General features: G+C 43.5%; 4 protein-coding genes across 4 annotated transcripts; all 4 read right to left on the reverse strand.

Annotated features, from left to right (window-relative positions):
- Positions 1 to 17,783: 17,783 nt before the first annotated feature.
- LOC101105851 (olfactory receptor 2AT4-like) lies at positions 17,784 to 18,749 on the reverse strand. Its single transcript, XM_015100807.2, has one exon. The coding sequence runs from the start codon at positions 18,747 to 18,749 to the stop codon at positions 17,784 to 17,786; it is 966 nt and encodes a 321-aa protein (XP_014956293.2).
- Positions 18,750 to 28,427: 9,678 nt separating this feature from the next.
- On the reverse strand, positions 28,428 to 29,399 carry LOC101107892 (olfactory receptor 2AT4). Its single transcript, XM_027979874.2, has one exon. The coding sequence runs from the start codon at positions 29,397 to 29,399 to the stop codon at positions 28,428 to 28,430; it is 972 nt and encodes a 323-aa protein (XP_027835675.2).
- A 10,439-nt stretch (positions 29,400 to 39,838) lies between these two features.
- LOC101106108 (olfactory receptor 2AT4-like) lies at positions 39,839 to 49,500 on the reverse strand (the record flags this gene model as incomplete). Its single annotated transcript, XM_004016714.5, has 2 exons — positions 48,558 to 49,500; positions 39,839 to 39,849 (listed from the first exon to the last, which is right to left on the reverse strand). Coding segments are annotated over exons 1-2 (936 nt in total), but the record flags the coding sequence as incomplete, so codon positions are not given.
- A 1,732-nt stretch (positions 49,501 to 51,232) lies between these two features.
- On the reverse strand, positions 51,233 to 60,014 carry LOC101106361 (olfactory receptor 2AT4-like). Its single transcript, XM_027979875.2, has 2 exons — positions 58,986 to 60,014; positions 51,233 to 51,259 (listed from the first exon to the last, which is right to left on the reverse strand). Exons 1-2 carry the CDS (start codon positions 59,937 to 59,939, stop codon positions 51,233 to 51,235), a joined length of 981 nt encoding a protein of 326 aa, XP_027835676.1. The 5' UTR covers positions 59,940 to 60,014.
- Positions 60,015 to 71,774: the final 11,760 nt, after the last annotated feature.

Raw genomic sequence — 71,774 nt, forward strand, 5'->3', positions numbered from 1 at the left:
AGAACTGTTTTCATCATCTAAGAACAGAACTTCAGTGTTGTACTATATGAAGTATAGTATTTCCCCCACCTCCGTAACATTGTCCTGTACCGAGCACTCATTCGGGTCCAGGCCCTAGGCTAGCCTAGGTTCATTCATGATCGATCTACCAGCAATGCACAAGGGTTCCAGTTTTCCCACACCCTTGCCAACACTTGTTTTTGTTTGTTTGTTTGATAATAGCTTTCTGATGGGTGAACTGGTATTTCTTTGATTTGTATTTCCCTGAGTGTGTGCACACATGTGCACATGCACACACACAATAATTAGTGACACTGAGCATTGTTTCATGGGCTTTAGGCCAATTTTATATCTTCTTTGGAGAGATGTCGGTCAAGTCTTTTTTAAATTAAAAAAAATTTTTTTAATTTAAATTGGATTTTAAATTTAAAAATTTTTAATATATCCATTTTTAAATTGGGTCGTTTGAAGTTTTTTGTTGTTGTTGTTGTTACAGTTGAGCTTTGCAAATATTTTTCTCCCATTTTGGGGGTTGTCTCTTTACTTCTTTGGATAGTACCCTCTGATGAAGAAAAGATTTTCATTTGGATATAGCCCAATTTTTTCTTCTGTTGCCATATTCAAAAATCATTGCCAAATCCAGTGTCGTGGACTTTTCCTTTATGTTTTGTTCTAAGAGTTTTATACTTTTAGCTCTTACATTTAGGTCTTTGGGATAGGCAGTTTTTAATCTTAATTAATTTAGTGAGCAACTATTGAATACTCACTACTTGATGGATCCTTGACCAAGTGCTTGAGGATGCAATGAACAACACAACTCTTAAGTCAGGTATGTGATAGACAAGGTGCTGGAGCTGCAGAGAAATGAAGTAAACTGTCTAGAGTCACATGACTAGTAAGTGTGGCAACTGTGACCACTTAGGTCCCATGTCTTCAACTCTATACTCCTGTGCTATGTCCCTCCCTTGTTTGCACACGTCCTACAGCTCCTGAATGCCCAGAAATCAAGACCATAATCCACAGTGAGGCATCCTGGACTCTACGGGGCTAGTCCCCATTTCCAGCCTCATCTCTCCCCAGCCACCTAATTTAGGCGCCTCTCCCTTGAGCCAGTGAGTAGGTCTCAGTCCAATGCCCCGTGTTCTCTCTTTGCCTCAAACCTACTTACAATTAAAAGGCCTAGCTGACAACCCACCGACTCCGGGAAGATTCTCCTAACCTCTCAGCCCTCACATATCTCTTCCCTTCCATTTCCAAAGAACGCAAAGGCTCATTATTATACGGCTCAAGATTATACCTCTTTGTATCCCATTAAAATCTTTCTAATACCTGAGTCAGCATCGGACTTGGAGTCAGAGAAAACTGAACTTGAATCCTCTTTCTGCTACTGTATAAAGTCATATCATCTCTCTCAAAACTTTTCTCTTTTATAAATGGGGGCAGAGATGCCCACATGGCTGGTTTGTTGTGAGACTTAAAAATAAGACCTAAATCCCCTGACACAGTGCACAGCCCAGAGCAAGTGCTCGGTGATATTGATTGAGGGTTCTCTCTCCTGTCCCTCCTCCCTTCCCCCTTCCACTCTCCCCTTCCCCCGTGACCCAAGGGTGAGTCCGCTCTTCTCACCTGGGTCATGGGTGTGGCGCCCTCCTGGGACTCAGGTTCTCTCACTCTCATGGCAGTCCGTGCAGCAAGAAAATCCCCCTGCACTCTTCCCCTCCCCCAGCCCAGGGCTGTTATTCTTCTACAGAAAGAAATGAGGCCCATAATGGGAAAGTGACTTACTTAAAGTCACCCTTAGTAGCTGGGTCTGCCACTCCTGTATCTGATGTTTTATTTATTTATGTATTTTGGGGATTGTTTATTTATAGTGCTATTATTATTCATTAATAGCACTATATAAACTATAATTGTTTTTTGTTGTCTGTGTTCTCACTTGAATACAGGCTCCGTGAGGATCAGAATTCTGTCTAGTTCGTCTCTCTGTTTCCTATGCCTAGCTTATAGTGTTTTCTTCATAAATGCTCATTGAACGAACAAATGTTATGAATTTGATTGAATTGAAAGGTTCAGAAAGTCCATTGAAGGCAGCCCTTTTTAAGAATATTGAGATCCCTGAATCTATAAGCAACTTTTAACATCCCAGAGGGTCAGATTCAGATGTCTTTAAAGGCATCTTGGTCCAAGTCTCTCATCTTCCAGAGTCCTGAGGCTCAGAGAAGGGTAAGGACTTGGTGAGGACACATTGCAAAGTTGGGACAAAGCCTAACTGGAACCCTGGTCTCCAGCCAAGCCTAGGCGTGTTTCCCTCCCCAGTTCCTCGCCCCCCCCGCCCCCCCCACCCCCCCTGCCCCCCCGCCCCCTGTGTTCTGAGCTGCCTCTCTGAGGAGGCCTTTCCGTAGCCCCAAATGCAGGCCAACCTCTGTGCCACCCTCCCAGCATGGAGAGGGGATAGACAGAAGATAAGGTTCCAGAGCAATAGACTCATACCATAGAACCCCACCCTCCATCTGTCCAGATAGGGATATTGAGGCCAAGACAGGGCCAGGGACTTGATCATACAAGCGAGCTCCACGTACTGGCTCAGCTGTCCAGTCTTCTGCAGAGGACTCCCGGGTGAAATGATCCTGGCCCTCTGCCCTGGTTACCCAGCATGGCCGCAGGCTCTATGGTGAGGGATCCCCCACCCACTCACAGTGGGACGCAAGTTAGTTGGTCATCCCCCTGCTTGGTTCACTTACACAATGGAGAGAATCTCTCTCACACAGGCATGTTGTGAGAATCACATGAAACAACATGTCCAGAAAATTCTTCAGAAAACTCTGTGATGTTGGGGACTTGAGTCTCTTTAACCCCAAGTCCTCACCCATCTTAACTGATCTTCAGCACCACCCAGAAATCTTAGTGTCAGCTCACACTCCCATTCTCTACTCCACTATTTGCTATTTCAAATCTTCACTCTCCTCAACTCAAATCTCCCTCATTTGAGGGAGGTAGGGGTGAACTACTTCTCCTTGCCCACTTCCCTTCTCCTCTCACTCCCCACATCCTCCTCCACTTTCTTCGAATTCTTCTTCTATTTCTCTTCCATGTCCTTCTTTCTCTTTCCTCCTCATCCTCCTCTCCACCTTCTGCTCAAGATTATCCTTTCTATTCTTGGTTCTCTGAACTTACATTTAAATTTTAGAATCAGTTTGTTAATTTCCACACATACATGCACAAAACTCTGCTTGGATTTTTCTTAAAATTTCATTGTACATATATATCAGTATGGGAAAATTTGACATTTTTACAACATTAAGCATATCCCTCTATTTATTTAGGTCTTTTAAATTTTTCTCAATAGTGTATTGAACTTCCCATGCAGAGGTCTTAACACATGTAGTGAGTTGGGATAGGATATTGAATTAGCACTCGCTTAATATCTCTAGCATTTGAGATGGTCATTATAAGGACCATGACGTTAGTCAGTTGTTGCTAAAGTAACATTGTGTGTGTGTGAGAGTGGGTGGGTCTGTAATCTCACTCTGTCTGTTTCTTCCCATCTTTGGTTTCCTTTTTCATGAAACATCCTTTTTTTATGAACTTGATGATGATGAATTTTTAACTTTTGTTTGTCAGAAAACGTCTTTCATTTTTAAAGAATACTTTCACTTTAGGGTATAGAATTTTTGATTGACAATTATTTTCTATCATCACTTTGAAAATATTATTACATTGTCTTCTATTTTGATTGCTTCTGTTGAAAAATCTATTCTCAGTGTATAAAGGTCTTTCCTTGAAGGGAATTTGTTTTTTTCTCTGGCTGCTTTAAGAATTTGTATTGGTCTCTGATGGTGGCTCAGATGGTAAAGAATTTGCCTGCAATGCAGAAGACCCAAGTTTGATCCATGGGTCAGGAAGCTCCCCTGGAGAAGGGAATGGCTACCTACTTCAGTATTCTTTTCTGGAGAATTCCTAAACAGAGGAGTTTGTTGGGCTACAGTCCATGGGGTTGCAAAGAGTCAGACACAACTGAGCAACTGACACTTTAGTTTTCACTTTGGTTTCTAACAACTTTACTATGATAAACTTGTTTATCCCAGTCAGGGTTTGTAGGTTTCAGTCAGTTTAAAAAAATTCTTTGTCATTAGATCTTCATATATTGCTTCTTCCTCATTATCTCCCTCCATTGCCTCTGGGGGTCCCTGTTAGACTTTCTTTCTTCATTCCATAAATCCCTTATACTCTTCTGTATTTATCATGCTTTTGTTGCCTCATGCCTAATTCTGGATATTTTATTCCAACATGTTCCAGGTCATGTTTTTTTGATTCAGCAGTCTAATTTGCTGTAAAACTTATCCATTGAATTTTAATTTCAGTTATATTTTTCAGTATTTTTCTATTTTAGAATTATTATCTGCTTTTTATCATAGTTTCCCATTGAAATTCTCCATATCTCTAAGTGGGTTTGGAAAAATATCTAATATTAAATATTTTTTCCTCTTTTTTCTTTCCTTCCTAATTCTGGGCAATTTTTTCAAAGTAGTCCTCCAATTTCCTAATGGTTTCTCAGTTATATCTATTCTTTTGTTAACTTCATAGATTGTTGTTTTAGTCGCTAAGTCACGTCTGACTTTTGCCCCCCCATGGACTGTAGCCTGCCAGGCAAGAATATTGGAGTGGGTTGGCATTTCCTCCCCCAGGGGATCTTCCCAACCCAGGAATTGAACCTATGTCTCCTCTTGGGAACATGGATTCTTTACCACTGAGCCACCAGGAAAACCCAATTTCATAGATAGTATTCTTTATTTCCACTGTTATACTTTTCATTTTTACTATTTCTGTATGGATCTTTTCTATTTCTTTGATTGTGTTATACATTGCTAACCTCTTACTGTGTCATACATATATTTAATAAGCTAACTATAATTCCTGGTCTTTCTTCTTCAGTATTTTTGATATTGTTGAAATATGTTACCCAGGATATTGTTTTTCCTTTGAAAGGTTGTGCACTTCAAATGCCTTGTTATTTTAGTCTACTTCATTTTTTCCCTGTTGGTATTGGTTTAGCACTATCAGGAAGGCAAGACCCAAATTCGGTCAGTCCCAACTAGCTTAGGATGCACAGAGCAGCTGAGCCTCCAGAAAACCATGATCGATCCCTCCCTCCCCAACAAGACAGTCCTCAGGAGGTCAAGCAACACCCTTTCCCCACAGGCAGAAGCAGTATTAAGGTCAGATTATAATTAGACTATAATTACTTAGTTTTGTGTTTGAGGAGAGGAACAATGACCAGGCAAATGCCTGAGTCAGTTATTCACACCTCTGTTTCTCAGTTCCTCACAAGTGCTTCTATACTGCCCTGTTTTGCTGAGGCTACTTGGAACAGACTTCTGAGTTGTTTCTGGTATGGGGAGCAAGCACTTTCTGTCCAAGACAACAACGGGAAGCAGTCAAAGCGGAACTCCAATAGTTCCCCTTTTGTTTTCTCCTCCTCCAGCCTTTCAAGGCTGTCTCCTACCCCAAACTAAAACTTCTGACCTCCAATATACCAGTTCTAAAAAGGCCCCATCACATCACAGTTTTTTCAGCATCCTGGTGTTTTTCCTCTTTGGTTCCTTGAGATTGTGGGAGGAAGCCAGCAGTTTTACTAGTTCAATAACTGGGACAGAACCTCTTTATTAATTTTCAAAATGAAGCTTCTTTTATTTTTTATTATTATACAAGTCCCATTAAAAATAAAAATAATTCCCTGTGCTATATAGTAAATTCTTGTTGTTTATCTATTTTTATGTATAGTAGTTTGTATCTGTTAATCCCATACTCCTAATTTATTCCTTCTCATATTCAATATCTTATAATAACCTATAGTAGAAAATAATCTGAATATATATATATACACACATATAAATAAATAGTTAAATTTTAGTTTAATTTGATGGAAGAAAAAGGAACTGAAATGAAACTGAAGAAACCAATGAAGATCAGATAAATGTATATTATATCAAGAGATATTAATTTCTAAAAACAAAACAATGATTAAAAAACAAAAAGGTTATAAAAAACATTAAGAGATTGGAGTCATTTTTAATTTCTCATTTCAATTTTAGAAGATATTAACTTTGAACACTTGTTTGTACTTCCTTTGGATCCTCAGAAATGGTAGTAATTAATTTTAGTTTGTCAAGGTTTATAACATTAATTTCCATTTTGCAGTTATAATCCCCAGAGTTCTTGAGTCTTAGTTCTGCTTAGTTTAAGTGGATTATTTAGTACTCTCTGCTATCATTTTATCACGCTTCTCTATTCCAGAATTCTTTACTTGACTCATCTCTTGGTTGTCTGGATTTCTTTATGAAGTAGGTTTTTAATGAAGAGCTCATAGACACCATACTTCCTGAATTCCTTCATGTCTCAAAATATTTGCCTGTTGCCTTTGGGCTTGAATGACTTCAGAAACATCCTTCCACTACCTGGGACATTGCATGATGCTGAGGAGAAATATAAGAATCATGTTTTCTCCCTAAGTGCTCAAAATATATTTCCTTTATCCTTAGAGTTTGGTAACTTAATCAAGATACATGTAGGTATCAATCTTCCTGCACCAAGTTTTCTTGAAATATGCTGGACAATTTAGTGCTTCAGAATTAGTTCTTTATTTCATTGAACTTTCCTGTTGTTATCCTTGGGATACTCTTTCTGTCCCAGTCATTGGGTTCTCTACTTCAAGGACACTAAATAGATTAAAATTTTATCTTTCTGGGACTTCCCTGGAGGTCCAGTAGTTAAGACACTGCGATTCTACTTCAGGGGTCATGGGTTCAATCCCTGTTTGGGGAAGTAACATCCCACATGCCTTGCCATATGATAAAAAATTATTTTTTCCTTCCCTATTAATTATTTTCTCTCCATTTAGGCATTGGAAAGAGGGAGAGGCACCTCTCTTACACTTCTCTGTGGGAGAGTGTTTGTGGTGCTTGAGGGTGGGAGAAGGTAACAGAGTGCTTTTTCTTATACCCCACCTCCTAAAAATGGTATCAGAGGGAAGGTCCTGGGTAACCAAGAGGCTGGAGTCGGGAGAAAAGGGAGAGTCCTGAAATCACACTAACTTTTCAAACTGCACTCTATAGCTTTCCTGGTCCCTGTGGTCCCTCCCTGACTAGAGCTCAGTCTGACACATTCTTTCTCCAGGAATGAGTAAGCTTTGACTGCTGGGAAAATACCACCAGTGATCGACTTAGTCCCCTGAGGAAGAGGCAAGGGCAGGAGAGGGCTCTGCTGTGTGTTCGAACACTTTTGTTGCAAGGGACAGAAGCCCAGCTTGAACTAGCTGTACCTGTAGAGACTTGCAAACAGCAGAAACCAACTGTGGCTGGCTTAATCAGCAAATAATTTTACTAATGGATATAGGTAGCTCGCAAAAATCTCTGTTGGGCCAGAGAATTTAGTTCACATGCCTGGGCTCTCCTTGCAAGGGAAGCTGGCAAGCAAGTAAAGGCATTTCTAGTGGGAGAAGTTGGGGAATTCCACAGACATAGGAAGCTTCTGGGAAGCCAACAAAATAACAAGCATCCAACTCGTCAGCTTTAGTAAAATGCAGAATCCATTGTTCACCTAACCGGGGATCCAAGGGGATGGTTGTGTTTCTGATATGGCTGATCCAGAGGTTCACGTGATAACTTTGCTCTCCTTGCTCCATCTCTCAGAGATATTTTTCCCATGCTGGTTTCATTCTCAGACAGATTCTTTCCAAAGTCACATACAACTTTAATGGATCCTCTGTTTTTTTTGCTTTTTGAGTTCGTTCCTTTACATCAAAACATAAAAGATTTTATTTATCAATTATATGATTATAAAGATGAATATAATATAGGTTGTATTGTATTCCTTTTCTCCTTCTAATTTTAAAAGAAGTTAAAACATGTTCATGGCTTCCAAAAAATATGGCAGGTCTTGAACACTGTAGTTACTGTGTCTATGAATAAGCCAACCCTGACTCTTTCCACCTCATGGGAAAGTTGGTCAGGAGCAATTTTTAAAAAATAATTGTGATGAAGTTGCTTTACCATGTCGTGTTAGTTTCTGCTGTACAATGAAGTGAATCAGCTTCATGTACACATGTATCCCCTCTCTCTTAGACCTCCCTCTGTCCCTACCCCAGTCCCATTTAGGTCACCACAGAGCACCAAGCTGGGCTCCCTGTGCTAGAAGGTAGGTTTCCACTGATTTAGGTATGGCAGAATCTGGATCTGGATCTGTTTTACACATGGAAGTACACAAAAAACAACCTCAGTCTCCAGAGTCATTCCACCCTGTGTCCACACATCTGTTCCCTACATCTGCATCTCTATTTCTGCCCAGCAAATAGGTTCATCTGTAACAGTTTTCTAGATTCCACATACATGAGTTAATATACCATACTGGTTTTTCTCTTTCTGACTTACTTCACTCTGTATAATAGACTCTAGGTTCATTCACGCAGGAGCAAAACTTCACTCACAGTGTATACACCGTCCTTACTGCTTATAACCTGGGGTTTATGAGCACTCACAGCACTCTTTTTCTCCTTGTATTAATATATGTTGTTGCTTCTGCTCATGTGTGGAAGGATTGCTGTGTTCGGGATATGGGAATTTTCTAGCCAGACTGGGTCACGTGCCCATGAGGAGGGGAAGGTTATGCTGTGTGTGGTTGATGACTCTGTCAGAATTGCATGCAGTTGGGAGTTGCGGTTTCTAAGAAGAAGAGATGCTGGGCACATAAAAAGTAATTGGTGTCCATTCCAGCAACATAGTGATGAAATTGAAGGCAGAGAAGACTTTTAGTCTATACACGATCTGGCCTTACCAGTAAGTGACTGAGCAGATCAGCAGCTTTGACACTGGTTTAGGTTTGCCCTTGAGCAAAAGGTACAAAGCATGTCAGAAGGTGCAAAGCTTCTCCTGGCAGGTTGCCTGGAAAGTTGACTTATTTGGTCAGGTACCACCAGTAGTTAGGCGTAAAGTCATAACTTAAGATTCTAGATTTCTACACTTTTCAATTCAAAATTTTTAAGAATTTGAAGTCAATGGGAATTAGATTCTAAAGATCTTGGCATTTCAGACTCTAAGAATCTACAATCTCTAAAATCATGGAATTTTCTATTTTTAATCCTGTTTTCCTTGGAATCTTTGTTTCTCAGTTTTAAAATTTTACAGTCTAAAACCATAGACCCTGAATCTGAGAATGTTAGCATCTTATACTCTAAGAATGGTGTAAGATAATAGAATATTAGGATATTTGAATCTTACTGTTAGAATATTGGCTGTGTAATCATGAGTCTTCAGAATCAGAGAAGCCTGAGCTCAGACTACAGGTCACTTGACCCTAAGACCTCTGAACTGTCAGGAATTAAAGTCAGGGAAGAACCTTCTCTGGTGTCTGAGGCCTTTATGAGGAGGCACCGGGACAGGCAGTGAGCATTAGATTCAGAGTCCCCAGTTCAGTTTCTGTCCTGGATGTCTGATCCTAAACCTGCCCTGCACCCTGCCCAGTGACCTCACACTCGCTTGCAGATCCTCGAACACGTACCTGCAGCACCCTGAGCACTTACCACCCCATCTTCTTGGGACAGCTTCTCTTCTTGGGGCCAGTGTGCACAAGCTCCCAGTGGTGACTACTCACATGAATTGGATCCAATAGCTGGGCAGGTGAGCCAGTAGAAGAGGGTAACAGGCGCCTTGCCAGACCTTTTCCCAGGAGTCCTGTGAGCCTTCTGGAGGCAATGAAGTCTTCTCTGAATACTAGTCCACAGGCAACTGAAATGGAGATCCCAGCCCTTGAAGGGGCCTCCTGTTAAATATGGAAATACCAGTGAATCGCACCAGGCTCTTGGAACATGCCATGACAGCAACCGCTGTCTAGGGCCTGATGCGTGCATGTGTGCTAAGTCTCTTTAGTTGTGTCCAACTCTTTGTGATCCCATGGACTGTAGCCCACCAGGCTCCTCTGTCCATGGGATTCTCCAGGCGAGAATACTGGAGTGGGTTGCCATGCCCTCCTCTAGGGGATCTTTCCCAACCCAAGGTTTGAATCCTCATCTCTTATGTCTCCTGCATTGGCAGACGAGTTCTTTACCACTAGCACCACCTGGGAAGCCCATCTAGGGCCTGATAGTATTACCCTTTATTACCCTAATACTTTCTTCATTTTATTCAGGTTTCTGATTGCCATTTCTCCACTTTTCACATAAATTAAGCAGTTAGGGGGTTGGAAAATCCCCTGAAACTAGAGATTATCCAAGAAAATCTACTGAGAATAAAACAGAAAAGTACCTAGCCCTTAACTTTTCTGATGGTCATTGTTTTGTTTTAAGCAGATGTCTTCTTAATGATACCTATGCATTTGTATATAATACATATATGTTATTTATATTCTATGTAAAAGAAGGGTTTGAGACAGCTTTAGAAATTGAAGACAATGTAAAATAGGACAAAATACAAAAAATAATCTAGAGGGAGGGAGAAGAGCAACAGATATTTTCAGGCACTTGAACAAGAGAGGGACAGAAGATGAGAAAGAGGCTCTGAGTTCCTGTCTGGCAAGGCAAAAAAGAATCTGGGTAGGTAGGATTTCATTGCCTGGTAAAAGAAAAGAAAATAGTTGACTTTTAATGAAGCATTTTTTTCTCACACTGCATTTAAGGAGAAAGTTATAGGGCAGTGCTGAGTGTTGTAATGGACACTGTTATCAACTTGTTGGTTTTGCAAGACGGTATTTTAAAACCTCATGCTTATTGAGTGCCTTCTGTGTGCCTGCTTGTGTTGGAAATGCAGGTTCTTGAGCCCCATTTAGAACAAACTGAATTTTAAAAACCTGAGCAGGAGGGCAAACAACCTATGTTTGAACAAGCCCTCGCTATGATTTCAACCCACACAAAAGTCTGGGACCTACTGGTATGGAGATGAGAACAATGGAAGGAGCAGCTCGGGCTTCTGTGTCACCAGGAATCATCCTTCAGGTCCTTTGACTCTCTCAAGGAAAACTGACCTCTGCCTCTGGGTTTCCACCTTGACTAGAGAATCTGCCATCTGTTCTTCCCATGAGATTAAGACAAGGGGCATTTAATCAGCAGAGACAACTTAAAGGAAATGAAATGGCTCTCAGCCAGGAGACCTGGGCTTTGACTCCAGCTTTTTCTTTAATTTATGCTGACTCCATGGGAAACACATCTTCTCTTTCTTTGGATGTGAGTATATCCATCTATAAAACGCAGGGTCGAACATGATTTTGTTCAGAGAGTGGGAGGAAACGATCATCAACTGACCCCATGTGCCAAGGACTGAGTTCTTTATTAAGCGACTACTATGTGCCAGGCCCTACGAAAGATGCCAGGCATATAGAGATGGAAAAGGCAGAGGCAGTGCCTGTCCTCACATAGCTGGGCATCTAATGGAGACTAAATACAGGCAATAGGAAGGGAATTATAATTCAGTGTGATAAGGATTGTGACTGGGGAACTCTATATTAGCTATAAATAGGTCTTTTTCTAGCATAACAACTAGAAAAACATTTTAAACTTTTTATTTTAGAGTATAGCCAGTTAACAATGTTGTGATAGTTTCAAGTGGACAGCAAAGGGACTCAGCCATATACTGTATCCATTCTATCCCAAACTCCCCTCCCATCCAGGCTGCAATAACTAGAAAAAAATTTTTTAATGCTTTTTACAATAGTAACACAAATGATGAAGTTTATACTGTCAAAAATTATAACCGTGATTGTTGAAAAGTTTAAAATAAAGACAAAAAAGATTTTAATAAATGGGGAGCTGTATCAAATAAGTGGGAGTGGTAGCTTAATGAAGTCTCAAAAAATTTTCACTGCGTTTTTGAGGGAGTTTACAAACCTTTCAAAATTTACAGGTAAGTCAACTTCAAACAGGTAAGTCAACTTAAAAAAATATGAAAGGTGAGAAGGGGCTTCCTGAATCAGATATGTAAAAAGACATACTACAAAGCTATAATAGTATCATAACATGGTACTGACATTCCAATAGGCAAGTAGACAACAGAACAAAATAAATAACTCAGAAGTGCACAAAGTGTATGGGAACTTGATAAATATAGGGCTATAAAAGAATGAGGAGAGACAAGATTTTTAAGAGCAATTGGTGGGACTTCCCTGGCAGTCTAGTGATTAAGACTTTGTGGTTCCACTGCGGGGGGCAAAAGTTTCATCCCTGGTTGGGGAACTAAGATCCCACCCCAAGGCGTGGCCAAAAAAGAGAGAAAGAGGAAGAGATTGATGGAAAATATGATTTCAAATATGAAGAAAAATAAAGCAGAATTCCTACCTTACAACTTACAGAAGAATTCCACATGAATTCAAGGTAAAAGTATAAAAAAAAAAAAAAAGGCTAGGAAGCTAGTAAAAGAAAAATATTGAGGAAAAGCTGTGATATTCTGGTAAGGAAAGGCTAAAACTCCACATATTAAAAGGTAAAAATGTGATGGATTGAAGTATATCAAAATGAAGAATTTCTGCTCAATGCAGGCAGGGTAGATTACAAACTTGAAAAACATACTTGTAACATTTAAAGTTGACAGTAATATTTAAAGTTGACAAGGAGCAAACATACAAAAGTCTTGAAAGCAATGAAATAATACAGGAAATCCAAATAAAATAAGCAGTTTTTTCATAAGCAATATGGGGAAATGCTAGTTGCTACCAAGGAGATGCTTCATTAGTAATCAGAGAGATGCAAATGAAACAGAATGAGGTACCATTTTAGCCTGATAAAGAAGGAAAAAATTAGAGAGTTGGAAGAGGATGTTGGTGAGGATGTGGGGTAGATGGGAGCTATAGTCTATAGTCCATTACTGCTGGGAGTATAAAAGGCATAGCCATTCAAGGAAACAATATTGAAGTACGTTCAGTACAGTCAATTCTCATTATTTTTGGTAGCTGTGTTCTGTTGAGTTGCTGCAAATACACATAGTCATTCTTCTAGGAGGAGTACAAGATTAGTTTCCTGTGAGCCTCTGGTCACAACATTTTTGTCAACTGATGTGATCAAATATATAACTTGTTTTATGGGTATTTCTGATTGACATATACACACTATTATACATATAATAGGTAACTAATAAGGTTCTACTGTATAGCACAGGGAACTCTACTCAATACTCTCTATAATTACCTATATGGGAAAATAACCTTGAAAAGAGTGGATATATGTATATGTATATATGGGCATCCGGTCCTATCACTTCCTGGCAAATAAAAGGGGGAAAAAGTGGAATCAGTGACAGATTTTATTTTCTTTGGCTCCAAAATCACTGCAGATGGTGTGACTGCAGCCACAAAGTTAAAAGATGCTTGCTCCTTGGAAGGAAAGCTATAACAAAGCTAGACGGCATATTAAAAAGTAGAGACATCACTTTGCCCACAAAGGTCTGTATAGTCAAAGCTATGGTTTTTCCAGTAGTCACCATAAAGAGGGTTGGACCAAAGAGAGTTGGACCATAAAGAGGGCTGAATGCCGAAGAATTGATGCTCTCGAATTATGGTGCTGGAGAAGACTCTTGAGAGACCACTGGACTACAACAAGATCAAACCAGTCAATCCTAAAAGAAATCAACCCTGAATATTCACTGGAAGGACTTATGCTGAAGCTGAAGCTCCAATAACTTTAGCCATCTGATGCAGACCCTGAAGCTGGGAAAGATGGAAGGCAAAAAGAGAAGGGGGTGGCAGAGGATGAGATGATTAGACAGCAACACCAACTCAATAGACATGAGTTGGAGCAAACTCCAGGAGATAGTGAAGGACAGGGAAGCCTGGCATGGGATTGCAAAGAGAGTTGGATACAACTTACCAACTGAACAACAGCAACAACATGTATATGTATAACTGATTCATTTTGCTGTACAGTGGAAACTAACACAATATTGTAAGTCAACTATACTCCAGTAAAAATTAATTTAAAAATCCCCATTTAGTATATGCACTATTGATTTATTAACCTTGAACTCATGGCCAACAACACTATAACCCATGCCTGAATGAAGCTTAATAACACATGTATTTTCTCTATAAGGCACATCACAGACTTTTATGCTTAGAAGTCTTAGACACCACTTGAGCACCATGCTTGGGTACTGATTTAAACAGGGAAATTACCAAAAGGGCACAAAAATGCTAAAAGCATGGCAAAAATAGACCATGGGAAGGACACTTGATCACAATATGAGCTGAAACAAGAGGGCAGAGAATGTTCTTATTAGACCTCAACTGAAACATGCGCATGATGACTCAGATGTTTTGCTGCTCTGGGTGTGTCCCTGGGTGACCCTGAAACTGCCATCAGCACTGGTTTTAGGTTCAGTAGTAAATGAATTTACAAACACGGAATCTACAAATAATGAAGAGGGACTACGTTTAGCTAAAGTTTGTGCACACCATGACTAATGTGTTTGTTCTTTCAGGGAGAATCTTCCATGGATTCATACAAGGACATACACAAGGGCATTTATCAAGACGCACTGATAGCAAAGAGTTAGAGGTAATTTAGGTGGCCTCCACTAGAAAAGTAAAATGTGATGAAATCGTATCATGGAATGTCAATAAGAACCGATGAAACTAGATCTATCAATAGCAACAGAGACATGAAATGAAAACCTAAGAAATAAATGGAGATGTGTAACATAATTCTTTTTATGTGAATTCAACTTGTACATACATGCACATAGCAACACTACCTATTTTCAAAGATATGCTTATATTTATGGACATACTTAATGTGAGAAAGGGGAGTGGAGTGGGAACTGGGGGCTTGGAGGTAAAGGGGAAGATAAAACAAGCAAGGAGCCTACAAAGACTAAAAGGTATCATGAGCTCAGAGCTCTTTTCTCCTAAGGTTCAGAAGTTAAGAATTTAAAAGTGCCATGATGAGGCTTCCCTGGTGGCTCAGGTGGTAAAAAATCTGCCTGCAATGCAGAAGACCTGGGTTTGATCCCTGGGTTGGGAAGCTCCCCTGGAGAAGGAAATGGCAACTCACTCCAGTATTCTTGCCTGGAGAAGTCCATGGACAGTAGGGTCTGGTGAGCCACAGTCCACGGGATCGCAAAGAGTCAGACACAGCTGAGCAACTAGCATTGACACTATGATGGGGGAGTAATAGAGCGCTAAGGGGGCACACACAAAGGGCATCTACCTCACTTTTCAGGGCAAGGTGCCCGGGCAGGCTCCTCCGAGAATGTGATGTTACAGGAGAAGCCTGACTAAGATTTCGGTTGAAATAGACAAAGAGGAAGAGAGAAGGGTGACTGATTGGTGAGAATGAGAATGAGTTGGCGTGTTTGGCAAACTGAAAAAAATTCAGAATTGCCTCTCCTTTTAGAGAGGCAATGGTGAGATGTGAGGTCAAAGAAGTCATTTAGGAGGAGCCAGAGCAGAGAGAGCCTTTAAGTTCTATCGAGGGTGGTAAGGTGACCAGATTTGTCTGCCAGAAAGCCCATTCTGGTCAGGTATGAAGTGAAGGGTGGGCACAGAGGCAGAGAGACGGTTGGAGAGATGATTGCGCTCCTTCAGGAGAGAGAAGGTGGTAACACCTGCACCGGAGTGAATGAAGTGGGATGGAGAGGAGTAGAGGCAGGCTAGAGATGTTTGAGAGATGAAATTTCCCAGTCTCACCCAAATCTCCACAACAACCTTCCAACACCTGCCTGACACCGATAGGGCAATGATTCCCCTAAATGTACCAGGTTACAAATGCCTTCCCACCCCACTTTTTAAGGCAAACTGCTCCATGAATTCTTGTGTTCATGTCAAACCATGTGATGAACTCCATATATCTTCCTCTGACCACAGATGATCAGTGGGTCTAGAGATGGACATCTGACAAAATGGCAGCCAGCCCCTGGGCTACTCAAGGACTTGTGACCTGTGGTCTGATTTGAAACTATTTGTTAAAATATCTTTTATTGTGGTACACATATGTAACATAAAACTTACCATTTGGACCATCTTTAAATGTATGTGAAGTAGTATTGAGTCCATTGACAATGTTGCGCAACCATCACCGCTGGACATTTCCGGAACTCTTCCGTCATCAGACAGAACTCCACATGCAGAAAACAGTAACTCTCCCTTCCCCACTCACCCCTAGCTCCCAGGACCCACTGCTTCACTTTCTGTTTCCATGACTTGACTATGACAAGCGCCTCATGTAAATGGAATCACACAATATTTACCCCTTTGTACTTGGCTTATTTCACTTACAGCTTCATTAAGGTTTGTCCATGTTGTTGCACGTATCAGCGTTTCATTCATTTAAAGGCTGACTTATATTCCACTGGGTGTGTATGTTTATCTGTTCACCTGCTGATGGACATTGGCGTTGTTTCCATCTTTTGGCTACTGTGAATAATGTTGCTATGAACACAGGTGAACAAATGTCTCTTAGTACTCTGCTTTCAATCCTTTTGGGTATATACCCAGAAGTGGAGATGATGGATCATTCATTAATTCTATATTTAACTTCTTGAGGAACCATCATATTATTTTCCACAGTGGCTGCATCATTTTTTTTTCAAGCTTTCCAATTGCTCCACATTCTCTCTAACACTTGGTATTTTCCATTTTTGGATAATATCCATCCTAATGGGTAGGAAGTGCTATCTCATTATGGTTTTGACTTACCAGACTGATGGTAATGTCAAGCATCTTTTCATGGGCTTATTTGACATTTGTATGTCTCCTTCAGAGAAATGTCTATTCAAAACTTTTGCCCATTTTCTAAATTGGGTGTTGCTGTTGTTGTTTTGAGTGGTAGGAGTTCTTAATATATTTTGGATATTAATTCCTTAATTTATGAATATTTTTCCCCATTGTGGATTATCTTTTTATTCTCCTGATAGTGTCATTTGATGCACAAAAGTTGAAAATAGTTTTTTTTTTAATGGGAGATAAGAGAGACTGTGCCATTTAGCAGGTGAGGTGATAGGTGGAAAATATTCTTCAAGAGGAAATTTGGCATAGGGAAAGGGAATCAAGAGATAGGGCTGGCTTCTAGAGCTAAGAGGAATACCTATGTTTGTATTGTGAGCAAGAGTGCAGGTCCTGGACACCGCAGGCTACTAGTAAGAGAAAAAGACTTAGCTCTCATTGTTATGGATGGAAAAACTATTGCATGGCTTAAAATTAAAAGAATTGCAATGCTTTGCCTGTACAGGTTTGCTAAGGAATACTTCTTGCCTAAGCGTAACCTCAAGGAAGGGTACGCTCTACTTTCAGGACACTATTAAGGCCTAGACACCAGTGGTAAATTTCCTGCATGACTGGTATTGACACGTTGGTAGTGGCAGTGTATTTTCAGGCAACAAGAATTGAGATGGTAGCAGTTTCAGATGTTTTCATTGAAGAGGATTTCTAAGTTACTACTCCAGCAAAAAGGGCAAGGCTGATTCATAACTATGTGTCAGCCATCCTGGGGGCATTTAGAAATATTAGAAGCTCTACCAGGGAAAAAACTGAATTTCTTTCTAGTCAAATATTTAAGTCTCTGAGAATTAAAATTGTTTGAATTAGTGGAAATGTGAACACAAATCTTGTGAAATTTGGGAGTCACAGCTTAAAAATTGAAAAGCCCAACCAATTTTGTCTGTGAATTAAGGAAAGAAAATCATTATTTTGTTACAATGGAAGAATACCTAGGACTGTATTTTAAGAATTATTGTTCTGACTCTTTGGCTGTCTGAATTATCCAATTTTACCTCTATTGTTACTGGTGTTTGTGAGAAAATAAATTTCACTATCAATCAGGGTTTTGTAGAATTATTTGTGTTCCAGGGACATGCCATTTTGGTGATGGCTGCCTTGACATCCTTGTTCCTCAGCGTGTAGATGAGAGGGTTGAGGACAGGTGTGAGAATAGCATACACCACATTGCCCATGATGTGGAAGTCGAGGGGCAGGTCAGCCCTGTAGGCCACATAGGCTATGGCAATGGATGAGTAGTAAGTGCCAACCACCAGGAGGTGGGAGCTGCAGGTAGAGAAGGCTTTGGAGCGTCCTTCTCGGGAGCTGATGCGAAGCACTGAGGCCAGGATGTGGGCATAGGAGAGAAGCACCAGGAGAAGGGGCAGGAAGGACACCACCATGGCGATGCAGAAGCCCATGAAGGTCTGGGGGCTGGTGTCAGAGCAGGAGGCCTGGACCACAGCTAAGTGGTCACAGAAGCAGTGGTAGATGTGAGCGGTGTTTTCAAAAGCCATGTGGGAGGTCTGCACCACTGCTGGGATGGGCAGAAGTAGGGCGGTGAGCCAGGCACTGGCTGCCAGGGCAGCAATGGTCTGCGGGGTCATGAGCGCAGGGTAATGCAGCGGGCGGCAGATGGCCACATAGCGGTCATAGGCCATGACCACCAGGATGAAGGCTTCAGAGCAGGAGAAGCTGTGGAAGAGGTACATCTGCAGGAAGCAGGCAGGGAAGCTGAGGTAGCGGTCCCCACGCAAGAATAAGGACAGCATCTTGGGGACAGTGGTTGTGGTGAAGAGGATGTCCAGGGCTGAGAGGTTGATCAGGAAGAAATACATGGGCTTGTGAAGGCTGGGCTCTATCACCACGGCCACCAGGATCAGGGCGTTTCCCACCAGGATGAGTAGGTAGAGAAGGAGAAAGATGAAGAAGACAGGAAGGAAGAGGGATTTTGGCAGAGAAGGGATGCCCACAACGTAGAAGATGGTCCATGACTCCTCTGATTCATTGCAGGCTATAGTCTCCATGATGGTTTAAGCTGGACACCCAGGAAGTGAGTGGTGGGAGGACTTGGAAACCAGAACAATCGGTGATTCTGGAATATGAATTACAGAGCGATCACTGTATACTGTAATCACATTTATTTACAACCAACACTAGAACAGACATGATGGGCTCTGTCTTCATCCTCTCTCAGAATTCCCCTTTTCCTTTTAAAAAAATAATGTGGCAAAATTATCTACAGTATACCAAACCAAGTGTTGCTGCATATATAACAAGTTGAACAAAACAAAGAAGGTCTCTAACTTAATGGAGCAGAAATTTCAGTGGGAGAGAAAGACATTAAGCAAAGAATCACATAGTGATTTAATTTCAGTTGTGCCAAGTGTTGTGAAAGAACTCTTTTGGTCCCCTCATCCATGTCTCATATGATCCTTTCAGGGATATCGGGTCTCTTAAACCATGTCCTTGAGCTCCTTTCTCATTTGGCATTGCTTTAAGGTTTTAAAAAAGTGACATCTTTGTCACCACACTGCTAGGGAGGCCTGATTTCTCTAACATTTACAGCAACATGCTATCTTTTCATCATAATTATTGACCAGGAATGGCTTCCTCTCCTTTGTTTGCTTGGCGCAGCGGTTTTGCCTGTCTCTAAGTTGAGTACTCCCTTTTCTGTCTCTGGGTGTGGGGCTCTGTCACATTGCAGTGACGGGAGTGATACTGAAAATGCCTTTGGCGGAAAGAGCCATTCCTGACTGGAGTCAGAACTGAGCATGGATTCTCCTGCAAATGGGCAGCAACAGGGAATCCAGGGAGTATATCTGTGTTACTCTTGAACTTGCCTCTGCTGGCATGCAGCTCAGCTCAAACTCCTGTTTGGCACACCCACTCTCCACCGGGCTTCTCTGTCCCTGATCATTGCTTGAGAAGCATTTTAGATGGAGAGGAACTGGAGGTTTGCTTGCAATAGCTGCTCCAAGGCCAGAGAACTCCCCCGCCCCCGACCAAGAAGGAATCAGGAGGAAGGGTGTTCATAGATCTAGGGGGATTGAATTAAGAGAAATACTGATTTGCCATCTACTTGATACTCACCCCTTGGGCTAAGCAATCCCTGTTCCCATTGCAGGCAATTCCATGTTGATCCTGATGATTCTGTGAGCAGGGCCCCACACTTTTCCTAGAGTCACCTCTAATTTCTCTCTCTCGAAACACCTCTTATGCATAAAACCATCAATGTAAAAGCTGGAAAAAACTTTTAATTTTCAGATCTAACAGTTTTCCTCCTGAAGGCAAGAGGCTGAGCACAAAAAGGGTGAGACCTTTTCCAGGTACCAATGGCACTGGATGCAGAGTCATCCCCAGAACTCAGGTCTTTGATTCCTGGGACAGGACTCTCTCTTCTACTCCCCATGTCTCCTGGGGAATCCAGAAGTTCAGCTTTACAGAGGAGAACATATTAAGACCAAGGTTTTCTGTTTCTCTTTCCACTTTTTCATTGATAATATCAGACGAATTTATAATTCAAGTTTTTATCTTGAGTTGCTACAGGATAAGCACTAAGAACTAGCATCTGGCAATGGAAATCTTCCTTTAAAATAATATTCCAAATATCAGACCCCAGGACCTAGCAAAAAAAGTGAAACTGCTTTGCACTGCCATGGACATTTTTGCTCTCAGACAAACAGTCATGTCTGCAGTCCCGGGCGAGGCAGAGCAGGGTATTTGAGGGGCAGAAAGGCTGAGAGGGGAGGCCAGTGGGGCCCTAAAAGGCCATCAGCTTTGCTACCCATCTCATCCCGCCTCTGTCCCACTGCTTAGACGATGAAGGAGGGATGCTGAGACCTCAGTGGAGGGATGGGACATGGCTTTCTATTGCCAGGTGGTACTGGACCATCCAATAGGACACCAGCCAAACAGGGACACCAAAAGTACTTTATGAAAGAATTTTGCATTTTACCTTTCAAAGCACTGTTCAACTAGCCCATCATAGAGAATATCCAAATTTGGTTGAAATTTCTTAAATTTATTTTACAGGTTAGGACTCTTATTTTGATTTAGATTACACACTACATCTGAGTGATGCCATCCTGTGCTTTAGGGACTAATGGGTGCTCTTTCCCAGGGCACAGAATTTGCCCCAGAAAGTCCTCCCTGGTGGGACTGTCTACAAGAGAGTCACTGTGCAGGTGGGGACAGGGAAGGACAGAAAGCCCAATCACTGAGTGTCCAACCTGATGCTGCCCTTGATGGACATCATCTCCTCCTTCACAGCTCTTTCAGAGTGTTTACGCCCCTCGGCAAATGGGAAACCAAGGACTGGAGAAGGACAGGCCCTTGTTCAAGGTCACAATTAGCGAGGGGTGAGAGCAGAGGTGGTTAGGAGGCAGACTGCTGTTAAAGAACTCCACCTTGCAACCAAGAGTCCTGGCTCCTGGACCAGCTCTGCTACTTGCTTGCTGTGACTCTGGGTCCCTGAGACTTGGTTTTCTCATCTGCATAGTGAGAGGTTTAGAGGAGAAGATCTCTGAAGGGTTTCCAATCCAATTGGAATTCAAAACCCTTTCCTGAGTGTTCATTCCATGTCTGGCAGAGTCCGTCACATGGTCCACACCCCAACGCAAGAGGGTGAGGGCTCTCCCACCTCTCCTGCGCACCTGCGACCAGCCAGGGGCTTTACCTTCATTCTGTCCTGCGGGCCTTAGTGGTCAAGAGTATGCACTTATGAGTCAGAAAGGACTGGAGTCCCATCCCAGCTCGTACCTGCAGTTGTGTGACCTTGGGCAAGTCACTTTCCTCTGTCTGAACGCGTTTCCCTCATTTGTGACCTTCCGGGATTGTTGTGTCCTTGTGGAGAGAATGCGAAGGGAACGTTTAGACAACACTACACAAGAGCCTGGGACAGGTAAGCACTCAGCGTGCCCTCATGTTTCCAATGGTCACTGCTCTGTCAGCCTTGATTTCCTGTGGGAGGAAATGATTCGATGAGGATGTGGTTTGAATCCTGTGTGTAAGAGTCCTCCTTTGCCTGGACCTGTCAGAACGTGTGGCTCAAGGTCTCACAACCCACGTGTGCACAGCCAACCTGGATTCTGTGCTCCTGCCTCTTGTTCTCACGCAACCAGTCTCCCTGACCCCTGCCCCGAGTTCATACATCCTGGCTTCTCTACCCCTGTCTCCCTGCCCCGGTTTTCTCTGCCTGTCTCTGGATGCTCCATCCCTGGTTCTGCTTACCTACTAAGCCGGTCCATACTGGTGTATCCTGTTGTGTCTCCATGTGAAGACTTGTTAGAGGCTGATCCATGACCTATTAAACCCTCGGTTCCCTGCTTTCAGGTAGGCCTCCTGGGGTTATTTTCTTCAAGATGGTGCTCCCTTGAGGACCCATCATCCCTCAGGAATAAACTCCCTGGCATCACCTACAGCATACATGAAGAGTGAGGTAGGATTTGTCCCTAGGCTTTACTGGTAATGATTAGAACATTATTAATAGCTCTCAGGGGCCTCAAACTTTATGCCAATGGTGTAACCTTCATTCTCATTATGAGTCTGACTGATATTCATGAATGGGTCATCTTGTGTATCTGATTTTACCTATTTTTGCTGGTTTCAGAGAGTTTTTTCACCATGAGTTCCCTTTGGTAAATTGTCACATGGGCCAAAAATATCTTCACAGTTTGAGGCCTTTCTCAGAAGTCTGTTGCCTTAAATCTCTCCAGATCTTCTCTTCACCAAACCTGTTACTTTGCTCTAAGTTACTTCATATACCAGCAAAGACGTAGCCATTGCTCATAAACTTGTATAGATCCAAACCTCTTTCCATTTTACCTTCCAGGTGAGATGAACCTACCAGGTGAAAGATAAGAGGCAATGGCAAAGGTTCTGCCCACTGACAGGGTTTATCTTCCTCTTGATCCTTCGAGGCCTTCCTGAATGGGCTGTAATGTAGCAGCAGTCCATGTTTGAGTAGTCTCAGAATATTGTGAAGAACTGTTTGTGAAATCAAGCCTGATTTCTTTCTTCTTGGGAGAGTTGATTATAGGGAATTTCCCATGAGGCCCTATGTCAGAACTGATGGGAAGGTATCAATATTGCAAGATGGTACATCTTGGAAGTCTGAGCCACCCACTCATACAACTGTCTTGTGCCTTCAAGATATGCTTGAGCTAATATAGTATTTATTACTTGACTTCCCACTTGACAGTGGGATGTTTTTGTACATATCCAGTTTTATATTTTGTTTGTTCAAATTAATACCCAGTTTGTAAGGGTCAGCTTGGGACCCATAGTCCTTTAGTGTTTCTTGTCAGGCTTTCAGCTGCACTAGGGCTAGGCACTGTTTCTCAAAAGGAGACTAGTTAACCACAATGTTCACTCTAAAATCCTAGGGTCTGCACTGCGTTTCTCCTACCAATAGTGCAAAAACTCAAAGAGGACTTCTAAGTATTGCCTATGACAGAGTACCTTCTTTGGAACTAAACCTCATGCCAAAAACAACTGTAAAAGCTGGATAAAATATGTAAAACAATTGTTTGAAGGCTTCAGAGACCTTAAAGGACTGTGATCCTTGAGAATAGGAAAGCTCAGGAAGTAATTTCCACATGATCCCAGATTTTTACCTGAGGGCATTTCCCAATTTACAGGACTGGAGAATAGAGCTCAATTAGAAAAATAAAGTCCTAATAAAAAGGAGATACAAATTGGAATTTGGATTACCAAAAACGCTGGAAATTAAAAGGCAAAATACTGGGGAGGATAGTACTGCAGGGAAGGAACTTCAAAATCTATACAAATACCCTTCAAGTCAGGGACCAGCTCCTCAGGTGTGCACGTATAGGGAAAGACTTTGAGAAACCAGAAGAAGACAGCAGCTGGGAGGTTACAGAGCTGCAGAAAGATCTTAGCAGCCACGTAATGCTGGTGAGGCAGAGGTCGGAATCAAGCCCTATTCAAGTGGATGGGCCTGAGGAAGTGCTCCAGAATTTAAGACGTCTCAAGGGAAATTAAAAACACATTCTGAGTTGAAAAAAAAAGAGAGAGAAGTACAACATTTCAAAATTGTAGGGAATTATGAAAGCAGTAGCTAGAGGGAAATTTATAGAGTTTAATACTTATATTGGAAAAGAATAAAAGGCTCATATCAACAATCTAATCTTTCACTTTAAGAAACTAGAAAAAGAATACAAAATTAAACCCAAAGTACTTAAAAGAAAGAAAATTATAAATATTATAGCAAGAATCAATACAACTGAAAACAGAAAAACTGCTGGGCAAAATCAATAAAACTAAAGGCTGATTCTTTTTTTTAATTGGAGTATAATTGCTTTACAATGTTGTGTTAGTTTCTGCTCTACCACAAAGTGAATCAGCTATATTTATACATCTATCACCTCCCTCTTGAGCCTCTCTCCCACACCTCCAACCCACTCCTCTAGGTCATCATAGAGCACTGAGTTCCCTGAGCTTCCCTCTAGCTATTTCATGAGGGACATTTAGGTTTAAAATCTGACTCTTTGAAAAGTTGATAAAATTGATACATCTATAGCCAGATTGACCAAGAAGAAGAATTGAAGACACAAATTAGCAACATTCAGAATGAAAGAAGAGACATCACAGACTTTAAAAGGATAACGAAAGACTGCTACAAACAACTCTATATCTATAAATTTTATGATGTGGATGAAAGGGACAAATTCCTCGAGAGGTACAAACTACCAAAACCCATTCAAGAATAAATGGATAATTTTAAAACTTCTATATCTAGGACTTCCCTGGTGGTGCAGTGGATAAGAATCCACCTGCCAAGGCGGGGAACATGATTCTACCCCTGGTTTGGGAAGATTCCACATGCCTTGAACAATTAAGCCTGAGTGCCTAGAGCCTGTGCTCCGAAACAAGAGAAGCCACCACAATGAGAAACCCATGCTCCACAATTAGAGAAAGCTCATGCAAAGCAACAAAGATTCAGCCAAAAATAAATACAAAGAACCCCACACTTCTATATCTAGTAAAGAAATTGATTTTGTAGAAAAAAAAATTCCCTAAAAGGAAATTCCAGACACAGGGCGTTTCATAAGAAAATACTACTAAATATTTAAGGGAAAAAAATACCAATTCTACACAACTTTTTCCAGATTATAGAAGAGGAGAGAGAACTTTCCAACTCATTTTATAAGGCCAGCCAATATTAACCTAATATCAAACTAGGCAAAGAAATTAATAGAAAACTGCAGATCAGTATCCCTCATGCAGAAATCCTAAACAAAATATTTAAAAAAATCAAACTTAGCAACATTTATAGAGGACAATATATCATAACCAAGTGGAGTTCATTCCAGGAATAAAGAATCTGTTCAACATTCAAAACCAATCAATGAAAAGCCCACCATATTAATAGACTAACAAAAAGTGCACTTAAATATAAACCTAACAAGATACGTGGGGCTTCCCTCATAGCTCAGTTGGTAAAGAATCTGCCTGCAGTGCAAGAGATCCTGGTTTGATTCCTGGATCGGGAAGATCCACTGGAGAAGGGATAGGCCACCCACTCCAGTATTCTTGGACTTCCTGGTAGCTCAGCTGGTAAAGAATCCGCCTGCAATGTGGGAGACCTGGGTTGGATCCCTGGGTAGGGAAAATCCCCTGGAGAAGGGGAAGGCTACCCTTTCAGTATTCTGGCCTAGAGAATTCCATGAACTATATAGTTCATTGGATCACAAAAGAGTTGGACACGATTGAGCGACTTTCACTTTCTTTCTTCCACAAAATATGTGCACAATCCATAGGCTAAAAACTACAAAACACTGATGAATAAAATCAAAGAAAATTGAGATAAATAAAGAGATATCCATGTTGTTAAATTGGAACTCAATATTGGTAAAATGTCAAGTATCCCAAATTTAACACATAGATTCAGCACAATCCCAATCAAAACCCAGCAAGTTAGTTCCAAAATTTATATCAAAAAGCAAAGGAACTAAAGTAGTCAAAACAATTCTAAAAGAGAAAAACAAAGTTGGGGGATTCACACTACCCAATTTCAACACTAAGTGTAAAGCTACAGTAATCAAGATGACGTGGTGTTAGTAAAAAGACAGAGAAATGTACCAATGGAACAGAACAGAGCCCAGAAATAGACACAACTATAGTTCGGTATTTGACAAAAGTTCAAAGACAATTTAATGATGAAGAATAGGCTTTAAAAAATGGTGCTGGAACAACTGGATGTCTATACAAAAAATAATATATAATACCAAGAGTGGGCCCTATTGTAAACGATGGACTTTGAGTGATAATGTGTTATATAGATTCATGTTAGTTTCTTAGTTTTGATGAATGCAGAATGGTTTCATAAGATGTTAAAATTAGAGGAAGCTGGATGAAAGGTTAACTAGAAACTCTATACTGTCTTTGTAACTTTTTGTAAGTATAAAATAATTTCAAAATGAAATGTTTTAAATGATTATAGAATGATTTAATTTCAATCTAATCTCTTCAGTAAAACTGTAACATATTTTTTAAAAGACATCTCAATGTAATTTAAACTATTATGATTTTTCTTGTTTTTAAATTATAGCCCTCTTAGGATGTACAGTCAAAACACTGTTTCGATGACTCTTGGAGTAATTTTCCTAATGATCATGCCATTGATTTGATAGACATCTAAGGTCAAGTGTTTCTGTTTGTTTTAAAAAGGAGGGAATTGTGTTTTTTCTTTTTTATTTCTTTTAATTATATAAAAATTATATATACATCTAAAGTCAGATTGTACATTTCTCTTGTTTCCGTTCCTGTCCCCTCCACTCTGTTCCCTCTCTCTCCTTGTAGGTAACCATCTTTATTAATTAAGAGGTTTCATCCTTCTGTGCACATGTGTGCAAAGTCACTCCAGTTGTGTCCAACTCAGTGCGACCCTAGGGACCATAGCCCGCCAAGCTCCTCTGTCCATGGGATTCGCTAGGCAAGAATACTGCAGTGGGTTATCATGCCCTTCTCCAGGGGATCTTCCCAACCCAGGGTCTTCTGCTTTCCAGGCAGATTCTTTACCATTTGAGCCACCGGGGAAGTCCACTAGCATATCCTAGATCAGTATACAGCCTTATCACTTCCTTTTTATAGATGCATTATACTTAAAAAAATTTTTTTTCAACCTGTTCCCTAATGATGAATGAGTAGCCTAATGAATTATTGCCAGCGTATCTTTGAGACTGATTCCTAGAAATGAAATTTCTGGGTCAAAGGGTAAATGCATATATACTTTTGGTGGGTATCACAGTAATGCTCTATCAATTTGCATTCTCACAAGTAATTTACAAGGGTTCTGATTTTCTACATGCATATTGCCAGAATATTGTTTTGCTAATCTGATTATGTGGAAAATGGCATTTCAGTGTAGTTTTACATTTTTTTATTTACTGTTTTGTTTTGGCTGTGCCAGGCTTTCTCTAGTCGTGGTGAGCAGTAAGGAGATACTCTCTGGTTGCAGTGCAGAAACTTCTTATTGCAGTGGCTTTCTTGTTGCGAAGTGTGGACTCTAGAACTCACAGGCTTCAGTAGTGGCAGCACGTGGACTCAGTAGTTGTGGCACATGGGTTTAGTTGTCCTGCAGTATCTTAAATCTTCCCAGACCAGGGTTCAAACCCATGTCCCCTGCACTGGCAGGCAGATTCCTAACCACTGGACCACTAGGGAAATTCACATCGTAGTTTTAATTTGTATTCTTTTTATACACTATTTTAATACAGTAGATTAAATACTTTTTCATTGTTTAAAGACCACTGCATTTTTCTGGTAACCTATCTTTTCATATATTTTGCCCATTTTTATATTTGTATGTTAGATTTTTCTTCTATAAGTTCAGGAAGTATGTACACATGTTATCACTCAGTCATGACCGACTCTTTGTGATCCCCCATGGACTGTAGCTCACCAGGCTCCTCTGTCCATGGGATTCTCCAGGCAAGAATACTGGAGTGGATTGCCAGTTCCTTCTCCAGAACTCTTTATCTATTTTGTATATTTGCCCTTTCCCTGTGATGTAAGTCTTTTGTTTTTTGACTTTGCTTTTAAAGATTTTTTTGCCATGCAGGTTTTTTTTTTTAATAAAAAGCTTCTTATGAAGTAGTGAAATTCTTACACAGTGCAAGATATCATATAAAGATGAACATTATTCCATTGCACTAGGGGGAAAGCCCTGGACCAAAATATGACAACCACTGTTGAAGTTGACTGCTCAACAGAATTTTCTTTTACCATTCTATATCTACTGATTTATTTACTCAAAAATATTTATTGAGTTCCTAATCTGTGCTGGGGTCTTCCCTGGTGGCTCGGAAGTAAAGAATTCGCCTGCCAATGCAGGAGACGCAGATTCGATCCCTGGGTTGGGAAGATCCCTCAGAGAAGGAAATGGCAACCCACTTCAGTATTCTTGCCAGGGAAACCCCATGGACAGAGGAGCCTGGCAGGCTACAGTCCATAGTGTTGCAAAGAGTCAGACACGACTTAGCAATTAAACAACAACAATCTGTGCTGGGCACTGTTATTAGGTATCCTGAGAGCAGAATTGAAAAAGTCGCTCAGTCGTGTCTGACTCTTTGCGACCCCATGGACTGTAGCCTACCAGGCTCCTCCATCCATGGATTCTCCAGGTAAAAGCACTGGAGTGGGTTGCCGTTTCCTTCTCCGGAGAGCAGAATTAGCTTCATCTAAAGGTCAAGGGCTCCTATTCCAGCCTGAGTCTTAAGATGTGTGATTTTGGTAATGGCTGCCTTGACATCCTTGTTTCTTAGAGTGTAAATGAGGGGATTGAGGATTGGTGTGAGAATAGCATATGCTACGTTGCCCATGATGTGGAAGTCGAGGGGCAGGTCAGCCCTGTAGGCCACATAGGCTATGGCAATGGATGAGTAGTAGGTGCCAACCACCAGGAGGTGGGAGCTGCAGGTAGAGAAGGCTTTGGAGCGTCCTTCTCGGGAGTCAATGCGAAGCACTGAGGCCAGGATGTGGGCATAGGAGAGAAGCACCAGGAAAAGGGGCAGGAAGGACACCACCATGGCGATGCAGAAGCCCATGAGGGTCTGGGGGCTGGTGTCGGAGCAGGAGGCTTGAACTAGAGCCAGATGATCACAGAAGCAGTGGTATATTCTAGCAATGTTGTCATACGCCATCTGGGAGGTCTTCACTACTGCTGGGATGGGCAGAAGGAGGGCAGTGAGCCAGGCACTGGATGCCAGGGCAGCATTGGTCTGCGGGGTCATGAGCGCAAGGTAATGCAGTGGGCGGCAGATGGCCACATAGCGGTCATAGGCCATGACCACCAGGATGAAGGCTTCAGAGCATGTAAAGCTTTGGAAGAGGTACATCTGCAATAAGCAGGAAGAAAAGCTGAGAAAATGGTCCCCAAATAGGAATAGGGACAGCATCTTGGGGACAGTGGTTGTGGTGAAGAGGATGTCCAGGGCTGAGAGGTTGATCAGGAAGAAGTACATGGGCTTGTGAAGACTGGGCTCTATCACCACAGCCACCAGGATCAGGGCATTACCTGTGAGGATGAGAAGGTAGAAAAGGAGAAAAATAAAAAACACAGGGAGGAAGAGAGACTCTGGCAGAGAGGGGATGCCCACCAGGTAGAAGACTGGTGAGCCACCCACTGATCCATTACAGGTTGTGGCCTCCATAATGAGCCAGAGCTGGATTTCTGGGAGATGAGCAGCTGGAACATCTGGACACTGGAATATCTGGAAACAATAGAATCAAAGGATTATGGAATGAGAAATCTATAATATTTACACTCTAGTCAAAATATAAAGGTAATATCACAACCAGCTCTTGAGGACTGACTAGTAGGTTGTGGTGTTAACTCCTACCGTATGAACCCAAAACTTCTACCTTCTTTCTTTTGTCAAACTAATTAATTAACTAATAACCTGCCAAATGAAAGACATGCTATGTTCAGCTGACACAGTGATGAAAATGGAGAAGGCAGGCAAAGTCCCTATCTTCTTGGACTTTACATTTCACTAGGATAGTCAGATCCAAACATTTGATTGTTGAATTATGATTGTGAAAAGCTCTCTGGAAAGATTTCTGCTAGTCTTCATGTTAGATTTTATGTATCTAGTTTGGGATGCCAGGTCTCTTAAATCAAGTCATTGAACTCATGCCTCTTTTGCACTCAAAGTTCCACCATGTTGCTTTGGAAGGACTGCTTTCTCCAAGGTTCTTTGCAACATGCTATTGCTCACATAGTTATCGAGCTTATTCTTCTCTTGTAAGCCTCAAATGGTGGTTCTTCCTGACTCCTTCTAAGCTAGGTGTCAGTACTTCCATTTCTGTGTAGAATATAATAGATCATGCTAGCCCAACACTTCCACTGCAGCAATTAGGCAAAATGGGGTTAATTGCAAATATCATATTTTTCAGTAATCTGGAGAAACACAGATGCAAGAAGGATGCAATGAGCTGGATTTCCAGGGAGGAGGGGCCTTCAAAGTGAACTGACAATCACCAGCTCTTTTCTTCTCTGGGAATATGACTCTGAGATTACTCTATCCCTGATATTGCTTCTAATAAAATATCTTTCATGCCACTGAATTATAAAAATCCCAAATCTAGACATGTCCAGCCAGGTGTTTTTGTGTTTTTTTTTTTCTTTGTAGACAGAAGGGGCAAAAGCTTGCCCAAGATTACACAGCAAAGCTAGGATCAGAACCCAGACCTCTGACTGCCAGACTAAGTCTATTTATTCTAGGTTATGTCTTCTGGAGAATCTAGAACTTAGGTTTTCATGTGGAGAGAGATTGGGCAATGATTTTCTCTTTCTGTCTCCTTTTCTAAGATGATACAGTCAACAACAACCCTAAATTCCAAATTGTTCTTAAGTTTCTTAAGTGTGGAGGGTGACATGATTTCCTGTAAGAGGGTGAAGGCTGGTAAAATGACTTTGTAAAAGACACCTGAAATAGGCCACTCTGTTGTGAAGTCTTCCTTGAAAGAAAAAAAAAAAAAAAAGTTCTAGATGTTGATCCCCCATTAGCCAAGCAGAAAAGCAAAACTCCTATAACCATGCCTTAAAAGAGTGAACCCTCAGCTGGCCAGATCCAGTCTCCCAAAGCCAATCACCAGCTTTCTCTCAAACACAAGTTGATGCAAATCACCTTTATTTTCTTGCATGTTGTAAGAGCTCAGAGAAGTCAATTTTGGATTTGAATGTCACTGCGTTAAACTGAGTTGGGGTTTGAGGGGCAAAAATTCAGACCTATCAAGTCCAACTCCTTCTCCCTTCTCTGGCTCATTTCTATTAAGTGGGGGAGACAGATACTGAGTCTGAAGTCCAGAAACTCTTTTCTTAAGGTCAACTGACAATTCATTGTAGAGGTAGGGCTTAAACCCAGTGTCCAAGCTCCCATCCAGTATTCTTTAAGGATTTTTCATGAGGGATGATCCCTTAGCCTCCATTTAAAGCTTATCTTCTTATAGCCTTATTTCTCCTGACTATCATCAAATGGCAACTCCTTGCTCTTGCTTCATTCTTTTTCCAAACTAAGCTCCACTATTCCCTCCTCCAAGAAGTCTTTGTTGATCTCAGCTGGCTTGGAGGTCTCTTTCCTGGCTCTCACTGTTATGTGCTTTTTTTGGTCATTGCTATGATTACCCTGGATTGTGTCTTCTCTGTCTGTTTATGTGTTTGTGGCTCCATCAGACTGGGAGCCCAGGGTTATAACGAGGCCTGATTTTCTATTTAATGAAGCACCATCACCCTTCTTAGGAACTTGGGGTTCCAGAGGCAGGGGCCAGAATGCAGTTTCCCAACTGGCTTTGTTTTGCTACTCACTCATAGAATTAGAATGAAAGGATCATTAGCAATAAATAGTCTTAGTCTAACCCTTTTCTTATATAGCAGGGAACACAGAAGGTGGGGGGCTCAGAAGCAGGCTGTCATTTGCCCATGGTCACACAGTAAGTGAATGACAGAATCAGAATTAGACCATCAACAGGGCTGGACTATCACTTTGAGTCCAGGATAACTAAGCAATGAGCCCAGGCTGCCTCATCTACTTGGGGCCACAAGACAGATCAACAAGTTGATGTTTATTTGCTCATCCTAAAGGCACTGACACACTTTCCTTCCCTAAACTTCTGCTTGGCAGAGTGGGCCTATGCAACAAACCAACAAAACACGTGTTTAGGGTGCTAGCTAGATGATAACAGGAAAAAAGTCAGTGTTTGATATTTTTAAAAAGCATCATTTGATGTAAAAACACAGCAAAAATTGGAAAAACTTTGGACTCCTTTACATTTATTTTGTGGTTTAAATAATTTTATTCTGAATGCATATTTCAGGGGGTTGTTTTCAGGACTTAAGGACACTAAACATTGTTAGAAGACCATTTCTTTGGTCAAGATTATCTCTGAGCCAGTTACAGTGCTGGAGGGGACAGAGAACAGAAAACCCAATCACTGAATGTCCAACCCCACACCATGCATTTCTCTTCCCATCATGAAATCTTGCCAGGGAGTGGCTATGCCCCTTCACCAAAGGAGAAACTGAGGGTTGAAGAAGAACAGATATTTGTTCAAGGCTGGTGAGGGGTGAGAGCAGAGGTTGTTCTGGAGCCAGCCTGCTGGCAAAAGACTGAGCCCTGCCTGGAAGCCCAGAGTCCTGGCCCCTTGCTTGCTGTGACTTTGGGCCTCGAGGCCTCAGTCTTCCCATCTGCAAAATGAACACCTGGGGAGAGATAATCTCCTTCAACTCAATACACACTTTTTAGTGTCCCCTCTGGATATGGCAGGAGCTGAATGCCTCCTGGCCTAAGACTCTAGAAGAGAGAGTAAGATTCTCCCATTTATTAAGCTCCTGGTGCATGCCTCATTCTTTATAGTCATTGGGTCATTGTACATCTCTACAACTCCCAAATCCATGCCATTCTCTCATATTTCCCCTACCAGGTGCTATTCCCACAGAAAAGGAGAATAGGTGTGGATTATAGAGTTTGGTTTATTACCTGGAATTAGAAAGACCTGGGTTTCCATTCCCGCTCTGCCTCTTTCACTTTCCCTCTCTGAACTGCAGTTCTCTCCTCTGTGACTCACAGTGTTGACGGACACCTTGTTGAATAGTCCCATTTCTTTTACCATCCTCAGCCTTGCTTCCTTGTGAGAAACTCTTAGATCATTGGCCTCCTTCTTGTGACTGCACATCCCTGTCTGTCCTGCCAAGGTGGCTGACCTGGGGTCACATAGTCAGACTGTGTGTGCACACGGGGATCTGGATGCTAGCACAGCACCTGTGTGTGCCTGGGCTCCTGGCCTCCCTGAGCTTGCCTGCCCATCCACCCCAGACTTTTCTCCCTTCTGAACATTCCCTCCCCAGCCCAGCTCACCTGCTGTGCCTGATCCACTTTGATGTCTTCTGTGAAGTCATCACACTTGGCCCTAGGGAAAGAGCCGGGTTGGAGCCGAGCCACGGCCCATTAAAACCCAGAACCAGGCCCTGTGGGGATGCTCTCCTTCAAGTTGGCTCCCCTATGGGACCCCACATCCGCCCACTGGGAACACTTCCTAGGGTGGAGTGGGGGACTTGGCCCTTGGCTTTGCAGAAAATGAAAACAGTGTCATTAACCATCCTCATGGGTCCCAGAACTTTATCACTAAGAAAGCAGTTTGATTCCTGTTTTCCTAGCTGGTCTCACAATAGCCAGTAGGATGATTCCTACTATATGGCATTTGAGGAAACTGAGATTTGGAGAAGTAGAGTGACTTGACCTAGGTCACATGGGTTGCTGGTGGCAGAGCTGGGATTTGGACCCCAAATCTGGTTCAGCTGTGCATCATCTCGTGGCTGAGACCTGAGTTCTTTCCAATGATGTCACCTTAACCTCACTGAGCCTTCCTTCCCCTATCTTGTAAGAGTGTAAGCGGCTCCTGGGAAGATTTCGTGCTTAGCCCAGTGTCTATCACATGACAAACATTCAATTAAGTGAGAGCTACTATTTTTTTTTCTGATCAAACAAATATACTGCAACATTGACTTTAAACACTTTGCTTGATGAACAGAAGGTGAATATTTTGCTAATAGTCAAGCTTTATTTATTTGGCTGTGTTGGGCCTTAGTTGCCTCATGCAGGACCTTCTGTTGTGGCTTGTGGCCTCAATTGCATCATGGCATGTTGGATTTTATTTTCCGGGACAGGGATTGAACTTGAGTGCCCTGCACTGCAAGTGCCCTGCACTGGACCACTAGGGAGGTCTCCAGAACTATCATTTTAATGAACTTAGCTAGGAAACCCTGTCCCATGATCAGAATACAATCAGTGCTGCTAGATGTGAGGTGGGGGTCTGTGCCCCACCCCCAGGCAGCGCCGCAGCCCGTTCCTGCCTCAGGATTCCTGATTCTCTCCTTTGGGTCCACAGCTCTCTTTCCGTTATTCTTTCACTCATGTGTGCAAAATGTTAAAAAAAAAAAAAAAGGTTTTTTAAATTTCACAAGTAACAAATAGATCCCTTTGTTAAGTATTTTCATCAATTCAGAGCTTTTTTGAATAAAAAATGGAAATTTTCTTCACATCAGCCCTTCCGCACAGTTCCCCTTCCCTCCTCACAAGTCATCACTATGACCGATTTGCTGTGTTCCAGATCTTCTCTAAACATTTGTGTGTGCATAGCTGTGTTTTGCTTTTAGCATAAATGGAATCATTTTGTACTTATTGTGTCACTTACATTCTAACTTAATAAGTCTTGGAATCTTTCTATGTCTGATCTACTTCATTCTTTTATCTGATATTTGGTATTTGGTGTTATGGGCATGATATACTTTATCTAATAATTATCCTGCTAGTGGATATTTGAGCTATATCCAATTATTGATATTATGAACAATGTTATAATTAACATACTTTTTTAAAAAATTTACTTTTAATTGGAGACTAATTGCTTTACAATGTTGTATTGGTTTCTGTCGTACAACGATGGTAATCGGCCATAAGCATACATATGTCCCCTCCTTCTTGAACCTCCCTCCCACCCCCCACCCCATCCCACTCCTCTGGGTTGTCACAGAGCACCAGACTGAGCTGTCTGTGTCACAGAGCAACTTCCCGCTAACTGCTTTACATATGGTAATGTGTATGTTTCACTGTTACTCCCTCACTTTGCCCCACCCTCTCCTCCTCCCCCCGCCCCGCCGTTCACAGCTCTGCTCTCTATGACTGCATCTCTACTCCTGCCCTGAAAATTGGTTCATCAGTACAGTTTTCCTAGATTTCATATGTATGCATAGGATATTCATTTTTCTCTTTCTGGCTTACTTCACTCTGTATAACAGGGTCTAGGTACATCCACCTCACTACAACTGGCTCTGATTTGCTCCTTTTTATGGCTGAGTAATATTTCATTGTAAAAAACATATCACTGATTCTTTATCCATCCATCTGTTGATGAACATATAGGCTGCTTCCATGTCTTGACTATTGTAAATAATACTGCAATGAACATTGGGATATATGTGTCTTTTTGAATTATGATTTTCTCAGGGTATATGCCCAGTAGTGGAATTGCTGGTTCATCTGATTGATTCATAATATTTAAAGTAATCTCCATACTGTTCTCTGTAGTAGCTGTATCAGTTTACATTCCCAAGTGCAGTGAAAGAAGGTACCCTTCTCTCCACATCCTCTCCAGATTTATTGTTTGTAGATTTTTTTGTTGATGATCATTCTGATTGGTGTGAGGTGATTAGTTCAGTTCAGTTCAGTCACTCAGCAGTGTCTGAATCTTTGTGACCCCATGGATCACAGCACGCCAGGCCTCCCTGTCCATCACCAACTCCTGGAGTTTACCCAGACTCACGTCCATTGAGTCTGTGATGCCATCCAGCCATCTCATCCTCTGTCGTCCCCTTCTCCTCCTGCCCTCAATCTTTCCCAGCATCAGGGTCTTTTCAAATGAGTCAGCTCTTTGCCATCAGGTGGCTGAAATATTGGAGTTTCAGCTTCAACATCAGTCCTTCCAATGAACACCCAGGACTGATGTCCTTTAGGATGGACTGGTTGGATCTCCTTGCAGTCAGAGGGCCTCTCAAGAGTCTTCTCCAACACCACATTTCAAAAGCATCCATTCTTCGGTGCTCAACTTTCTTTATGGTCCAACTCTCACATCCATACATGACTACTGGCAACACCATAGCTTTGACTAGATGGACCTTTGTTGGCAAAGTAACATCTCTGCTTTTTAATATGCTGTCCAGGTTGGTCATAACTTTCCTTCCAAGGAGTATGTGTCTTTTAATATCACATACTGCAGTAACCATCTGCAGTGATTTTGGAGCCCCCAAAATAAGGTCAGCTACTGTTTTCACTGTTTCCCCATCTATTTGCTATGAAGCGATGGGACCAGATGCCATGATCTTAGTTTTACCTCATTGTAATTTTGATTTGTATTTCTCTAATAATGAGCTATGTTGAGCACTTTCTCATGTGTTTATTGGCTATCTGTATGTCCTCTTTGGAGAAATGTCTGTTTAGGTATTCCACCCATTTTTTGATTGGGTTGTTTGTTTTCCTGGTGTTGAGCTCCATTAGCTGCTTGTATACTTTGGAGATTAATCTTTTGTTGGTGGTTTCATTTGCAGTTCTTTTCTCCCATCCTGTAACATCCATTTGAGGGGCATATATGCCCAAATATATCTCTGAGATGACTCTTAGAGGTAGGAATTCTGGGGTGAGCAGTAAGTAGATTTTGTTTTGTTTTATTTATGTCTAAAATTCCTTTTATTGGAGTACAGATGTTTTGCACTGTTGTATTAGTTTCTACTGTATGAATAGATTTGATTTGATTTTATAGATTTTAAAATCTGCATGTGTGCATGGACAAAGAAGGTCACAGCTTCAAACCCACAGAGTCTGAGGACACTGAGAAGAAACTTCCATAGCTAATATCTACTCACTATAGATTTTGGAGAAGGCAATGTCACCTCACTCCAGTACTCTTCCCTGGAAAATCCCATGGACGGAGGAGCCTGGTATGCTGCAGTCCATGAGGTCGCACAGAGTCAGACACGACTGAGTGACCTCACTTTCACTTTTCACTTTCATGTATTGGAAAAGGAAATGGCAACCCACTCCAGTGTTCTTGCCTGAAGAGTCCTAGGGACGGGGGAGCCTGGTGGGCTGCCGTCTATGAAGTGAAGTGAAGTGAAGTCACTCAGTCGTGTCCGACTCTTTGTGACGGCGTAGACTGTAGCCCGTTCAGGCTCCTCTGTCCATTGGGATTCTCCAGGCAAGAATACTGGAGTGGGTTGCCATTTCTGGGGTCACACAGATTCGGACACGACTGAAGCAACTTAGCAGCAGCAGCAGCACTATAGATTTATAACTGCAGGATGCAAGGTTACTAAGCCTTGGCAGCTGAGTACAAAACTTTGTGGAAACCAAAAACTGGTACTGCAGCCCCTCCTGATCTAATGAACTTCATGATGGAGCTGAAGATGGTTTTGGAATTTCTTTGAATAACAAACAAGAACTATATATGTCATCTCTTCCTCTCCAGATCTACTCCTTTTGATTGAAGAGAGAAATTTGAGTTGGAGATAAATTTATACATGTGCATCTCTGCTTCTGGATGGTAAAGGTAAATGCTGAAAGTGTTTCTGGGGGAGATAATCTAACCATTCTTAAGTAAAAGGCAAAGAATTTTATAGAATAACCAGATTGTTAGGTGAAGTCTTTTGTTCTGTTTTCTGTTTCTCGAACAGTACAGAACTCCTTAATAAACAATCAGAGCCAGCTTTTGGCAGCATGAGAATGACTAAAGGCTTTCTGGGATGTTATGGATGAAACTAATTGAAAGACTTGGAAACTTGGGCCAGAAGAACCTGCATGGAGTACAACAGTTAAGCCAGAGAAAACAAGCACAAACCAAGATTTAGATTCCTTTTAGGTTTCTAACTTTATTTTGTTTTACTAAAGAAAATGGAACTTAAATAGAAGAGCTAAACAGTTGGCTGAGATTTCCATGTAAAAAGCCATTATTCTAAGACTTACTATTATCACATTATGGAATAAAATATGATTTATTTCTTTGCCTCTGAGAATAAAAATGTTCTCAAACTTCTAGGAAATTACTGGTTCTTCTAAAACTATGGTGACACATAGTCATCATAACTTTTTAAAATCTGTTTTCATCACTCAATGGCGGTTCTGCATCAGTACACATATTGCTGAAAGCCAGTCAAACAATCAGTCACCCAGCAACTACTTCACTCCAGTAACCACACTTCCATGGCTAAAGGCAAATCAATCCCTAGATACTCCTACTCCTGAAAGTCTACCAACCACTAATCTCCACATTTTCCACAACTCTATTTAAGATCAGCTCCCTGTGTTGCTCAGAAACAAACCGTGCCAGAAACTATAGCTTTCCTGTGCTTAAGCTAGTGATGAACTCAACTTTTCATTTCAGATGTTGTATGGTGGTCTCTTTCAATATTTCTTATTTATGTCTCTGTAGATGGTATTAATGTCTTTCTTCTCATTTTTATTTTAGTAATTAGCTCTTCTTTCTTTTTTCATGGTCAGTCCAGATAAAGTTCTGTCAAGTTTGTTGATACATTTAAAGAATCAGTATTGATTTTGTCTCTTCTCTCCAGCTTTTCTATTCTCTTTTCATTTATTTTCAGTCTAATCTTTATCATTTGGCAATAAGGAGTTCATGATCTGAGCCACAGTCAGCTCCCGGTCTTGTTTTTGCTGAGTATATAAAGCTTCTTCATCTTTGGCTGCAAAGAATATAATCAATCTGATTTCAGTGTTGACCATCTGGTGATGTCCATGTGTAGAGTCTTCTCTTGTCTTGTTGGAAGAGGGTGTTTGCTATGACCAGTGCATTCTCTTGGCAAAACTCTATTAGTCTTTGCTCTGCTTCATTCCGTATTCCAAGGCCAAATTTGCCTGTTACCCCAGGTGTTTCTTGACTTCCTACTTTTGCATTCCAGTCCCCTATAATGAAAAGGACATCTTTTATGGGTGTTAGTTCTAAAAGGTCTTGTAGGTCTTCATAGGACCGTTCAACTTCAGCGTTACTGGGGGCATAGACTTGGATTACTGTGATATTGAATAGTTTGCCTTGGAAATGAACAGAGATCATTCTGTCATTTCTGAGACTGCATCCAAGTACTGCATTTTGGACTCTTTTGTTGACTGTGATGGCTACTCCATTTCTTCTAAGGGGTTCCTGCCCACAATAGTAGATATAATGGTCATCTGAGTTAAATTCACCCATTCCAGTCCATTTTAGTTCGCTGATTCCTAGAATGTTGACGTTCACTCTTGCAATCTCATTTGACCATTTCCAATTTGCCTTGATTCATGGACCTAACATTCCAGGTTCCTATGCAATATTGCTCTTTACAGCATTGAACTTTGCTTCTATCACAAGTCACATCCACAACTGGATATTGCTTTTGCTTTGGCTCCATCCCTTCATTCTTTCTGAAGTTATTTCTCCACTGATCTCCAGTAGCATATTGGGCACCTACAGACCGGGGAAGTTCCTCTTTCAGTATCCTATCATTTTGCCTTTTCATACTGTTCATGGGGTTCTCAAGGCAAGAATACTGAAGTGGTTTGCCATTCCCTTCTCTAGTGGACCACATTCTGTCAGACCTCTCCACAATTTTGGGTGGTTCATATCATGAACTCCTTATTGCCAAATTCAGACTGAAACTGAAGAAAGTAGGGCAAACCACTAGACAATTCAGGTATGACCTAAATCAAATTCCTTATGATTATACAGTGGAAGTGATAAATAGATTTAAGGGACTAGATCTGATAGATAGAGTGCCTGATGAACTATGGATGGAGGTTCGTGACATTGTACAGGAGATAGGGATCAAGACCATCCCCATGGAAAAGAAATGCAAAAAAGCAAAATTGCTATCTGGGGAGGCCTTACAAATAGCTGTGAAAAGAAGAGAAGCAAAAAGCAAAGGAGAAAAGGAAAGATAAACCCATCTGAATGCAGAGTTCCAAAGAATAGCAAGAAGAGATAAGAAAGCCTTCTTCAGCAATCAGTGCAAAGAAATAGAGGAAAAGAACAGAATGGGAAAGACTAGAGATATCTTCAAGAAAATTAGAGATACCAAGAGAACATTTCATGCAAAGATGGGCAGAATAAAGGACAGAAATGGTATGGACCTAACAGAAGCAGAAGATATTAAGAAGAGGTGGCAAGAATACACAGAAGAAGAACTGTACAAAAAAGATCTTCATGACCAAGATAATCACAATGGTGTGATCACTCATCTAGAGCCAGACATCCTGGAATGTGAAGTCAAGTGGGCCTTAGGAAGCATCACTATGAACAAAGCTAGTGGAGGTGATGGAATTCCAGTTGAGCTGTTTCAAATCCTGAAAGATGATGCTGGGAAAGTGCTGCACTCAATATGCCAGCAAATTTGGAAAACTCAGCAGTGGCCACAGAACTGGAAAAGGTCAGTTTTCATTCCAATCCCAAAGAAAGGCAATGCCAAAGAATGCTCAAACTACTGCACAATTGCACTCATCTCACATGCTAGTAAAGTAATGCTCAAAATTCTCCAAGCCAGGCTTCAGCAATACATGAACTGTGAACTTCCAGATGTCTAAGCTGGTTTTAGAAAAGGCAGAGGAACCAGAGATTGAATTGCCAACATCCGCTGGATCATGGAAAAAGCAAGAGAGTTCCAGAGAAACATCTATTTCTGCTTTATTGACTATGCCAAAGCCTTTGACTGTGTGGAAAATTCTTCAGAGATGGGAATACCAGACCACCTGACCTGCCTCTTGAGAAGCCTATACGCAAGTCAGGAAGCAACAGTTAGAACTGTACATGGAACAACAGACTGGTTCCAAATAGGAAAAGGAGTACATCAGGTCTGTATATTGTCACCCTGCTTATTTAACTTATATGCAGAGTACATCATGGAAAACACTGGGCTGAAAGAAGCACAAGCTGGAATCAAGATTGCCAGGAGAAATATCAATAACCTCAGATATGCAGATGACACCACCCTTATGGCAGAAAGTGAAGAGGACCTAAAAAACCTCTTGATGAAAGTGAAAGAGGAGAGTGAAAAAGTTGCCTTAAAGCTCAACATTCAGAAAATGAAGATCATGGCATCTGGTCCCATCTCTACATGGGAAATAAATGGGGAAACAGTGGAAACAGTGTCAGACTTTATTTTGGGGGGCTCCAAAATCACTGCAGATGGTGATTGCAGCCATGAAGGAAAGCTATGACCAACCTAGATAGCATATTCAAAAGCAGAGACATTACTTTGCCAACAAAGGTCTGTCTAGTCAAGGCTATGGTTTTTCCAGTAGTCATGTATGGATGTGAGAGTTGGACTGTGAAGAAAGCTTTATTGCCAAAGAATTGATGCTTTTGAACTGTGGTGTTGGAGAAGATTCTTGAGAGTCCCTTGGACTGCAAGGAGATCCAACCAGTCCGTTCTAAAGGATATCAGCCCTGGGTGTTCATTGGAAGGACTGATGCTGAAGCTGAAACTCCAATATTTTGGCCAGCTCATGTGAAGAGTTGACTCATTGGAAAAGACTGTGATGCTGGGAGGGATTGGGGGCAGGAGGAGAAGGGGACAACAGAGGATGAGGTGGCTGGATGGCATCATCGACTCGATGGACATGGGTTTGGGTGAACTCCAGGAGTTGCTGATGGACAGGGAGGCCTGGAATGCTGCACCTCATGGGGTCGCAAAGAGTCGGACATGACTGAGCGACTGAACTGAACTGAATTGAATCTTGATCATTATTTCATGCCTACTGCTTACTTTGAATTTAGTTTGCTTTTCCTTTCTAATATCTTAAAGTTAAAAATTAGGTTATTAATTTTGAGATTCCCCCTTTTTAATGTAAATATTAATTTAAGTATTTACAGCTATAAATTCCCCTCTAAGCTCTGTTTTGGGCTTCCCTGGTAGTTCAGCTGGTGAAGAATCCACCTGCAATACAGGAGACCCCAGTTCTATTCCTGAGTCAGGACGATCCCCTACAGAAGGGATAGGCTACCCCCTCCGGTATTTTTGAGATTCCCTGGTGGCTGAGACAGTAAAGAATCTGCCTGCAATGTGGGAAACCTGGGTTTGATCCCTGGGTTGGGAAGATCCCCTGGAGGAGGCTATGGCAACCCACTCTAGTATTCTTGCCTGGAGAATCCCCATGGACAGAGGAGCCTGGCGGGCTACAATCCATGGGGTTGCAAAGAGTCTGGCACTGCTAAGCGACTAAGCACAGCACAGCACAAGCACTGTTTTAGCTCCATCTCATGAGTTTTGACATATTATGTTTTCACTTTCACTCATTTCACAATATTTTTGATTCCCATTGTGATATCGTTTTTTGACCCATTGGTTATTTAGGAGTGTGCTGTTTAATTTCTAAACATTGTGGAACTAGTATTCAGTAACGGGCTTCTCTGGTGTCTCAGACGGTAAAGAATCTCCCTGCAATGTGGGAGACCTGGGTTCGATCCCCCAGTTGGGAAGATCCCCTAGAGGAGGGTATGGCAACCCACTCCAGTATTCTTACCTGGAGAATCCCCATGACCAGAGGGGCATGGTGGGCTAGAGTCCAAAGGGTCGCGAAGAGTTGGACACGACTGAGTGACTAAGCACAGCACAGCACAGCATTCAGTGACAGCCTCTATTATTTTAAAGAAAGCGTAGAAAAAGTGTGCGTATTATTTTTAAAATGTATTGCTTAGAACCAAAAATAAGTTAGTGTAGAAATAACGAAGTCAAAGGTGAAACTAGACAAGGTTAGTGTGATCAATTCTGGCAATGTACTTGAAAAAACATGAGAAGATAAAAGAAATTAAAGTGAACCATGTTATTTAGAATACAAACAGAAAGAACAAAATAAGAACTTAGTATATTATAACCACTTCTTTTACCATAAAGAATATAAGCAGTCAATGCATAAAAATAGTATTACAGGGACCTCCCTGTCAGTCCAGTGGTTAAGAATCCGCACTCTCAGTGTGTGGGAGCGTGAGTCCGATCCCCGGTCAGGGAACTAAGACCCCGCATACCGTGAAGTGTGGCCAAAATAGATTGTTACATAAATATGCTTCCCTGGTAGCTCAGCTGGTAAAGAATCCACCCCAATTTGATTCCTGGGTCGGGAAGATCCCCTGGAGAAGGGATGGGCTACCCACTCCTGTATTCTTGGGCTTTCCTGGTGGCTCAGATGGTAAAGAATCTGCCAGCAATTCAGGAGACCTGGATTCAATTTCTGGATTGGGAAAAACCCCTGGAGCAGGGAACAGCTACCCACTCCAGTTTTCTGACCTGGAGAATTCCAGAGACAAAGGAGCCTGGCAGGCTACAGTCCGTGGAGTCGCAAAGAGTCAGACATGACTCAGCAACTTTAACTTTCAAGAAAGAATTTTCACTTTGCGTAAGTGATAAGTAAAGTCAGCTTTAGAATTTAACGTTCTAATTAAGTTTAAATGTATTTTAAACTAGTTTTTGAAATCTTAGAATCATTTTTTAAATTATTTTTTAAATATTTCTTCTTCCCTCCTCTCCAAGTAACATTGAGTAGCATTGAAATATGAAATATAATACAGAGTAGGCTCATGTATACATACTTAATACATGACAGCTTGCATCATTTAGCTGACAGATTTGATTTTTCTGACAAGAAGCTTAGGTAGCCATTTGTGAGGACAGATTACTTTTAAAAAATCTGATCATCTCTGCCTGTAATACAGCTTGGCTTATGTGATTACTCCAGCGCTTAGTTGTTTTTAAGTCTCCACTGGGAAGAATCAGTAACATTAGGACTATTAGTTGTACACCCTATGACTCAGGATGAGCCCTATACTTTTAGATTAGAGTGAAATTGATCTTCAGGAAGTATTTTCCTATTGTAAGTACACCTTATCTGAGTTTAATGTAAGAATGTTCTGTAGGCGATAAACCTAACTCAGGTAGGACCTTAACACTGGCAGGCAGTCATCCTATACGTCCCTGTTTCGTTCCCTTGTCTTCTCTTCTACATGTCTTTTTCATTCCTTCTCTTCTCAGTCCACTGATACCTATTCCCATTGTCTCTACAGCGAATGAGGAGAGAAGTCCTGCAGAGTTCCATCCCATCTTCACTCACCTACCAGCATCTGTGCTCACACCCTGCCTAGGAAGTTGCTCTGTTCCTATAAACTTTTCATGCTCCTATCTGAAGCCAGTCCTTTCCAATAATGTTCCCTTCTGCCTCGTATCACCAATTTTTTATACTCTCCTGAATTATTTCCATCAATATACAAATATGCTGTTTTTTACTTCCATCTTAAACTACTGATTAAATTTTTTATTTTTTAGGATTCAAAAAAGTTTGAAATACAGATAGACTGTGATTTTAGGGGGTAAGAAAAGGACGGTATATGACAAAATATGTTCATTAGGAGGGAAACAAAGTTCAGTATTTATAAGACGTAACAGTGGAAACAGTGGCTGACTTTATTTTTCTGGGTTCCAAAATCACTGCAGATGGTGATTGCAGCCATGAAATTAAAAGATGCTTGCTCCTTGGAAGGAAAATTATGACCAACCTAGATAGCATATTCAAAAGCAGAGACATTACTTTGCCAACAAAGGTTTGTCTAGTCAAGGCTATGGTTTCTCCAGTAGTCATGTATGGATGTGAGAGATGGACTATAAAGAAAGCTGAGCACTGAAGAATTGATGCTTTTGAACTGTGGTGTTGGAGAAGACTCTTGAGAATCCCTTGGACTGCAAGGAGATCCAACCAGTCCATCCTAAAGGACATCAGTCCTGGGTGTTCATTGGAAGGACTGATGTTGAAGCTGAAACTCCAATACTTTGGCCACCTGATGGCAAAGAGCTGACTCATTTGAAAAGACCCTGATGCTGGGAAAGATTGAGGGCAGGAGGAGAAGGGGAGGGCAGAGGATGAGATGGTTGGATGGCATCACCAACTCGATGGACATGGGTTTGTGTGGACTCTGGGAGTTGGTGATGGACAGGGAGGCCTGGCATGCTGCGGTTCATGGGATCGCAAAGATTCAGACATGACTGAGCGACTGAACTGAACTGAATTAATATTTTTTTAAAGAGTGAAAGCAAATTCAGTAGATAATAGTAAATACAAAAGACAAAATAATTCAGTGTATCAGATCAAGGTATTTTTCAGTTACATTAGTATGTTACTCTCTACATATTTAATCTGTAACAACTGTTCTTTGAATGAATATTATGCCTAAAATTATTTATAACAAAACTTGCAGCAATATACAAATATTTTTACACATACTTAAAAAAAACATTCTTTTCCATTATGGTTTATCACAAGATATTGAATACAGTTCCCTGTGCTATACTTTAGGACCTTGTTTATCTATTCCAAACATAATAGTTTGCATCCACCAACCCCAGACTCCCAGTCTATCCCTCTCCTCCCCTCTCCCTTGGCAACCACAAGTCTGATTAAATTTTAAAAATCAGGGTCTTGAACAGTACTATAATATGCTACCATTCCTCTAAGACAAAGTGGAAACATGGTCAAAATTGCCATATTTTAAAATAATATAGTTGTGTTTATTTATTATGCATATATTTGTAAATATATGGTTTTGCTTATATTAAAATGGAAAGAAAAAACAAAAAAATGAATAAAAATTGTTTTTACAGGTGAAGGGAGCAGAAATGGAGGCTAGAATTCACTAAAAAAAATGACTTGTTTCATAATTTTGACTTAGAATTGTTGTATTTATGACTTTAGAATCAGGTATGGAGACTTCCCTGGCAGTCTAGAGACTAAGACTCCTTGCTACCACTGTGAGGGGGCACAGGTTCAATCCCAGGCTGGGGAACAAAGATTCCACATGTCATGCGGTATGGCCAAAAACTGATATAATTTTTTTTTAATCAGGTATGAAGGCACTCATTATTATTTACTGGAATTCTCACTCTCTGCTAATGCCCTTGCTTTAAGTTGCACTTAAGTGCTACACCTTTATCAAAATTTGCTAAGGAAAATGTTCTTCCCTTTAACCCATGCCATGAAAATGTCATTGCCTGCTCCATTCACTATTCTGAGAATGGTTTTCCCTTCCTGCCTGTTTGGGTAGGGGTTGTGGGGAGCCTAACAGTGTAGAGAACTACATCCTGATCCCTTTTTGACTTGTGTTATTCCTGAAAGGGACTGGGTGTTAAAATCCTTTGGGTTTGAGTGGTTACTCCATTTCTCTCTCTTTTTTTGGCTGTGCTGGTCTTTGTTGCTTTGTACTCCTGGCTTCCTCTAGCTGCAGAGAGCAGGGGCTGCTCTTGGTCGCGGGGCCCAGGCTTCTCCTTGCCGTGGCTTCTCTTGCTGCGGAGCGCTGGCTGCAGGCTCACGGGCTTCAGTGGCTGCATGTTTGCTGCAGGGCATGCGGGGTCTTCCTGGACCAGGGATGGCAGCCATGTTCCCTGGTCAGCACTAGAATGAACTCTCTCCTCCAATTGGAGCAGTTTAGGGCTTCTATTCAATCAGTTCACATCCATCCTGGGGTTAACTCCATGAGGACTCCAACAAACAGAAACAAGCGCATAGGTTAACAGTATTTATGGAAGACATTTTTATTGATATCTTGGATTAGATATTACCCTGGGTTCCTGCTGCCCCTTGTGCTTCCCTCTGAAATATCATCTACCTTACTACACTTTTTCCACCCATGTCTGTCTTCCTCACCAGACTGTGAGTGAACTGAGGGCAGTGGTGGTCCCGAATTATCTCTGTCTCTTAGCCTTTACAGTATAGATTGTGCGGGTGTGCATGCGTGCTAAGTCGCTTCAGTTGTGTCCAACTCTTTGTGACCCTATGGACCGTAGCCCACCAGGCTCCTCTGTCCATGGGATTCTTCAGGCAAGAATACCGGAGTGGGTTGCCATGCCCTGCTTCAAAGGATCTTGTTGGCCAAGGACCAAACCCACATCACTTACATCTCCTGCATTGGCAGGCAGATTCTTTACTACTAGCACCACCTGGGAAGCCCACTATATAGATTAATACTTCCCAGATGCTCAGTAAAGACTTCTTAAATGAATGGACAAATGAAGAAAATGATATTCAGCAGCTTGATGCTTACCATGGATGTGAAAACCACCACCATCCATTGTACCCATGGGAAGACTTGGACCAAACATTGAGAACTACTACTGGAAACTCTGTCCAATGGAATGATGCCTTGTCAGAGGTTACAATGAGATACAATATTCATGCAGAGCAGAACTGTATAAAGCCTAAATATATAGTTTAATTGTAAAGAAAATACTCATGTCACCATCACTCAGGAGAGAATGAAACATTGACGACACCTCATAAGCCCCTCGGCAGCCCTCTCTGAGAACAACCCTCTCCCTCTCCTGCAGAAATAACCATGATTTTGATGTTTGTAATAAATATACCTTCTCTTTTCTTCATAGTTAATGACATCTGTGTGCATTGATTAAAAATGTATTTAGCTTTGCCTGTCTTTAAGCTTTATACAACTGAAATCATATTATATGTGTCCTTTTGAGCTATGATTCTTTCAGTGCTGTGAGATTCTTCTAGGTTGTTGCATGTATACATAATTCCTTCATATTTTATTGGCATATAGTGTTACATTTTAGGAACATTTCACAATTTGGGGAAATGCTGCTGTTGCTAGATCATAGAATATGTGTGTCTTCAACATCATAAGAAAATGATAAAGTATTTTCCAAAATGGCTGTACCAATTAGCATTCCCACTCTCCACATATGAGAGCTCCATCCATTCACATCCTAGCCAACCCGGGTATCATCAGACTTTGGCATTTTAGCCAGTCTGATTGGCTTCTAGTGGTAACTATTTGCTGTTGTAATTTACACTTCTATTACTAAAGAGCTTGAACACATTTTCTTATATTTATTGGACATTTGTTTATTCCCTTTTATGCAGTTTTTTGCTCTAGCAGTATTTTTTTATGGCTTGACTACCTGTTTTAAAAATTGATTTGATTTTCTGTATATCCTGGCTATGAATCTTGAGTTTTTCTGTTGGTAATATACATAAGAAATAACTTATTTTGTTCTGTAGCCTGGCTTTCCAGTCTGTTTTTGGTGCCTTTGGATGAATAGAAATTTTACATATTAAAGCAGTCAAATTTATGCTTTTTTTCTTTACATTTAGAGTTTTAAAAATCTTACTTAAGAAATACTTTCCTTCTCCAAGATCAGGACTATAGTCTCTTACACAATTGTATAGTTCTGCCTTTCCTATTTAGGTTGAGATTGATTTTTGTATGCGTTTGAGGTAAGAGACAAATTTCGTCTTTTGACGTGTGGATATCTGATAGTTCTAATACTATCATACACTGATCTACAGTGTCATTTATATATCAATTGCCCATATATTCAAGGGTCTGTTTCTAGGCTCTCTGCTGTGTTTTATTGATCTATGTCTTAATATGTCTATCTATGTCTTAATAACTACTTTGTCTGCATTCTTGTCTTTATTCTTACTTTAGACCTATTATGTTAAAAAAAATCTAATTGATACTTTTAAGAAGATGCTTTACATACTGTATCTGACATTCTTATTTCTTTCCACAAAAGGACTGATTTCATTACTTAGCTTTTCATTAATTTTGGAAAGCGAAGCTCCAATAGTGCATTTTTGGTCCTGCTATAAGTCATTCTTTCCTTCAAAAAAATTTTGTTTATGGCATTCTCTCTTCTTAACACACAGGTATCCTGGGTACAGGATTAACTATATCTAAGGATCAAAAGTCCTCAGAATACCCTAGGTCTTGAGGACATGATATTTTGGTGATGGCTGCTTTGACATCCTTGTTCCTCAGCGTGTAGATGAGAGGGTTGAGGACAGGTGTGAGAATAGCAAACACCACGTTGCCCATGATGTGGAAGTCAAGAGGCAGGTCAGCCCTGTAGGCCACATAGGCTATGGCAATGGATGAGTAGTAAGTGCCAACCACCAGGAGGTGGGAGCTGCAGGTGGAGAAGGCTTTGGAGCGTCCTTCTCGGGAGCCGATGCGAAGCACTGAGGCCAGGATGTGGGCATAGGAGAGAAGCACCAGGAGAAGGGGCAGGAAGGACACCACCATGGTGATGCAGAAGCCCATGAGGGTCTGGGGGCTGGTGTCAGAGCAGGAGGCCTGGACCACAGCTAAGTGGTCACAGAAGCAGTGGTAGATGTGAGCGGTGTTTTCAAAAGCCATGTGGGAGGTCTGCACCACCGCCAGGATGGGCAGGAGGAAGGCGGTGGGCCAGGCACTGTCTGCCCGGGCAGCACTGGTCTGCGGGGTCATGGGCACAGGGTAATGCAGCGGGCAGCAGATGGACACACAGCGGTCATAGGCCATGACCACCAGGATGAAGGCTTCAGAGCAGGAGAAGCTGTGGAAGAGGCACATCTGCAGGAAGCAGGCAGGGGAGCTGAGGCAACGGTCCCCACGCAAGAATAAGGACAGCATCTCGGGGACAGTGGTTGTGGTGAAGAGGATGTCCAGGGCTGAGAGGCTGATCAGGAAGAAGTACATGGGTTTGTGAAGGCTGGGCTCTATCACCACGGCCACCAGGATCAGGGCGTTTCCCACCAGGATGAGCAGGTAGAAGGACAAGAAGATGAAGAAGACAGGGAGGAAGAAGACGTCCTGTAGAGAGGGGATGCCCACCAGGTAGAAGATGGGTGAAGAGTCTTTTGATCCATTACAGGCTGTGGCATACATGGTGGGAGAGAGCTATATGCCAGGGTGACAGGCTGTCAGAGCATCTGGAAACTAGATAAAACAGAAGTTTGGAAGGAGAATTCTGTATAGTTCTCTCTACGATGATTGCAATCCAAATCATTTATGACTGAGTTTAGAGGACTGGGGCTATCATTCTTCCATCTTAACCCACAATTTTCTTCTTCCTTCTTCCGTAATGTATTTAGTAAGTACCTACAGTGCACAAGGCTGTGAGAAGGTAAATAAGGCACATACGGGCCCTGCCTTTACAAGGCTTAAATTCTAGTAGAAGGATGGTGGGTTTAAAAGCAAACCACATAGGCGTTCCCTGGTGGTCCAGTGGTTAAGACTCTGTACTCCCAATGCAGAGGGCCTGAATTCAATCTTTGGTCAGGGGACTAGATCCCACATACTGCAACAAAGATTCCCTGTGTGGCAACTGAGACCCAGAAGAGCCAAAGAAATAAATAAATATTTTTTAAAAGCCAATCACATGGTTAATTATTAGTTATAGCTATGATAAGTGCCTTGAAAGAGCTTCTGTTCCTTCTCTGCTCCATGTCCCACAGTATCTTTTGAGCATCAGATCTTAGATGATCGCTTAAGATTCCTACGTCATTGCTTCTTCTTTTGCTCTTGTTTCAAGTTCTACTAAGTGACATCACTCTACCACATCACTAGAAAGATCTGATTTTTCCAATATTTTTTGCAGCATGCTGCTTGCCCAGCTTACTCATTACCCAGGGAAGGGCTCCCCTTTCATATTTCGGGTTCAGAAACTCTGCTGGTTTCTCTCCCTGCCAAGTTCTCTGGGTTCTCTTTCATTCATGTTTCAGTGATGGGATGGACCCAGGCCTTCAGAGGGACTGCCCTCTTCCTGATGGAGCCCAAGCTGATGGTGCATCTTCTCCTTTAGGGTCTGTCAACATCCTTCCTCCTGGCCGCCACTGCCCAGCCAGTCTTGTATTTAGCTCTTTGATGCCAACTGTGGTGTGGGCATCAAATATCAGCTCAGAAGACACAAGGAGCTGTCATGAGAGCTAGAAAGGACCCAGAGAACTGAAAACTGTAGCTGCCCAAATAGAAAAACCTCATACCGTAGGTTGTTCATTAAATGTGCACTGGGGTCAATTCAGGGACTGCTGAGGCAATTTTGGTTCATCCCTACTTCAAGATGAGCCTCTAATGAGCAGTCCAGGTAATTTTATGTTTACAATTCTATCACTGCTGTTTGAACTCTATTGATGTCATCAAGCAACTGTCCTTGAAATTCTTAGGAACAACAGCTACTTTCTTTCTTGTCTAAAACAAATGCAAAACAGACTAGCTACAAACACCCCTCATGTCCTGTAATCAGAGACTGTCCGACTGGAACAAAAAGGTTTTTTAAATCTTCAATTCCAACCCATTGCCCCTACCCCACACTTCTTGCCCACCTTTAAAAAATTCACTAGTTTGCTCTGTGATGTGTACAATTTGGATTGTACAGTCTGGCTTCTAGATTTGGAAGTGGGAACCGGCAACTACTTTGTCCAAAATGAGCACAGGAAGGACAACTGTCCTGTGTGTGTGCTCCTGGAAAGAGAATCTCAGAGGCCACACCCAGGACCTGGCAAGACACTGACCTGATTGTCTCCATGTTAAAGGGTTCACTCTCAGCTAACCAGAACCCTGGTCCAACAAGTATGGTCACCAGGTTTTTTTCACACCTGAAGGAATGCAGACTGCAGTGCCCTGGACATTTCTGCTCTCAGAGAAGCATCTGTGGCTGCTGGTCCTGGGTGAGGCAGAGCAGGGGGTTGGAGGGGCAGAAAGGCAGGGATCTGAAGCCAGAGGGGCCCTAAGGGAGCCATCAAGTCAAGTTCCCTTCCCCCTTGCAAATGGAGAGAGGGATCCTGAGACTCCAGAGGAGAAGTGGTATGTGGTGTTTCACACCAACTGGTGCTGGACTGTCCAACAGGCAGACTAGGCATATGCTGGGTCATCAGCCAAGCAGGGGCACCAAGAATAATTTTGGAAAGAATTTAACATTTAATCTTTCAAAGCACAATTCAGCTGGCTATCTTAGGAAATATCTAGAGTTAGCTGGACTTTCTTACACTATTTTCGAGGTTAGGGTTCTCATTTTGTTCTGGATTGCACACTACATCTGAGTGACACAGACCTGTGCTTAGGATCTTTTGTTGCAGTTCTTAACCACTCAGTCGTGTCTGACTCTTTGCAACCCCGTGGTCTGTAGCCCGCCAGGCTCCTCCGTTCATGGGATTTCCCAGTCTAGAATACTAGAGTGGCTTGCCATTTCCTTCTCTAGGAGATCTTCCTGATCTCAGAATCGAACCTGCATCTCCAGCATTGCAGGCAAATTCTTTACCGCTGAGCCACTAGGACCTAATAGGTACTATTTCCCAGGGTACAGAACTTGCCCCAGCAGGTCCTCCCTGTTGGGATTGTCTAGGAGAATGTTACGGTGCAGGTGGGGACAGGGACGGATAGAGAATCACCAAGGAGCCAACCTGATGTTTTGCTTCACGTGCATCATCTTCTCCCATCATCCAACCCTGCCAGGGAGTAGTTGTTCCCTTCAGCATATGAGAAACTGACGGTTGGAACAAGACCCTTGTTTAAGGCAATGGTTGGTGAAGGGTAAGAGCACAGATCATTCTGGAGCCAGCCTGCTGTAGAAGAACCCTGCCTTTAGCAACCAGAAGTCCTGGCTCCTGGACCAGCTCTGCCACTCACTTCTTGTGACTCTGGCTTATGGCTGTTAGCATAACTGACGCCATCTTGGCCCCTTTCAGTGTCTCCTGTCCTTCCACTGACCCTAACCAGGATTGTACTGTGCAGTAAACCACTTTTTGTCATCAAGGGCTTTGTAGTTAACAGATATTGTTTAATAATGAGGATCATGTGGCCTCTATGCTGTTAGTCCCCAAACAATGCTGAAAATCTTCTGTGATGTACTCCCAGCACTCACGAGACCGGTCATCCATTCATTAACTTGATTTAGGAATGCTTATCCTGTCTCCAAGCACTTACCCCCATGCCCTAGATTAACTATAAAATTGTCCCAGTGGCCCCTCCATGGTGCATAGTGCAGCTATGAATGCCTCCAGATTGTTGTCTGCTTGATCCTGATAAGTTACCCTATAATAAAACCACCTTGTAAGTTACCCTATAATAAAAAGATCCATTGATCATATGGAGCTGCCTGCCTCATTTTACAGTCTCAGAATGCCTTCTCAATTTGGCAGGTAATTTTCATTCTCTCCATCCTCCAATACTTGGTTTTCTCATCTGTGTAGTGATGGGTTTAGAGGAAAAGAACTCTGAGGGGTTTCTAATCTGATGAACCCTTTCCCAAGCATCCGCTCTGTGTCTGGCGGAGCACATGTCACATGGTCCATGACTCAAAGGGAAAGGGCGAGGGTGAGGGCTCTCCCAGCTAGGGAGCACCTGCTGCCCAGCCAGGGGCTTTATCTGCAGCATGTCCTGAGGGCTTAGTGGTCAAGTGTGTGCACTATGAGTCAGAAAGGACCGGATTCCCATCACAGCTTCTAATTGCAGCTTATTTCCTTCATCTGTGACCCCCGGGGTTGCTGAGTCCTGCAGAGAATGCTTAAGCAATGCTACACAAGAACCTGGAACAACTATAAACCCCAAGTGGGCTAGTGTCTCCAATGTTACTGCTGCCATCAGCCTTGCTTTCCTATGGAAGCCCTTGACCAGGACGATTTGAATCCCACCTCTGAGCACACAGACCAGACAGGGTATGTGGTCCAAGGCCCCGCAGCCCACATATACACAGCAACCTGGCTCCTGGGTGCCTGCCTGTTGTGCACGTTCAGCTAGTCTCCCTGATCCCTGGTCCCAGTTCTATCCCTCCCTCCCACATCCTTGCCCTGTCTCCACACTCTGGTCTTTGCTGAGCTCTGGCACGTCACCCCCAGCTCACTCACCTGCCAAGTCCTGTCTACCTTGATGCCTCTCGTGGTGTCCCCTATGTGTCTTCCAACCTGGCTGGCAGAGAAGAGCCTGGTAGCAGATGGGCTATGGCTAATTAAACCCCTAACTCTCCCTTTTGGCCAGGCCTGCTGGAGTACTATCCCTCGAGGCAGGGCTCCTTTGGGGCACTGAGCCTCCTACTCACCCAGGATTGAGTTCTTTATGTTGGGATGGGATTTACCTCTGAGATGTTCCAATAATGAGAACAACATTGTTAATAGCCCTCATGGGTTCCAGAACTTTACAACCAATGGGGCAGCTTTTACTGACATTATTCCATTTGGTCCCCAGAACAGCCAAGGGAGACAGGCAGGTCAAGAGGAGGAAACTGAGGTCCAGAGAAGTGAAATGACTTACTGATGCTTATGATAATGTTTAGTATTAAAGTTACATGGCAGACCCAGAACTTCATCCCCAGAACCGTACTCTGCATATGGATCAGGGCAGAGGGTCTAAATAGGGTCCTGGGTTTGAATATCAGTTCTAATGTATTTTAGCTATGGTTGGGAAGATCCCCTAGAGAAGGGATAGGCTACCCACTCCAGTATTCTTGGGCTTCCCTGGTGACTCAGACAGTAAAAATCTGCCTACAATGTGGGAGACCTGGGTTCAGTCTATGGGTTGGGAAGATCCCCTGGAGGAGGGCATGGCAACCCACCCCAGGATTCCTGCCTGGAGAATGCCCATGGATGGAGGAGCCTGAAGGGCTAATCCATGGGGTTACAAAGAGTCAGACACAACCGAGTGACTAAGCACAGCATGTCACTTCAGGCAAGTTACTTGAACTCTGAGTCTGAGTTTCTCCATCTATAAAATGGAACATAACAATATTACCCATCTCATAGAGTTTTTGAGAGGATTTAATGAGATAACTTAAATTGAAGAAAGTAGGGGAAACCACTAGACCATTCAGGCATGACCTAAATCAAATCCCTTATGATTATACAGTGGAAGTAAGAAATAGATCTGGCAGACAGAGTGCCTTACAAACTATGGACAAAGGATCGTGACATTGTACAGAGGACAGGGACCAAGACCATCTCCAAGGAAAAGAAATGCAAAAAACCAAAATGGCTGTCTAAGGAGGCCTTACAAATAGCTGTGAAAAGAAGAGAAGCAAAAAGCAAAGGAGAAATGGAAAGATAAACCCATCTGAATGCAGAGTTCCAAACAATAGCAAGGAGAGATATGAAAGCCTTCCTCAGTGATCAGTGCAAAGAAATGGAGGAAAACAATAGAATGGGAAAGACTACAGATCTCTCCAAGAAAATTAGAGATGCCAAGGGAAAATTTCATGCGAAGATGGGCTCGATAAAGGACAAAAATGGTATAGATCTAACAGAAGCAGAAGATGTTAAGAAGAGGTGGCAAGAATACACAGAAGAACTGTACAAAAAAGATCTTCATGACCAAGATAATCATGATGGTGTGATCACTCCCCTAGAGCTAGACATCCTGGAATGTGAAGTCAAGTGGGCCTTAGGAAGCATCACTATGAATAAAGCTAGTGGAGGTGATGGAATTCCAGTTGAGCTATTTCAAATCCTAAAAGATGATGCTGTGAAAGTGCTGCACTCAATATGCCAGCAAATTTGGAAAACTCAGCAGTGGCCACAGAACTGGAAAAGATCAGTTTTCATTCCAATCCCAAAGAAAGGCAATGCCAAAGAATGCTCAAACTACTGCACAGTTGCACTCATCTCACATGCTAGTAAAGTAATGCTCAAAATTCTCCAAGCCAGGCTTCAACAGTATGTGAACCATGAACTTCCAGATGTTCAAGTTGGTTTTAGAAAAGGCAGAGGAACCAGAGATTAAATTGCCAACATTCACTGGATCATGGGGAAAGCAAGAGAGTTCCAGAGAAACATCTATTTCTGCTTTATTGACTATGCCAAAGCCTTTGACTGTGTGGATCATCACAAACTGTGGAAAATTCTTCAAGAGATGGGAATACCAGACCACCTGACCTGCCTCTAGAGAAATGTGTATGCAGGTCAGGAAGCAAAGTTAGAACTGGACATGGAACAACAGACTGGTTCTAAATAGGAAAAGGAGTACGTCAAGACTGTTTATTGTCACCCTGCTTATTTAACTTATATGCAGAGTACATCATGAGAAACGCTGGGCTGGAGGAAACACAAGCTGGAATCAAGATTGCCAGGAGAAATATCAATAACCTCAGATATGCAGATGACACCACCCTGATGGCAGAAAGCAAAGAATTAAAGAGCCTCTTGATGAAAGTGAAAGAGGAGAGTGAAAAAGTTGGCTTAAAGCTCAACATTTAGAAAACTAAGATCATGGCATCTGGTCCCATCACTTCATGGGAAATAGATGGGAAACAGTGGAAACAGTGTCAGACTTTATTTTGAGGGGCTCCAAAATCACTGCAGATGGTGACTGCAGCCATGAAATTAAAAGACGCTTACTCCTTGGAAGAAAAGTTATGACCAACCTAGACAGCATATTAAAAAGCAGAGACATTACTTTGTCAACAAAGGTCCATCTAGTCAAGGCTATGGTTTTTCCAGTAGTCATGTATGGATGTGAGAGTTGGACTATAAAGAAAGCTGAATGCTGAAGAATTGATGCTTTTGAACTGTGGTGTTGGAGAAGACTCTTAAAAGTCCCTTGGACTGCAAGGAGATCCAACCAGTCCATCCTAAAAGAAAACAGTCCTAAATATTCATTGGAAGGACTGATGTTGAAAATGAAACTCCAGTACTTTGGCCACCTGATGTGAAAAACTGACTCATCTGAGAAGACGATGCTGGAAAAGATTGAAGGTGGGAGGAGGAGAGGATGAGGTAGTTGGATGGCATCACCGACTCAATGGACATGAGTTTGAGTAAACTCCAGGAGTCGGTGATGGGCAGGGAGGCCTGGCATGCTGTGGTCCATGGGGTCGCAGAGTCAGACATGACTGAGCAACTGAACTGAACTGAATGAGATAACAGACATAGGGTATTTGGAGTGAAACACAATTATGTGAAAATTACTCCAGGAGTTTTGTTTGCATTTTCTAGCAATACCCAGGGGAGAGGCTGCCTGCATACATTCAGTTTCCCAGGGGATTAGTGATGTTCATCTCCTACAAGGGAAGATGTACTTTTCATGGTCTCTTAGGGTCTCTATATGCCTAACAGCTGGCTTTATAGATACTGTACTTCTATAGGATGTCAACAGCTGGCATCGAAGCTTGGACTGCTTAGTACCCAGTAGTTGGTTTGTTCTACTTATAAAGTTACTCTCTTATTCCCTTTCCCCCAAAAAGGAAAGCAATGAGGGTCAGGTTCAGCACACCTCTATCTTAGGGTATATGTGTGTGAGTTGTTAGCAGCCAGCACTCAGCTCCAAGAGGACAGACCACTGTCTACTCCAGTCTATCCCTTGAACCTCTCAGATTCATTCACTTTTTAAAGTTTTTCTAACATGGACCATTTTAAAAGTCTTTATTGAGTTAGTTATAATATTGTTTCTTTTTTTTATGTTTTGGTTTTTTGCCTGTGAGGAATGTGGGATTTTAGGCTCCCCCACCAGGGATTGGAGAAGGAAATGGCAACCCACTCCAGTACTCTTGCCTGGAAAATCCCATGGACAGAGGAGCCTGGCAAGCTACAGTCCACGGGGCCGCAAAGAGTTGGACATGACTAAGCGACTTCATTCACCAGCAATTGAACCCACATCCCCTGCACTGGGAGGCAAAGTCTTAGCAACTGGACCACCAGGAAAGTCCTAGATCCATTCACTTTTCAGAAGTTCACTCCATTTGGACATAGGGTTTCCAGAATTCTGACTGGTCACATTTTCGAGGGAAATTTCCAAGAAAAAGATCAGTTGAATTGACGACTGCCCCTGCTGCTGCAGTCAGTCCCAAGGCTGCAAGCAGTCCTGCCCTTCTTCCTCCTCTCTCACCCATTCTAGTTCCCCTTCCCCTTTTCCTTCACACTCAATCTTTTCAGTGGCTCTAGATGGAGTTCATTCTAGCATGGTCCAGATCCTCGTCCATGTCAGTTCTGAACTCCTGGTTGCTATGCTTCATCATGCTATGGTTGTTTTCATGGCCCACTAAGAGTTAGAGTTGGCAGAAATAAGAAACGCTCACTTGCCTGAGTGCCGACCTCCCAGTCCCCATTATGGAAGAGCAGTTTTCCTTCCTCCTGAAGATCACGGTAAATTGCCCTTGCTAACATGGTAACTCCTTTTTATGACTGCTGGTCTGCTCTCACAGTGAGCTTAAAATGACCAGGCAGAAGTTGTAGCTTTAAATTTAGTGAGATTTATTGTGTCTCCAGTTGAATCAGGACTGCTTAATCCACAGAGGCCAGAGTCATCAGGACTGGAGACACACATTTCCCCAGCTGGGTCACTGAGGGTAATGATGAGTGGAGCCACTCTAACTTCCACCCGCCAGTTCTTGGCAGGAAGCATCACTTTTTAATGGACAGCCAAGCTGAAAATGGATCCATTCCACTGGACAAGAACACGGACCCTCTTACCGCTCCCTGACTGGAGAAGCTAATGGTTTTCTTATGCAATCTTTTCAAGCCTCTCCCCCAACTGTATTGCTGATTCATGAATATTTGCTAACAAACAAGTGATATCAATGCCAAAAATAGAAGAACTTACAGGAAAATTTTCACATTGAATCAAATGCTAACTTCTTGGCTCCTTCAATCCCCTCCCCTGTTGCTTCTCTCGGTCATATTGCCTTATAGTATTTCTTTGGGTCTGACTCTGCAGTTAAACTATAAATACCACAAGAGCAGCAAATAGGTCTGGTTTATTTCTGTGCAGATCAAGTAAAGATTTTTAATATGAATCACTGAATGATCAAATTTTATTCATCATGTTAATGACTGGGGGAAATTGTGAAAATCAATTATTCTGTAGCACCAGTGGGAAGACTTCTTGATCCGTTATTTGAGGACTAGGTTTTAGATATTTGATCAACCAAGTGAAGTCAATTTGGATTGCTATAATTCATTTAAAAATGTTTATTGTGTTTATTCTGTACTGCATACTGTCGTTTGTGTCCAGGGAGCTGAATTAGTTGTAACTGTGGTTGTGAGAGTTGGACTGTGAAGAAAGCTGAGTGCTGAAGAATTGATGCTTTTGAACTGTGGTGTTGGAGAAGACTCTTGAGAGTCCCTTGGACTGCAAAGAGATCCAACCAGTCTGTTCTAAAGGAGATCAGTCCTGGGTATTCTTTGGAAGGAATGAGGCTAAAGCTGAAACTCCAGTACTCTGGGCACCTCATGCGAAGAGTTGACTCATTAGAAGTTGACTCTGATGCTGGGAGGAATTGGGGGCAGGAGGAGAAGGTGACGACAGAGGATAAGATGGCTGGATGGCATCACGGACTCAATGGACGTGAGTCTGAGTGAACCCCGGGAGTTGGTGATGGACAGGGAGGCCTGGCATGCTGCAAATCATGGGGTTGCAAAGAGTGGACACGACTGAGCGACTGAACTGAACTGAATTGAAGGATCAAGGGCCCTGGAATTCCCTAGGTTCTGGGGACATGCCATTTTGGTGATGGGTGCTTTGACATCCTTGTTCCTCAGTGTGTATATGAGAGGGTTGAAGACAGGTGTGAGAAGAGCATACACCACGTTGCCCATGATGTGGAAGTCGAGGGGCAGGTCAGCCCTGTAGGCCACATAGGCTATGGCAATGGATGAGTAGTAGGTGCCAACCACCAGGAGGTGGGAACTGCAGGTGGAGAAGGCTTTGGAGCGTCCTTCTCGGGAGCTGATGTGAAGCACTGAGGCCAGGATGTGGGCATAGGAGAGAAGCACCAGGAGAAGGGGCAGGAAGGACACCACCATGGCGATGCAGAAGCCCATGAGGGTCTGGGGGCTGGTGTCAGAGCAGGAGGCCTGGACCACAGCTAAGTGGTCACAGAAGCAGTGGTAGATGTGAGCAGTGTTTTCAAAAGCCATGTGGGAGGTCTGCACCACCGCCGGGATGGGCAGGAGGAGGGTGGTGAGCCAGGCACTGGCTGCCAGGGCAGCACTGGTCTGCGGGGTCATGGGCACAGCGTAATGCAGTGGGCGGCAGATGGACACACAGTGGTCATAGGCCATGACCACCAGGATGAAGGCTTCAGAGCAGGAGAAGCTGTGGAAGAGGCACATCTGCAGGAAGCAGGCAGGGGAGCTGAGGCAACGGTCCCCACGCAAGAATAAGGACAGCATCTCGGGGACAGTGGTTGTGGTGAAGAGGATGTCCAGGGCTGAGAGGCTGATCAGGAAGAAGTACATGGGCTTGTGAAGGCTGGGCTCTATCACCACGGCCACCAGGATCAGGGCGTTTCCCACCAGGATGAGCAGGTAGATTAAGAGGAAAATGACAAAGACAAGGAGGAAGAGGGATTCGGGCAGAGAGGGGATGCCCACCAAGTAGAAGACAGGTGAGGAGCCCTTTGATCCATTGCAGATGGCTTCCATTGTGAGTCAGTGCTGGACATCAGCAGACAGACTGGAAATATTAGTACATTTCTGTAAACCGGAACAAGCATGAAAATGTCAACTGAAACATGTATCTTTTTCTTTCCAACCATGGATTTCAATCCTAACAGTTTCTTTGTGCCTAGAATTTCATTGCACAATTAAGATGCCCAGGATGATGAGTTGTCTAAGGAACATTGGTTGCAAAGCTGGTCCTGTCTGGTGGGGAAGAGAAATGGACATAAACCTCTAAAGGGCTGTCAAAGGACGGGTAGAACACATACCAAGAACTGGGGCCAGTGTGAGCAGCTCCAGGGACGCACGGAGTCCCACATGTGAAATAAGTTTCTTACAATCAGCATTATCCCATGTGGCAAAAGACTGGCTTGAAAATGAGCAAATTTCATATAACTGCTGCTACTGCTGCTAAGTCACTTCAGTCGTGTCTGACTCTGTACAACCCCATAGACGGCAGCCCATCAGGCTCCCCTGTCCCTGGGATTCTCCAGGCAAGAACACTGGAATGGGTTGCCATTTCCTTCCCCAATGCATGAAAGTGAGAAGTGAAAGTGAAGTTGCTCAGTTGTGTCCGACTCTTAGCAATCCCAAGGACTGCAGCCTACCAGGTTCCTCCATCCATGGGATTTTCCAGGCAAGAGTACTGGAGTGGGGTGCCGTTGCCTTCTCTGTTCCATATAACTAGAGGTATGCAAAGCTGAGGTCTTTTTGGCTAAAATGGTGCAGAGGAAGTTTAATGTTTAGATAGGAGCTAGATTAAAAATCTTTAAGCAACCGTCTGACCCTAGATCCATTGTTCTTTTTAAAAAGTAATATAACTGAGTGACATTAATCAGAATGTGGAGGATTCCCTTTATATGATGTCTTATTGATAGAGACAGCTGCTTTCCTCAAGGGCCACTACAAAATGCCATCTGCTTCAGCTGAGAACAGCTCCTCTTTCCATGCAGCTGCTGCTGGGGCTCTGTCCCAATCTAGCATGAATGCCCTGGGGCCTTCCTTGGATCCTGTCTCTTTGTCATGTCCAGGGACCAACCATCCTGTTCCGCTCAGATATGCCTGGTTTTAGCACTGCTAGTGCCACATCCCAGGAAATCGCTTAGTCCCTGGCAAACTGAGATGTTAGTCGCCCTACTAGGGTAGGAGCATTTTATATGCTTTTGGTAACAGGAGTCATTTTCCCCAGTGAATCCAAGTGGAATGTGGATTCTCCACCTATTGGAAAAAAAAAGAAAAAACCAGACTCCCAGGCACTTCCTGGACCACTCCATGGTCTTCCCCATGCCCGGCTGCTGTAGCTCAGCAGCCACTTCATGCCCACTGCCTGGGCCCCAGTCCAGAGTGCACCATGGGGAACTAAAACATCTCAGAAGCAGTGTCAGGAGAGACAACCAAGCCCTCTGCAGAGAGTAACGGCACCCCTGGGAGACCACTGAAGAAAGCTCCTGAGGATGCGTGGCAGCCCAAGGCCCCCAAAGTGAGACTTTCCAACCCTCAGAACTGAGCCAATGGCAGTGTTGACTCACCCTTCACCTTGACTGAGAGATCCAGGGCCAGGTTACGTTGACGTTCACTGCCTCTCTGCCCCAGGAACACCTGGAGCCGGTCCACTTGATTTTCCAGAACCATCTCCAGCTTCTCTCCCTCTTCTAACAAAACCCTTCTTGTGTCAAAGATTATGTAAGCATGATAATTGCTTGCAGACAGTTGAGTCCCTAACCCTTTCTTTCACAAATGAATCTTCAGGCTGGGGTGGGAATGGCGAGCAGCCTCAGGTAAACAGCTGGTCTGTACCAGCCTCGGTCCTGGAATCTAGGCCTCTAGATCTGGTCTTACACTCTTTCCACCAAGAAAGGCCACCTGGAGAATTCAGAAGCTCTGGTCTGTACCTGGGGGAAAAAAGGCCAAAATTTTCCTTTTCCTCTCTCTGTTTCTTAGACTGCTGTCAAAGACAGTTATGAATTTCTCTTTTGTTCTGAGGGTATTTTCAAACAGTTTCAAGTGGACTGGTTACTAAACAGAGGCTCTGCATGGCTAGAAAAAAAAAAATGCTATCCTCAAAAAGTGACTTAAGGGGACTTCCTTGGTGGTCCAGTGGTTGAGAAACTGCCTTGCAACGCAGGGGACCCAGGTTTGATCCCTGGTGGGGGAACTAGGACCCCTCATGCTGCAGGGGAACTAAGTCTGAGAGTCACAGCTACTGAGCCTGTGAGCTACAACTCGAGAGTCTGCAACGCAAGGAAGGAAAGATCCCACATTCTGTAACTAAGACCTGATGCACCCAAATAAATTTTTTAAAACAGAAAGAAATGACTTAAAGAAGAGGTGGACTGGATGCTTCTGCATGCAAAGAAGTCATAGCAGTCAAAACACCCATCCTGAGTAAAACTGTTGTACACTTTGTGCCTGGTGGAGCCTAGCTCATAATAAACCCTCGACAAACACTTTTTAAATAAATGAACTAATGAATGAGACAGTTAACCCGAGTTCAGCTTAACTTTTTCCCATCATGGACTAATCAGCAGGGATTTTTACCTTCTTTTGTTTTAGCATCTAAATGAATACAAACCATATTTCCAGGGAAGTTGATACAATTCTGAGATGCTGTTCTCTCCCCACTGACTGAGCCCATGTAAGTGGGTTGTGTGAGGTTTGTGCAAGGTTCACAGGGCTGTCACAGAACATCAGAGCCAGAAGGATCCTTAAAAGCAAGCAATGTAGTCCAATTCCCATGGCCCTCCCCTCATTTATCCGATAAAGTTACTCAGCGAAGGGAGAGACTTGCTCAATCAAGGTCACACAAAGAGATGAAAGTCAGATCCCTGACTCCCTGCCCAGGGCTCCCAAGAGTCCACCATGGAAAAGGCACTGAAGCGCCCCTGTCTGACAGCCAGGATCATTCATGTTTCCCTCACCAGCCTGCGGCTTTCTTGGGGCTGGAGACTGAGCCAGCTCCTCTCCTGTAGTCCCAGCATCTCCGTGGGGCCCAGCACCTCGTTTCTCAGTGTTTCCACAGAGTTGTCCTGACCACCCCCCCCCCCCCAGGGCTTTCCCTCCAGCATCCTGTGGAATAGACCCTTGATTCTGTGAAACTTCTGGCCCTGCTCCCTTACTGTTACTAATAGGGAGGAGGGGCCTAGAGAGGGGCTGTGCCTGGCCATAGTTACACAGTCAGTGAGTCAGCAGCCAGCCTACATGCCCAGTAGCTTCAGCCATGTCCTATTCTTTGCAACCCCATGGACTATATGTAGCCCACCAGGCTCCTCTGTTCATGGGATTCTCCAGGCAAGAGTACTGGAGCAGGTTGCCATGCCCTCCTCCAGGGGATCTTCCCAACTCAGGGATTGAACCCACGTCTCTTACATCTCCTGCATTGGCAGGCAGGCTCTTTACCACTAGCATCAACTGGGAAGTCAGCCTGCAATGCTATAAATTGAGGCAGAAAGAGTTTAGCCCATTTCCCTTCTCTTGGAGCCCCTCTCATTGTGGGGTGAAGGTCCTTGACTGTCTGCCCCCTTAAACCATATCCTTCCAGAGCCTTGTCCCTCCTTGGGCTCTGACAGACTCTGGGCACTTCCTTGTAGCCTCCAAGTCTACATGAGGGGGGCTCAGCTCACCTGTAGCTCAGGCCACTCCAGCTGCCCCTTCCTCTCCCCAGGCCAGCATCACCTCAGTAGGGAGGACCAGGCTGGGTCTGAAACTGGATTCATTAGACCCCTAAGCCCTCATCCCTAGCCCGTTGGGGTCCTGTCCCCTGAGGCCTCCTTCTAGTAGGGCCCTGTGTATTGCTTTTCTGGGGACTCCCAAGTGGCTGGTTAGCAGATACCACTGGACTTTGCTGATATGAGAACAACAATATTAATAGTCCTCACTGGGGCACAGAATTCTGTGGTCTATGGAGGTTTCCCACCAACTGAACAACAATTCAGAGCCCCACGTGACAGGCGAGGAAACTGAGTGCAGAGGTGAGAGGAATTGCCCAGTTCACACAGGACAAGGCAGGATCGAGATCTCAGGTTTGCTAATTCTTAGTCTAGCCTCTGAGCCAACGAACCACACAAAGGAGAAAAAGTTTGTGAAAAAATCTCCATGTAATTGTAAACTGTGCTATTGGCCAGAGGATGGGGTGTGGGGAACTTTTGAGGGTTTTGAATGGATGGGGAAACAGTGGAAACAGTGTCAGACTTTATTTTGGGGGGCTCCAAAATCACTGCAGATGGTGATTGCAGCCATGAAATTAAAAGACGCTTACTCCTTGGAAGGAAAGTTATGACCAACCTAGACATATTAAAAAGCAGAGACATTACTTTGCCAACAAAGGTCCATCTAGTCAAGGCTATGGTTTTTCCAGTGGTCACGTATGGATGTGAGAATTGGACTATAAAGAAAGCTGAGCGCCGAAGAACTGATGCTTTTGAACTGTGGTGTTGGAGAAGACTCTTGAGCGGCCCTTGGACTGCAAGGAGATCCAACCAGTCCATCCTAAAGATTAGTCCTGGGTGTTCATTGGAAGGACTGATGCTGAAGCTGAAACTCCAATACTTTGGCCACCTCATGCGAAGAGTTGACTCATTGGAAAAGACTTTGACGCTGGGAGGGATTGGGGGCAGGAGGAGAAGGGGACAACAGAAGATGAGGTGGCTGGATGGCGTCACTGACTCGATGGACATGAGTCTGAGTAAACTCCGGGAGTTGGTGATGGACAGGGAGGCCTGGTGTGCTGTGATTCATGGGGTCGCAAAGAGTCAGACACGACTGAGCGACTGAACTGAACTGAAGCTAGAGGAACAGGTGTTACTGAGCAGAGAGCTACTCAGTTTCCCAAATGTTCACTCTCTCTCCTTGGCTTCTCTTACTCTGTCTTTCTTAGATGGAGTTTGTTCTCCATCGAATGAGTCTGGGAGGCCATAGAGTGGATATGTGCTCAGGCCCTGGTGGCAGACCAGTTTGGGTTCAAGCCTGGCTTGGAGCTCTCTGAGGTTCTATTTCCTCTTCTGTTGAACAGGAGTCTGTTCTGTGCAAGCTCTGTACTGGTGAGGTGCAGGGTGAGAAGAGGCGAAGGGGGCCAGCAGTTGTCAGAAGCATCTCCCACCCAGGTTACACGACCTTGTCTCTCCCGGGACTGTGGAAAGGCCCATAACATTCCCAGTCCAGGTCTCGTCCATCTGAGAAAGTGGATGGGGTGGTCCAGAAATGTCTCCAGGAGGAGTCCATGTATCTCAGGAACATTTTTTAAAATTTATAGGTTCCTTTACTTTTTATTAAAAAATTATTTTATTTGTTTTTGTGGCTACACTGTGCGGCATATAAGATCTCATTTCCCTTACCAAGGACTGAACCTGTGCTCCCTACAGTAGAAGGGTAGAGTCTTAACCACTGGGCCACCAGGGATGTCCTATCTCAGGAATATTTTTGAGCTCTGAACAGAAGACAGGCTGGCCCTCTAAATTCCTCCCCACCCTGCCCCCACACCCAGTGGAGGCCAGCTGCCTAAGCCACTCTGCCCTGGAAAGTCGTCAGTGACGCTCTGTCTGTCTCCATCTCGCCCCTACTGCTCCTCACCTTCCCTGGCGTCAGGCTTCGACAGATCCAAGAGGCTGGAAAAAGAAGGTGCCAAGGGGGAAAGGAAAGTTATAAATACATTGGGGGAGAGACTGGCCTGCCTCCTGGTGTGGGCAGGAGGCTCCTGGAGTGCTGGGGAGGAGAGTCCAGAATCCAGGGCCATTACTGGGGCCTCCAGCACACTCATCACTGTCACCATCGTTCCTTCCACCAGGAGGCAGTGTGCCATTGGCTTTGGGGGCCACACACTTGAGTTCAAATCCCAGCTCCTCCATTTGGGCAGTGACGTCACTTCCCTCTTTGTCTCCCCCTCATGAACAGTAGGTAACAGTAGCGGCTATACTGGCTGAAGTGAAGGTTTAGTGAGACACTCTAGGTGAGAGTTCTTTGCAAGCTGTGAAGTGCTGTGAAGAAGTTTTCTATATTATCACCACCATAGTCACTGAGAGGCCACCCCCTAGATGTCTTCCCCTCTGCAGGGGGACAGCTTCCTCTGGTGAAGCAGCTTGTGCTGTTGGCCACAAGTGAGGTACAAGTACTGTGGCAGCTGGTCATGCGAGGGGATATGTGCCTGGTGGTCAGGTCTTAGGTAGAAGTGCATCACTGTCACTGTCTCCTCAGGTAACAGGACCTGTGGTGACCAGTCATCCCTGAGGTACCCTAGAACTGCTGTGACAGCCTCCACCGGTCAGGAGAGGGGTGGTATCGCCACGTCTGCTGTGACAGCCTCCACCGGTGAGGAGGGGGTGGTATCAGCCACGTCTGCTGTGACAGCCTCTATTGGTGAGCAGGGGGGTGGTATCAGCCACTTCTGCTGTGACAACCTCCACTGGTGAGGAGGGGGGTGGTATCAGCCACGTTTGCTGTGACGGCCTCCAACGGTGAGGAGGGGGTGGTATCGCCATGTCTGCTGTGACAGCCTCCACCGGTGAGGAGGGGATGGTATCAGCCACGTCTGCTGTGACAGCCTCTATTGGTGAGCAGGGGGGTGGTATCAGCCACGTCTGCTGTGACAGCCTCCACCGGTGAGGAGGGGGTGGTATCAGCCACGTCTGAGGGGCACATGCACTGCTGTCACAGTCCCCTCAGGTAGAGAATTTACGGTTAGTGGTCATGTCAGGGGCACCCCTGCACCGCTCTCACAGCCTCCTCAGGTGAGGGGGCTCTGGTATCTGTCACATCAGAAGTAAGTGTGAAATGCTGTGAAAGCCTCCTCAGGTGAGGGGAAGTGTGGTGAAGGTTCATGTCTCACCACATGCTCCTGGCCTGTGGGACTGGGACATCACTTGCACGTGTCCCTCAGATCTCATTGCACAACTCTAACCTGTATAGGGTAGGACATGTAGCATTATCCCTGGTTAACCAATGTTAACGGGAACCAGTGTTCCCAACCAACCAATGGTATTCCTATCTCTTTAAGGATTTTCCACAGTTTGCTGTGACCAAACAGTCAGAGGTTTTGATGTAGTCAATAAAGCAGAAGTAGATGTTTTTCTGAAATTCTCTTGCTTTTTTGATGATCCAACGGATGTTGGTAATTTGATCTCAGGTTCCTCCTCTGCCTTTTCTAAATCCAGCTTGAACATCTGGAAGTTCATGGTTCACATACTGTTGAAGCCTCACTTAGACAATTTTGAACATTACTTTGCTACTACTGCTACTGCTAAGTCGCTTCAGTCGTGTCCGACTCTGTGCGACCCCATAGACGGCAGCCCACCAGGCTCTCCCGTCCCTGGGATTCTCCAGGCAAGAACATTGGAGTGGGTTGCCATTTCCTTCTCCAATGCATGAAAGTGAAAAGTGAAAGTGAAGTCGCTCAGTCGTGTCCGACTCTTAGAGACATCATGGACTGCAGCCTACCAGGCTCCTCTGTCCATGGGATATTACTTTGCTAGATGAGTGCAATTGTGCAGTAGTTTAAACATTTTTTGTCATTGCCTTTCTTTGGGATTGGAATGAAAACTGACCTTTTCCAGCCCTGTGGCCACTGCTGAGTTTTCCAAATTTGCTGGCTTATTGAGTGCAGCACTTTCACAGCATTATCTTTTAGGATTTGAAGTACCTCCGCTGGAATTCCATCACCACCACTAGCTTTGTTTGCAGTGATGATTCCTAAGGCCAACTTGACTTCACATTCCAGGATGTCTGGCTCTAGGTGGGTGATCACACCATCGTGGCTATCTGGGTCATGAAGATCTTTTTTGTATAGTTCTTCTGTATATTCTTGCCACCTCTTCTTAATATCTTCTGCTTCTGTTAGGTCCATACCATTTCTGTCCTTTATTGTGCCCACATTTGCATGAAATGTTCCCTTGTTATCTCTAATTTTCTTGAAGAGATCTGTAGTCTTTCCCATTCTATTGTTTTCCTCTTTTTCTTTGCATTGATCAGTGAGGAAGGCTTTCTTATCTCTCCTTGCTTTTCTTTTGAACTCTGCATTCAAATGGGTAGAACTTTCCTTTTCTCCTTTACCTTTAGCTTCTGTTTTTCAGCTATTTGTAAGGCCTTGTTAGACACCATTTTGCCTTTTTGCATTTCTTTTTCTTGGGGATGGTCTTGATCACCACCTCCTGTATGATGTCACGAATCTCCATCCATAGTTCTTCAGGTAATCTGTCTATCAGATCTAATCCCTTGAATCTATTTGTCACTTCCACTGTATAATCGTAAGGGATTTGATTTAGGTCATAGTGACTTTCCCTACTTTCTTCAATTTAAATCTGAATTTTGCAATAAGGAGTTCATGATCTGAGCCATAGTCAGTCTTATTTTCGCTGACTGTATAGAGCTTCTCCATCTTTCGCTGCAAAGAATATAATCAATCTGATTTTGATATTGACCATCTGGTGATGTCCATGTGTAGAGTCCTCTCTTGTGTTGTTGGAAGAGGGTTGAAGAAGTTCTGGAGATGGATGGTGGTGGTTCTACCACAATGCAACTGTACTTAATGTCACTGAACCACTTAAAATGTTTAATATAGTAAATTTAATGTTTTAGATATGTAACCACACACGCAGAAGGCTATTCTTTTTCCAGTAGTCACATATGGATATGAGAGTTGGACCAAGCGACAAAGAATTGATGCTTTCGAATTGTGGTGTTGGAGAAGACCCTTGAGAGTCCCTTGGACTGCAAGGAGATCAACCAGTCAATCCTAAAGGAAATCAACCCTGAATATTCATTGGAAAGACTGGTGCTGAAGCTGAAGTTCCAATACTTTGGCCACCTGATGCAAAGAACTGACTCGGAAAAGACCCTGATCCTGGGAAAGATTGAAGGCAGGAGGAGAAGAGGACAACAGAGGAGAGGGGACAAGCGATGGTTTGTTGGCATCACCGACTCAATGGACATGAGTTTGACCAAGCTCTGGGAGATGGTGAAGGACAGGGAAGCCTGGCATGCTGCAAAAGAGTCAGACATGACTGAGCGACTGAAAACAACAACCACACCCCTCCCCCGCAAAAAAATTAAGTGACACAGCTACCAAGTGGAAAAAACCAGTACTCCTGCCCCAGAGCCTTGTTCTTGTCCACCCACAATTTATTCTCATTACAAGTGGAACTTCTGATCTGGCAGAAGACAGAGAAGGAGTAAGCATCCACATCAGGCTCAGAGAGAGGTTGATCCTGAGGGCCCCAGGGTGTGGGCCAGGGCAGAGTTTGAAGTAGGGAGAGGCATGGTCAGATTTAAGGGCTGGAAAGTTCCCTCTGGCTCACAGCAAGATGGGGACTGGAGACAGGGAAGAGGCTGGGACACTGCCCAGGCCGGAGCTGCTAGTGGCCAGCACCAGGGCAGTGACAGCAGAATGGGAAGAAGTAGGCTGGTTTGAGAGACGAGTGTGGAGGAGAGGGAGAGAGGGGAACAGGTAGTGACTGCACACACTGGGCTCCCCTGGCCTGTCCACTTCAGCCTCCTCTGACAGTCTCCTTTCCAGCCCCCTCCTCCCCACACCCCTCATCCCCCGACTGGAGTCTTAAAGGAAGAGCCAGGGGCGCAGATCTCCTATCCGGCCTCCAGGGGGCAGTGTTACAAAGTCTGCAGGGCACTGGGGCGCTTGCAGCCAGGGGCAAAGGCTTGCTCCCCTCCGTCTCCGCTGCACCCCCACACTTGTGTCCTCTCTCCCGGAAGTCAAATTATTAATAACTGTAATCTCTCATGTCCCACACTTGACACCTTACAAAAGCAGTGGTATATTGATTAGCTCACATGTTCCTTCCCCAAAGACGGGGCAGAGCAGGAAGAGACCCAGGACTACCAGTTTATAATAAGGAAACCTAGAGCCAGGCAGGAAATAGGACCTAACCAAAGCCAGGGTGTTAGTTAGAGCCAGGGTTGGGAGCAACAAGCCAGCCAGTGCCCAGTCTGGACCCTGTGCACCCACGGAACAACAGGCCACCCCACCGGCCTGGAAGCCCCAAATTCGCCCTTGAACTCCCTCCCACCTCAGAGGTAACTGAATCCCATGGGGTTGTCGGTGAGGTCAGACCGCCCTGGCACGCACCTGATTTACTTCTTCCTCATCCTCCGCCTCCAGAATTACAAGAGTCATTGCCATTACCATCATCACCATATTAATAATGGCTTGTGTCTGCTCAGCTCTCAGACTTAGTGAGCACTAATCCATCAACTCATCTGAGCCCTTGGACAGCCCTGGAAAGGTGTTTCACAGACAAGGGCACCGAGAATCAGAGACGGCAAGAGACCAACCTCAGATCACCCAGCTATGTCTCTGGAGAGTTCAATTTCCTGGGAGAGCTGCGCACATAGAGTTGAAGACAGTGAGATGGTTGGGTTTAGTGCAGCCCTGCTGGTAGGTTTCCCATCATCTCTACAGATGAGGAAACAGCCTCAGAGATCTTACTGGGTCAGGATGAAACCATCTGTTGCCACACACATGCTCTGTCTGGGCACAGCGCATGCAGAGTTTCTAGCAGAGTACATATTCTCTCCAGGCTGGAGGGAGAGGCTGGTGAGAGGTAGCAGCAGTTGGCCACAGGGGAAGGCTGCTGTTAGGGTAAATGGGCTTCTCTAGGAAGAAACTCCAGGCCAGGTTTAAGCTGCAGAAAGCACAGTCAGGGCTGGGCTGCACAGGGCTGGGTGGGCTGGAGGAGCTAGTGGCTGTGCTCAGCCAAGGTGGGTAGGGCTAAGTGGCCAGGCTGGACGCTTACCTACCTGCAGACCTGTCTTCTCACCCAGCTGGGAAATTTGCTATGTTCTGATCCAGGAGCCATGCCAACAAAGGTGGGAAAGTCCTGAACCCTTGGCAGGAGGGGTTTTTGTTTCTCTTCTACCAGAGGGAGATATCAAAGCCCAGGGAGAGACTGTGACTTCCCCGTGGTCGCAACGCAGCAGAACCTGCTGGTCTCCTGGCCTCAGTCTCCCAGTCTGAAAAAGTGAGGGATTGAATTAAATGAGCTCCAAGTTCCTGCTGGGCTCTGACCTTCTGAGTACCATCCTTGCTGTCCTTGGCTCAGACCCCAGCCTGAAATTATCCTCAACATGTAGCCCTGGGCAAGCCACATGGCCTCTCTGAGTGTCAGAGTCCTCGTGGCTGAAGTCAGTATGATACTGCCTCCCTTGGGCAGGTCTAATGAGCTATGCAAGGTATCATGTGGACACATCTTGGGCTCTGACTCCCGCACAGCATCTGGGGGTAAGGAGGACTGAGGCTCTGACAGAGGCCATTGCTCGTCTGCCTGGCCAAGGGCTCATTTATAGATATCCGCTCCCTGGCTGCCAGGCCAGAGGGAAGTGGGAACAGCAGTGCTGATGTGGCAGTTTAGGGCTTTTTTTAGGAAGGAGCCTCTGCCACTCTTCCCCTTCCCCCAGTGCCCTGCCCTGACCTCCATCTTCTGGACACTTTCCCAGTGATCCTCAGAACAGTCCTGAGGTTGGGCCATTTGATATCAGCATCTCCATTTAACAGATGAGAAGACTGAGGCCCAGGGAAGAGAAAGGGCTTGCTCCAAGTCCCACAGCAATGTTGTTACAGAGCTGGGACCAGAGGTCTTAAGGCTGAAGCCTGGGGCTCTCCCCTTGTCTCCAAATTCAGATAGTTCTACAAAATGAAGAGTCCCCTATCTTGCCTGGTTTGCAAAAGAGCTTGGGTTCTGCAAATGGCTTGGAGTTTCACAAGCAGCATCAGACTCTATACAAGATGCAGGACTGTGCAAACATCATGGGGCCCTGGAAGCTGCAGAGTTCTATAAACTGTGCCAGGCTTTGCCACCAACATGGGACTCTAGAAAGGCATCA

This window comes from Ovis aries, chromosome 15 (genome assembly GCF_016772045.2).
Source record: "Ovis aries strain OAR_USU_Benz2616 breed Rambouillet chromosome 15, ARS-UI_Ramb_v3.0, whole genome shotgun sequence".
Classification (NCBI taxonomy): domain Eukaryota; kingdom Metazoa; phylum Chordata; class Mammalia; order Artiodactyla; family Bovidae; genus Ovis; species Ovis aries.

Excerpts from the sequence above, each read along its gene's own strand:
- LOC101106361 (XM_027979875.2), bottom strand. The coding sequence starts at position 59,939 with ATGGAAGCCATCTGCAATGGATCAAAGGGCTCCTCACCTGTCTTCTAC. Across the intron at positions 51,260-58,985 it reads AGAACCTAGGGAATTCCAGG|GACCAGCAGCCACAGATGCT; the intron begins GCCCTTGATCCT and ends TGCCTCACCCAG.
- LOC101107892 (XM_027979874.2), bottom strand. The coding sequence starts at position 29,399 with ATGGAGGCCACAACCTGTAATGGATCAGTGGGTGGCTCACCAGTCTTC.
- LOC101105851 (XM_015100807.2), bottom strand. The coding sequence starts at position 18,749 with ATGGAGACTATAGCCTGCAATGAATCAGAGGAGTCATGGACCATCTTC.